Raw genomic sequence first — 72,089 nt, forward strand, 5'->3', positions numbered from 1 at the left:
GCAGACAAAACACATCTAGAAACCCTAATCACTCTCCCCTACATCAAAGATATCTGAAAAATGACTGCCAGACTACTTGGACCCCTTGGCATCATGGTAGCCCACATACCCACCAATGCACTAAAACAGCAGCAAATGAACTTGAAAGACCCTATACAGACAATGAGCAAAACTAACGTCATCTACAAAATACTGTGCAAGGACTGTAACAAACACTACATTGGACAAACAGGCAGAAAACTAGCCACCAGGATACATGAACACCAACTAGCCACAAAAAGACATGACCCTCTCTCACTAGTATCCTCACATATGGATGAGGAAGGACACCACTTCTACTGGGACAATACGAGGACAAGCCAAACAAAGACATACACGAGAATACCTAGAAGCATGGCATTCCAACCGGAACTCTATCAACAAACATATCGAGTTAGACCCCATCTACCACCCCCTGAGAAAAGGAACAGGAATTGACATCACCACAGGAAATGACATCACCAACCCAAAGAAACCCAAACATATGAATAGAAAGCAGGAATTTTCAGCATTGCTTCACTTGAGGTCCACTGAAGGTGTTACCTAGTAAGGTAACGAAACGTCTGGAAATGAACCTTTCAGCTCAGCGAGCAAACCTACATCCAAAACCTTCTTCTGAGCTACAAATCTTCTCAAAACTCACTATGACCTCCCAACTCCTGTACTCAATACTCTGACTAAAAAAGGAAGGCATACCAAACACTTTCTTCACTATCCTATCTATCTGTGGCTCCACTTTCAAGGAGCTATGAACCTGCACTCCAAGGTCTCTTTGCTCAGCAACACTCCCCAGGACCTTACCATTAAGTGTATAAGTCCTGCTAAGGCTTGCTTTCCCAACTCACATTTATCTAAATGAAATTCCATCTGCCACTTCTCAGCCCATTGGCCCATCTGATCAAGATCTCATTGTAATCTGAGGGCTTTGAAAATTTAATGACACTGAAATTTAAGACATATAGACATTGTTAATGGTGCACAGATTATCTGATCAGACAAAACAATTCAGTAATGCTGTAGAAATGTCTGTTTGATTCTCTAGTGCAGTTGGAGGCATTCTAAGAGTTAATGCATAACTGCCTGTAAAAGCTAAACACCAGGATGAAAGAAATTGCTTTGGACATTGCTTACTGATGAATGACCATTGTTGTTTTGGCAGTCACTTCATGAATGGAGAATAGGTGATTAAGCATGACAGTCACCTTGCATGGTTGAAATTGAGTGTCACAATTTAGACTTATGTAATTCTGCAGAATGTTGTTGCTGAGTCCATCAGGAAGGATGTGAGCCTGAAAGGGATGACTATTCCTGGCAGCGGGGGCCTATAAGTTAAGGCCTCCCTGTGCATGGATCATATCACCGTTTTCTGTTCGGATCCGCTGTCCGTGCACAGAATCATGTGCATATGTGACCAGTTCGAACCGGCCTCGGGGGCCAAGGTAAACCGAGGCAAGAGCGAGGCCATGCTCTTCAGGAACTGGGCCGACCAATCCTCGATCCCCTTCACTGTCAGGACTGACCACCTGAAGGTGCTGGGTATTTGGTACGGGGTGGGGGGTCTGGGGCATGCGCCAAGTCTTGGGAGGAGCGTATCAGCAAGGTGAGGCAGAAACTGGGCAAATGGTAGCTACGGTCACTCTCTATCGTGGGTAAAAACCTGGTCATCAGGTGTGAGGCACTGTCATTGCTGTTATACGTGGCACAGGTCTGGCCTATTCCCAGAACCTGTGCCGCTGCAGTCATCCGGGCCATCTTCCATTTTATATGGAGATCAAAGATGGACCGGGTCCGAAGGGACTCGATGTATAAAAATCTGGGCAATAGGGGACAAAACACACCCAATGCCACCCTCACCCTGATGGTCACCTTTGTGTGTTGCTGCATCAAGCTGTGCATGGATCCCCAATATGCAAACACCAAGTGTCACTACGTACTGAGGTTCTACCTGTCCCCGGTGTTGCGAAGGATGGGCCTGGCCTCGCTGCTGCAGGACGCTCTGAGTAGTTGGACCGTTCTGTATCACCTGTCCTTCGTGGAGAAGTTTATGAAGAAAAACACCTTTGACCACAAGTCCAACAGGAAGTGGTCAGCACATAGTGTCCTTGAGACTCTTCGGGAAAAGGAGAGGGCTGATCCTAATGAGCAATTCCCTGAGCAGACTGTCAAAGCCATTTGGCAGAATGCCTCATCACCAGAACTTTCCAACAAGTACCAAGACATGGCTTGGCTGGTGGTGAGAAGGGCTCTGCCTGTGAGATCCTTTATGCACGCCCGGACTCTCTGCCGCATCGCACGCTGCCCTTGAAATAGCTGCGGAGGGGACGAGACTGTCACACACCTCCTTCTGGAATGTGCAATGCAGAAGGAATGTAGTGGTGTTTGTCGAGGTTCATCCCGAGCAGCGCCGTGACGCAGGACTCCATGCTCTATGGTCTGTTTCCCGGGACGCACACCGAGATGAACATCAACTGTGCCTGGAGGATCATCAACTCGGTGCAAGACGCTCTTTGGTCTGTCCAAAACCTGTTGATCTTCTAGCTGAAGGAGTTGACCCCGACTGAATGTTGCAGACTGGCACATTCCAAGGTCCAGGACTACGTGTTGAGGGATACGCTGAAGCTTGGGGCAGCTGCCGCCAAGGCGCGGTGGGGAAAGACCACCGTGTAACATCTGTCTGCCAAAGAACAGGGGGCCCACCTAGCCATTTGGGCTCTGCTGACGCCTCAGCAGAAGATGTGGATAGTAAATGTACAGACTTGTATATATGAAAAATAAATTTTGATGTCTTTATGTAAAGCGATGTAATGTGTGCACAAGAATGGCATGACCAATTGTATAGAGATCCAAATAATTTTATGAATAAAGTATATTTTTGAAATAAACAAAATGTTGTTATTAGAACTAACAGAGGGCTGAAATTGATGTCCTTCACTCTCACTGTTACCATTGTCCCTGTTTACCATGAGTATCCACCTTCCCCTCTGATGACCATCACCCAATACCCCTTGACCACCCATTTATCAATCGCTGCCCCACCCCAACCCTGCACACGTTCCATTCACTTCCCTGATCCTACACATTCCTCTGGTTTCTACGTATTCTTCCATTGCCCCTGAGTACACTGTTCTCTGCCCAATCCAAAATCCCTATCCACTTCTCAATTGCCACCCATTTCTTCAATCCTCACCCACTCTCTTGATCACCAAGACTTCCCCCATCTCCATGCACTCCCTTGCTCCCTGGACAGTTCAACCTGCTACCCTATTCTTTCCCACACCCTGATCACCAGCCACTCTCACAATCTCCACCTACCCCCTCATTTGTCACCCTCTCCCCCATCCTACCCCAGCACACTCACAGTGTGCAACATATCATATGTTAATTGTACTCTTTGTACGGCAACATCGCTGTAACTTGTCTTCTTTGCAGGCTCCAATGAAGTGACTGGTGGTATCATTGAACCCTGCTATTAAACAGATGGTGTCTAAACCTCTATGGAAACACAAGTTGGAAGAAATAGGGTACAGGATGGAGTGCAGAATGAAATGTAGCTCCCAGACATTGTGACAAACATTTCTCAGGGCCTTACAATTCTGGCAGCTTCTGCTCATCTAAATATGCGTTGGTAAGTGGAGCCACAGATCCAGTGCCAAGTGGAATGGTGAAAGCTGCAATTCACTTGCACAATACTACCATTATTTGGGTATATCCCTTCCGGTCTGCAGAAGTGAATGCGTGTTCTGTAACTACCCTCAAAGAAATGCAACTATCATCTATTACACTGAGACTCTTGGGGAAATCAGCCACACAGAAAATGATATGGCTCTGCTTCTCTGCTGACTTGCTGGAGTTTTTACTGGGCTGCAACTCTCTACATTGGTGATTTGGAAAAATGTTCTTATTGCTCCCTGGCTGATGTTGCAAATTGTTAGTTGTAGCTGCCTTGAAATGACCCTGTGCAGTGTAGAAACTTGAGAAGTGTAGAAACTTTGTTCACTTCAATTTTACAAGCTCACTGTATCAATTCCACATGGTAATTCTATAAAATTAGTCAGAAATGTCACCCTATACTTATATATAAATGTTCAGATATTCTAAGAAAATTCCTGCTTGTGGGATAAGTTCCTGGTTTTTCAGATGTTGTGTAGCTGTTATTTTCAGTCAGTTGCTATGTGTATTATGCATCATATCGGCATGTGGGCCAGCTGCCTGGAATGTTAGTTTGCAAAGGCGAAAGTGAGGACTGCTAATGCTGGAGATTAGTCGAGAGTGTGGTGCTGGAGGAGCACAGCAGGCCAGGCAGCATCCAAGGAGCAGGAGAATAAACGTTTCAGGCAAAAGCCCTTCATCAGGAATGAAGGGCTCTTGCCCGAAACATTGATTCTCCAGCTCCTCAGATGTTGCCTGACCTGCTGTGCTTCTCCAGCACCACACTCTCAATTGGTAGTTTGCAAAGGAGAGTGATACCACAACATGGGTTTAATTCTTATACCAGCTATTACTGTGAAGGATTCACTAGAACCACCTTTCCCCTTGCCTGAGGTGTGGTGTCTTTTGGGTTACATCACCACTTCTGTCTAATGACAGAGTTAAGACAATGGCAACTTTATCATTATTATAATGGAATAACTGATTGCAGCTCATATGCTGCCACCTTCAGGATAATCTAATAGCTGCTGTTTATTTTTTAATCTTCGTATTCATTGCAATATTGGAGGGTAAAGTCACAAGACTGCCAGACCATAGGGCTGCTGTCTCAGAGGAAGATAACCAGCTTGGCTCTCAGCATTGCCAATAAATAAATCAACAGCAGATGTACATCTTACTGCAATATTAAGGGACTGCATATATGGAATCTGACAACTTTTGATCCATTTGATAAACTTCATCTGGAATAAAGACACACATATAACAGCTGTTGTGGGTAAGTTCACCGAGCTGGGAAGTTGGTTTACCTATGTTCCATCCCCTTTCTAGGTGACATCCTCAGTGGTGTGGAGCCTCCTGTGAAGTGCTGCTGTACTGTGAGGGTTGGAATTTGGTTTTGTTCATGTTGCTGTTCCGGTTCCAGTAGTTCATTGCAGTGATCGGTATATTGGGTCTTGGTCTACAACTGAACAAACCACATAAAATCTTAATAGTTACTATAAATATTTTACTAATCACACAAATCATAAATATTTTCTCAAACATATTAGCTTTAAATTTATGTTGAAAGATGATTGCAATTTTTCACATCCTCAAAGTATTAGACAATAAAGTTAGAGATGAAAATAATTTGTAAATTTAGTAATTGGAACTGATTCAAAAAGAAGTTCTTACATAAACAAAAATTTTTAATAAGTGACATTTTCACAATTTCAATATTCCATATAGTATAAAATATACATGATAAACTTACAGGTCTTCCAGAATTGAGCAGGCAAATGGGGCTGACTGCACAGGTAGCTGGATCAGACTTGATGGCCTGAATGGCCTTTTTTTGCATCATAAATGAATCTGTGAACAAGTGATCCTCTACTGAAAACTCAGTTCTTCACAGTTGATGCTAATGAATTCCAGGCATTAGTAAACAACAAAGGGGCACAATTCATTAAAACACATTACTCAGTCCACATACAATAGCTGTCAATATTTAAGTTAAAAGATGCTCAAATCTTTGAAGCTGACCTTTTGTATTATTGCCATGCTATTAACAGAATTGCAATGAGCTCACATTGTCCATTCATTATTGAACCTGGCAAACGTTTAAAATTTGACAACTGCCAAAAATAGATGTTTGGTTTCTTAGGTTCTGCATATATTTTCACTTAAACCAGCACGCTGAGATGTGTTTTGTTACAAATGGAATTGTCTTAGCTCATGTTGTCTCTCCTAATCTTAATTTAATTCTGTCAGGAAAGAGCAAGAGCAGTTCTATTCATAAGCAAAGAGTGGCATTCATCAACTCAATTGAAGTGTAACAATACCAACTCTGATATTTGAAACATCCTTTGACGTAAACTTGCACTTTCAGAAATAATTATTGAGACACAGTTTTAAGAACTTGATCCAAAAAATGTTGATTAAAACAAAATTTTCTTAGTATCTTAAATCAAACAGCTTGTGATAAAACAATATTCCAGTGAATGAGTGGGAATGTTTTGAACATATTGTTTGCAAGGCACTTGCTTTTATAGTTGCTTTGTTGTATATGAAAGTGAATACTTCTTTGCAGCTCATAGCTATTATCTTTTCCAGTTTTTAAAAAAAGGAACAGTTGTTCTATCAAGACTTAAACAAAGTTTTAGCTTCAACTCATCCCATCGTATAACATGTGGTAACATCAGACTTTCAAATCTTTTGCAATCAGAACTAATAAAAGTTCAGCAAAATTCAATAAATACTGGGAGCAAAACTACTTTTGTCCTGAACAATAGGCTCAAATTCCATGTTTCTTGCTGTCTTAATGATCTCAAAACCTCCCCATGATAGGCAGCATTCAGTATCCTAAGGAGAAAGTTAGGACTGCAGGTGCTGGAGCTCAGAGTCGAGTGTCGTGCTGGAAAAGCACAGGTCAGGCAGCATCTGAGGAGCAGGAGAATCAATGTTTTGGGCATAAGCTCTTCATCAGGAAGCCCTACACTCTCGATTTGGGCTCCTAGGCCTGGGCCTTGTCCACTCCTTTCTTCTCTCCACATTTTTCTCTTTTTACCATTTCTCAATCTTTTCTTTTACCTTTTTTCTTTCTTTTGATGGGCTTAGCTACAGCGACGGCGTTGACGAAGTGGGCACACCTTGGGACTCATGGCAAGTTGGGTAGCAGTTGCAATAGTGATGCATTGGTGGGCTTGGCACAGACACCCTTGCAGCGGCAGTGTTGCTGGGTCCACCGAGTGCCTAAAGGAGCAGTGGGGTCTCAGGCTGGCTGAGTGCTTTGCATTGCTGACCTCAGCGTGGGAGCAAAGGTTAGCCTCATGCCGGTTCTCGCTCGATGCAGAAGTCGCAGCATCAGGGGGGAGGAGCCCAGAGCTGGGCCCATGGCTCAGCCAGGACTCAGCAGCTGTAGGAGCACTGGCGGAGGCAATGACCACATTTGAGACCCAGAGCCTGTTTCAAAGATCCCAGAGCCCAAAACAAGAAGGAAATGTAAAGATCAACGCTATTGCCGTATTTTCTAACTTTATATTGTGTTTCAAGGTGGTGCTGAAGACTGATGACACTAAAAACCACATTTCATTGTATACGTAATAAATGTGACAATAAATAAATCTAATCTAATTGAAAAATATAAGGGTTAAGGTTTGCACTCTTGGTTGCTATTCAGTCTTGATGTAATGTCCACGTGTTCAGATGTCAAGATCAGGGTCCACTGTGAAAATCCGGTTGATTAATGAAACTTATGAGTATTACTACTATAAAGGACAGCCTGTATACCAGCAGCTGTAAATTCACCTGCATTCCAGTTTGGAACTCTAGTCTGATAAATTGGAGAACTTCTATCATAACAGAACTGTAGTTGTACCTGCATCACAAGGTTAGCAAAGGTTCCAGAAGGTGCCTCAGTATCAGATTGTCATAAACAATTAGCGATGGGTAACATTAATGTGATTAACCAATTTGAAGAAAATTGTTAGAAGTCTACATTTAACACAAGAAGAATGACCATTTGAGCAAAGGTGTCAGAAAGAAGAATCTAACATTTTCAGAAAAAAAGGAATAAAATTGGAACACATAAAAAGCAAAAGCTATTTCCAAAATTTTTTAATTTGATAAACAAATAGAATATCATGTGTTATCAACAGCATCCTTCTAATTTTTTTTTGTATTCCCAGCACCTCAGCTTTTGGACTTTTTAGGCCTTTCTCCTCTTCCAGATCCATGATGTTTACCCCCTTTCCCCAGCCCATCTCCCCCCTGTCTTTTTTTCCTTTGAGCCTGACCCTCCTCTTTTAAAGAATGTATCCACAAAGCATCAAAGGACCCAGGAGCTTGGTAGCCAGGCTCATTTTTATGCAGAATGTCTTTAGACAACAGAATGCAAATAGCAGGAAGGTTTCTTTTCACAGTTAAGCTATCTAACCCTGCCTCTGAAACAACAGGCTCCCAGAGTTCCTCAACCTGTTTATAAAACAATTTGGTAATTTGATGGAGGCTTTTTAATCTTCTCTTCATGATCTCCACACAGGTGATTGCTTTGCTGACAGCCTTCCCAGTGCCGGTGAAAAGGATCTCTCTGATATTGGCTGATTCCATCTTTCCAATAGCGTATCCCATGAGATTTCGGATTTTGCTACCTTCCTTCACCTTCATTTCAATAATATCTTTTCGAAGATTGGCAATTGGTAGTGGACAAGGGAGTTCTGTGATCTTCGTTTTTTGGTAGTTTTCCATTTCAAGAAATGCCTTACAATTCTATGGTGATAGAAATCAGAACCTGTAAACATAAATGTATAAATATTAAAACTAAGAATCTAGAGTGTCTACTTTGACTTTCATTCTAATTTATTACAAACTTTAAAATGCATTACACTTGTGTCTTACTGAAAGTGCTGACTCATTCTAATGGTAGAAACTAACAATCCGAGTAGTTCTTTTTGGTGACCATTAAACGTGACAATAACTCGACAATGGAGGTGACTGACTTTGTCTGACATTCAAATATGCATGAGTGCTGAATTTTGGAGAATACCACCGAGTGTGGCTTCTGCTATTTTGAAAATTGAAGACATGCTATTGCAGCAACTGAGGTAAACCAGCACAACATAGACAGCAGATTGAACTGATTCTTCACAAGCTATTGTTCAGTTACAATCGAGTGGTGCATATATTCTTGACGTTAGAAAACATTTCAGAGTAAAATTCCACTTAAGAGTCTAGAGATGCACAGCACAGACACAGACCCTTTGGTCCAACTCGTCCATGCTGACCAGATATCCTAAATTAATCTAGTCCCATTTGCCAGCATTTGGCCCATATCTCTCGAAACCCTTCCTATTCATATACCCATCCAGATGCTTTTTAAATGTTGGAATTGTACCAGCCTCCACCACTTCTTCTGGCAGCTTATTCCATACACACATCACCCTCTGTGTGAAAACATTACCCCTTAGGCCCCTTTGAAATTTTTCCCCTCTCATCCCAAACCAATGCCCTTTAGTTCTGGACTCCCCCACCCAGGGAAAAAACCATAGCTATTTACCCCATCCATGCCTCTCATGATTTTATAAACATCTATAAGGTCACCCCTCAGTCTCCAACACTCCTGGGAAAACAGCCCCAGCGTATTCAGCCTCTCCCTATAGCTCAAACCTCCAACCCTGGCAACATCCTTGTAATTTTCTTCTGAACCCTTTCAAGTTCCACAACATCCTTTCTATTGGAGGGAGGCCAGAATTGCACTCAATATTCCAAAGTGGCCTAACCAATGAACTGTAGAACTGCAACATGACCTCCCAACTCCTATACTCAATGCTCTGACCAATAAAGGAAAGTATATCAAATACATTCTTCACTAACCAATCTACCCGCGACAACACTTTCAAGGAACTATGAACCTGCACTCCAAGGTCTCTTTGTGTAGTAACACCTCCCCCCCCCCCCCCGACCTTACCATTAAGATGTTCAAGTCCTGCCTACACTTGTGGTGCTACTTTAGCAGCTAGTGCTTTGTGCATAATTTTAATTGTACACATCAATTCCTTCTTACCCAACCTTCATTTTAAGTATTTGAATTTCAATTGAAACATTTCTATTTTCTAACTTTTATTACAGCCAGTCCATTTTCTTATATCCTGAGAATCACTGAATTCTGGATTCTACTTTATACAAACTGAGCATGAATCTCCCTCATCTTAGCTTGTCAATCTACCGCTATAGAGGCAGGGTGTAAAATGGGTTGAATAACCTCCTTCTGCACCATTTCCAATCTCTGATGTCTGTAAACCCCAGAAACACACAGATTTTCTCAAAATGCATATGCAGATAAATAATTTCCAATACACTGTCAAGTGATGAGCTGGAAATGGAACTTGACAGTACACAATAATAAATAATGTACAGGAGTCTATTTGGAAAATTTTCTGTAAAACACAGAAAAGGGAAAGCATCACCAAAAAATATGAAAGCTAGGTGATTTCAGCAATAAACACTGAGTGGAGAATAATTATATCCAATTACATGAGTAAATTAATAAATCCCATGCACTTGTAACTTCATTCTCCAAGCAAGGTGAACAAGGAAATTATCCAATTATTTTCATTCTAGCTCGGAATAACTACTCTTCGCTGCCACAGTAGCATCTGGTCTTTTATTTCGATGAGAGCAGCCAGAGCCTTGATTTAACATCTTACGTGTAATACAATATCACTGACTCCTCAGTACTACACAAGAGTATCAGCCTTCACACTTTGTTGAATTCAGTCCAGTGGTGACTGCAACACACCATCATTCCAACTCTGAGGTTGAGTCATGGATAGCACTTAAATAAAGGAAGGTACATGGCTTACTGGAGATCTAAAATAAGAATTTAAAACATCAGCAGGCCAGGCAGTAACCCTGCTTCTCTCTCCAGAGAAAATGCTTTCAATTACCTTTCATCAAAACTATCCAAAATTGGAGATGTAAAATTTTTCAAGCAAGTTGAGAGACAAGCAAAGGTGGTGATGAGGAAAAATGTGCAGGTGTGATACTGTGGATGGAAGAGAGATTAGAGGATCAAGGATGGTGTAAGAAGAACAAAGTTGTACAGATCAAATACACATGTGTGTGCCAAAGTCATGATGTCTCACTTCAATTTATAAGGGCTTGGATCACACATGCAGTAGTGTGTGTAATTTTGGTCTCTTTGTGTTCAGCAAAAACATCTTTTCTGAGATACAGTGCAGTGAAAGTTCACCAGAATTTTTCCAGTATGGCAGACCTGTCCTGCAAAGAGAGACTGAGCAAAGTGGGCCTGCCTTTTCTATAGTATTGAAGGATGAATAGTGATCTCATTGAAAAAAAACTGTATTTTAAAGCAAGACAATACAGACGGAGGTGAGACATTTCCTCTGTCTATAGGGGCCAGATTTCAAATGAGGGGTTTGCCAAATGGGCCTGAGATGAAAAAAAATCTTTACCTTTGAAAATTGTGAACTTTCAGAATTCTCTATCATAGTGGATTGTGAAGGCTCAGCCTTTGAGTATGTTTAAGGTGGGGATGGATACGTTTCAAAAAACTGGTGCCATACTGGGTTATGGGCTTGGGGTGGGTAAAACACACAAGTGTTTAACAGTCATGTCTATACTAAATGGGAGGGCAGCGTCCAGCAATTGTTATGATCTGGAATTGATATAGCTGCTCCTCACCACCTTTCTCCCCTTTAATCATTTACACTTTGCAACTTTCCCGTCTGACATTATTTGTAGATTAGATTCCCTACAGTGTAGAAACAGGTCCACACCGACCCTCCGAAGAGTAACCCACCCAAACCCCTTTTCCCTCTAGGTAATGCACCTAACACTATGAGCAATTTAGCGTGGCCAATTCACCCGACCTGCACATCTTTGGACTGTGGGAGGAAACCCAGGCAGACACGAGGAGAATGTGCAAACTTCCACACAGACAGTCACCCGAGGCTGGGATCCTGGTGCTGTGAGGCTGCGGTACGAACCACTGAGTTCACTTTCTCAGCTCCAATGCTCTGATATTCTCACCCATCCCGCTTCTGGACAAACGTTCATTGCTCTTCTTTCCGAGAAGGCTGACCTGCCGAGCTTTTCCAGTTTCGTTGCCAACGCACCGAATGTTCAGCAGCTGCTCTTCCAGCTTCTGATAGTGCCCCACCCCGCAGCTCCCACAGGGCCCCGAGTCCTCACAAACCCCCCCCTCCCCAGGATCGCCGGGCCCCGAGTCCTCCCCGCTCCGGGAATCCCAGCCCCAGGCCCCCCACACCTTGTCCGCGGCCCTCTGACGTAATTTCCTGCCGGCGGGCGGAAGCGGCGCTGACAATGGCGGAGCTGAAGAGGCTGCAGAACCGTCTGGAAAAGCTCGAGACTCGGCTGTACGGAGAGAGAGGGAGACAGGCCGGACAGGTACCGGGGGAGGGGGAAAGAGAGAGTCAAGCCAGATAGTTGGGAGGTGGTGTGGTGTAGAGAAGGCTGTTGGTGAGAGCGAGGCGAGAAGTAGGAGGCTGGGGCTGGGGCTGGGGCTGGGGCTGGGGCTGGGGGGGGAGGGTGGGTGGGTTAGTGTGTGAGAGAATGAGGGGGTGAGAGAGTGGAATGAATTGGGACTGAGTTGAGAGAGAATAGAGTCAGAGATGTAAAGCACCGAAACAGATTGTCCGGTCTAACCAATGCCAGCACTTGGCCCATAACCCTCCCTGTTCATATACCCATCCAGATGCTTTTTAAATGTTGCAATTGTACCAGCCTCCCCCAATTCCTCTGGCAGCTCGTTCCATACACGTACCACCCTCTGTGTGAAAACGTTGCCCTTTAGTTCCCGTTTAAATCTTTTCCCTCTCACCCTAAACCTATGCCCTCTAGTTCTGGACTGCCCGACCGCAGGGAAAAGATAATGTTTATTTACTGTACCCACACCCCTTATGATCTTGTAAACCTCTATAAGGTTACCCATTAACCTCTGATGCTCCAGGGAGAACAGCCTCAGCCTACTCAGCCTCTCCCTATCGCTCAAATTCTCCAACCCTGGCAACATTCTTGTAAATCTTTTCTGAACTCTTTCAATTTTCACAACATCCTTCTGACAAGACCAGAATTGCACACACTATTCCAAATGTGGCTACCCAATGTCCTGTATAGCTATAGCTCTGAACAATAAAAGAAAGCATACCAAATGCTTCTTCACTATCCAAAGTACAACTCCGCTTTCAAGAAACTCTGAACCTGCACTTCAAGATCTCTTTGTTCAGCAACACTCCCTAGGACCTGACCATTAACTGTATCAGTCCTGTCCTGATTTGCCCTTCCAAAATCCAGTACCTCACATTTGTGCAGGGATAGCACAATGGAGAGATGGCAACATACTGGTAAACCTCTTCTGAACCCTCTCCAGCTTGATAATATCCTTGCTGTAACTAGGCGACCAGATCTAGACACAGCATTCCAGACAAGGCCTCACCAATGTCCTGTGCAACATCAACATGACTTTCTAACTCCTTTACTCAAAGGACTGAGCAGTGAAGGCAAGCGTTCCAAATGCCTTTTAAACCACCTGTTTATATGTGATGTAAACTTCAAAGAATTATGTACCCGCATCCCTAAGTCCCTCTGTCCTAACACTTCCCCAAGGCCCTACCATTAGTTGTGTAAGTCCTACCCTTGTTTGTTGTACCAAAATGCAATACCTCACATTTTTCCAGGTTGAACTCCATCTGCCATTTTTCAGCCCATCGACCCATTTGATCAAGATCTCTTTGTAATCGTCTACAATGCCAGCAGTGTTGGTGTCATCCGCAAACTTACTAACAATTCCTTCTATATTCTCATCCAAATCATCTATATAAATGACAAGCAAGAGAGGACCCAGAACAGATCCACATGGAACACTGCTGGTCATAGGCCTCCAGTCCGAAAAGCAACCCTCCACCTTTTGCTGCTCAGCTAATTATGTATCCAACTGGCTAGCTCATCCTGAATCCCATGTGTCCTAACTTTACTAATTAGTCTACCATGTGAAACCTTGTCAAAGGTTTTGCTAAAATCCAAATAAACAACGTCTGCTGCTCTGCCATCATCGGTCTTTTTGGTAACTTTCTCAAAAAAACTCAATCAAGTTTTGAGATGTGGTTTTCCTCACACAAAATCATGCTGATTATTCTTAATCAACTTTTGCCTCTCTAAATGTCCATAATCCTACCTTTTATAATCACTTCCAGCAATTTACCCACAACCGAAGTTGGACTCATAGGTCTGTAGTTCCCTAGTTTCTCTTTATAACCCAAGCCCCTTCAAAATCTTGTGTATTACATGGAAACATCCCTCATTTGTCTGTTTTCCTAATATAGATCCAGTGTACTTAGCCTTTTACCTTGAAACCACTGTACAGCCTCCAACTCAATTCTGTCCCTAAATGTAGAGATTGAAGCTACAGTCAGCATAACAGGTCTGGTCCCAGTGTTTAAGCAAGCCTTCCTTATTTCTGTGGCAATGTTTTCTGCCACCATGAGCAATGATATCTGTTATAAATATAAGAATAGTTAAAAATACCAATTAATGAGACAATTTTAATGAAATAATATAATGGGTTACAGACTACAAAGTAAAGTTTTCTTTGCAATCTGCAATAATCGCAGTGCCGCATGTGTAGTATGGAATCATTTGTGTACTGGTGTCAATGAACAGATCCTATTTCTGTATTCTGATCATATTGTAATACAAACATGCTATTTGCCTTAATTGCTTACTGTGCCTGAATATGTATGTATGCCAACTCTTTCTGAACATCAGCATTTATAAATATTTTAAATATTCTGCTTTTCTTGTTTTTAATGCCAAAATGAATACTCGCCTTGCACTACCCAGCATATCATTCCATTTGCCACATTGTTGCCCACTCGCTTAGTCTGTCCATATTTCCTTGGAGCCTCTTTATGTCTTCCTCACTTTACAGCTTACATTCCCAACCATCTTTATATCTTCTACAAGTATGGATTTGTTACTCTTAGTTTTTTTATCTACAAGTACATTATGAATATCTGTGCCCTAAATTGATCCTTGCAGTCTGATACCAGTTGTCGCCTACTGTGACATAGTATTGCTATTATTAGGATCCTATAAACTCTCCCACCAATGTTTGCTTTGTTATTCCTGATCTTAGCGCATACAGTTTTGGCTTTCTTATCTTCTGAGCCAAGATCCTTTCTCACTATTATCCTTCTATTGTTTTTTCAATATACTAAATGTCTTGGTTACCTTGTAGCTGTATCCCTGCAATTTCAGTTGTTATTTACCTCTATCTGAGTGAATGTCTGAATGCATGAAAGAAGGAAAATAAACCAATGAGCAGTCTAATTTCCCTTCCCCTGCCTCCCTTTGAGTTTAAATTTTCTCTATGTCCCTACTTATTTTGTCAGGACAGAGATCTCATCCTAATACACATGAAACCTATCTGAACAGCTCCCTCTGTATTTCTGTTAAGATTCTAAGGCCTTTTTTCTTACACCATTCTGAGTCACCACATTGATGTTTGAATTTGCTGAACATTATGCCAGTAGGTGTGTGGCTCAGTAAACTAATCAGATGTTGTGACATTTTTTTATTATACGTTGTTGGGATGTGGTCATTGCTTGCATTTATTGCCTTTTTCTAATTGCCTGGACAGCAGTTACAGGTCAAGTACATTGCTGTGAGTCTGGAATCATGAACGCCAGGCAAGGATGACATTTTCCGCCCCTAAAGGACAATGAGATGGGTTTTTATGACAAATAATTTTATGGACATCATTTGACTTTTAATTTCAGTTTTTAAAAATTATACTCAAAATCCATCTGCCACAGTGGAATTCATATTCATTACATTAGGCTGGGTTGTGAATTATTAGTCCAGTGACATTATTGCTATGCCACCATCATCTTACTTTTGACCATGGAATCAGCTGAGTTTGAAGAATTACATCATTGGTTCTTACACGAAGTATGCTTCCACAACTTGTGAAAAACACAACTTTCAGAACTCCCACTTGCAGTTAGAGAGGACAGAACTCTTGGTTCATTCACAATTTTCAATAAATTTAAATATTGCCTGTTTTAAAAATGAACATCAATGAATAGCTTATTTGTTTTAAAAAGTCAATCAATGCATAAAAAAATTGCTTGGGAATATTTATATGGACTGATTTTTGAAAGTCACTTTCCAGTTACCTGCTTGTTTACTGACTTGTCTTACATTTGATAATTCTGGAAAGACTTTGCTTCTTTTGTTTCGGATCACTTGCAGGCTCTAGTGGCCAACATTAAGTATTTCAGGTTTACAAGGTTAAAAATCACACAACACCAGGTTATAGTCCAACAGGTTTAATTCGAAGCACTAGCTTTCAGAACACCTCTACTTCATCAGGTGGATGAAGGAGCGGCGCTCCGAAACCACCTGATGAAGGAGCTGTGCTCCGAAAGCTAGTGCTTCCAGTTAAACCTGTTGGGCTATAACCTGGTGTTGTGTGATTTTTAATTTTGTACATCCCAGTCCCAACACCCGCATCTCCAAATCAGGTTTACAAGAGATTTTTATTTGGTATTTTCAGCTCTTGGGGATCATAGTTCACAATATTTCTTCTCAAATAATCCTTTCTAGATGATAAAAATAAATGCACTTAAGAAAAATAACCCATTTGTGGGTCACCTTTTCGTGGTTAATTGGTGGTCTTCAGTATGTGATAATTTGAATTTCACAATTGATGAACTGAAAACAAAGGAGATGAGATAAAATCTTGGTAATATTAAAACTATAATTACCATTAATCAGTTGTTCTGTTAAAAGATTGTCAGCTAAACTGGAATTTTTCGAGAAGGCCCACATTGTTGCATAGATCAAACCAAAAGCTTCAAAGGCAATGTGTGTTTTGAATTTCACTTATTTTCAACATCCTACTCATTGGACCTAAAGATGTATGAGCAGTAAGTAGGACATGTAGCCCAACAAGTCTGCTCCACCATTCAGTGGATCCGTGGCTGATCTGATAATTCTCAACTCCACTGTACAGCCTTTTTCCCATAACTCTTGATTTTCTTACTGATTAAAAATCTGTCTATCTCCGCCTTGAAAGTACTTAATGACCTAGCCTCGACAGCCTTCTTGTAAAGAATACCACTGACCATAGCTGGAACAGTGTGAACAGTTCTGAGGCCCTTATCGAAAGATAATACATGGCTTGGAAAGGGTGGATGCTAGGAAATTGTTTCCATTAGGTGAGGAGACTAGGACCCATGGACACAGCCTTAGAATTAGAGGGGGTAAATTCAGAACAGAAATGCGGAGACATTTCTTCAGCCAGAGAGTGGTGGGCCTGTGGAATTCATTGCCGCAGAGTGCAGTGGAGGCCGGGACGCTAAATGTCTTCAAGGCAGAGATTGATAGATTCTTGTTGTCTCGGGGAATTAAGGGCTACAGGGAGAATGCGCGTAAGTGGAGTTGAAGTGCCCAGCAGCCATGATTGAATGGCGGAGTGGACTCGATGGGCCGAATGGCCTTACTTCCACTCCTATGTCTTATTGTCTTATGGAAAGAAAGATATATGGACATTGGAGCTGGTCCACAGTCGGCTCATTAGGTTGATAGCAGGTATGGAGGGACTGTCTTATGAGCAGAGGTTGAGTAGGTAAGATTTGTACTCATGAAAGACAAAAGATTCTTAGAGGACTTGATAGGAGAGACGCATTCTTTTGAGGGAGTTCACTTGCACTTAGAGAGGACAGTCAATTACTAGGGGGCACAAGTTCAAGGCGTGGGGAGGTGAGGGGTGCGGTGTGTAAGAGAGATGTGTGAGGGAATTTTTCCACATAAAGGGTGGAGAGTGCCTGGAGTACATTGCCAGAGGCGGTGATGGAAGCCGACACAATAGTAGCATTCAAGAAGCACCTGGAAGAATATGTGAATAGGAAGGGAATAGGGGGATGCAGATATTGTGAGTGAGGACAGTTTTAGTATGGAAGGGCAAAATGTGTCGGCGCAGGCTTGGAGGGCCAAGGGTCCTGTTCCTATGCTTTCTGTTCTTTGTTCCACCTCGAAAAAAGTCTGGTAAATTTGTTGATATGATTTCCACTTCAAGAAACCATGCTAATTCTGCTCGATCATATTATGTATTCTGTTCGCCGAGCTGGGAATTTGTATTGCAGACGTTTCGTCCCCTGTCTAGATGACATCCTCAGTGCTTGGGAGCCTCCTGTGAAGTGCTTCTGTATTGTTTCCTCCGGCATTTATAGTGGCTTGTCTCTGCCGCTTCTGGTTGTCAGTTCCAGTTGTCCGCTGCAGTGGCTGGTATATTGGGTCCAGGTCGATGTATTTGTTAATAGAATCTGTGGATGAGTGCCATGCCTCTAGGAATTCCCTGGCTGTTCTCTGTTTGGCTTGTCCTATAATAGTAGTGTTGTCCCAGTCGAACTCATGTTGCTTGTCATCTGCGTGTGTGGCTGGTCGTGTTGTTTCGTGGCTAGTTGGTGTTCATGGATATGGATCGTTAGCTGTTTTCTTGTTTGTCCTATGTAGTGTTTGTGCAGTCCTTGCATGGGATTTTGTACACTACATTAGTTTTGCTCATGCTGGGTCCTTTGTCGTGGTGAGTTGTTGTCTGGGAGTGGCTGTTGGTTTGTGTGCTGTTATGAGTCCTAGTGGGCGTAGTAGTCTGGCTGTCAGTTCAAAAATGTTCTTGATGTATGGTAACGTGGCAAGTCCTTTGGGTTGTGGCTTGTCCTCATTTCATTGTCTTTCCATAAGGCATCTGTTGATGAAATTGCGGGGGTATCCGTTTTTGGCGAATACATTGTAGAGATGTTCTTCTTGCTCTTTTTGCAGTTCTGGTGTGCTGCAGTGTGTTGTGGCCCTTTTGAACAGTGTCTTGATGCAACTTCTTTTTTGTGTGTTGGGGTGGTTGCTTTCATAGTTCAGGACTTGGTCTGTGTGTGTGGTTTTCCTGTATACCTTTGTGCTGAATTCTCCGTTCGGTGTTCTCTGTACCGTCACGTCTAGGAATGGGAGTTGGTTGTCCTTTTCTTCCTCTCTACTGAATCGGATTCCTGTGAGTGTGGCGTTGTGTGGCGATGATCCGATGTGTGTTTTCTATTTCTGTGTTTTTAATGATTACAAAGGTGTCATCCACATATCTGACCCAGAGTTTGGGTTGAATTTGCGGTAAGACTGTTTGTTCTAATCTTTGCATTACAACTTCTGCTGTGAGTCCAGAGACGGGTGAGCCCATGGGTGTGCTGTTGGTTTGTTCATATATTTGGTTGTTGAATGTGAAGTGTGTTGTGAGGCACAGATCCAGTAGCTTGAGTATGCAGTCTTTGTTGATAGGTTCCCCGTGTTGGTGTCTGTTATGTCTGTCCAGCAGGTTGGCTATTGTTTCTCTGGCTAGGGTTTTGTCGATAGAAGTGAACAATGCCGTTACATTGAATGAGACCATAGTTTCTTCCTTGTCTATGTGTATATTTCTGATGAGGTCCAAGAATTCCTGTGTTGACTGTATAGAGTGTCTGGATCTACTGATCAGGTGTTTCAGTTTCTGTTGTAGTTCTTTAGCCAGTTTGTGTGATGGTGTCCCTGGTAGGGAATTCCTAGAGGCATGGCACTCATCCACAGATTCTATCAACAAACACATCGACCTGGACCCAATATACCGGCCATTGCAATGGGCAGCTGGAACTGACAACCAGAAGCGGCAGAGACAAACCACTATAAATGCCGGAGGAAACATCACAGAAGGCTCCCAAGCACTGAGGATGTCACCTAGACAGGGGACGAAATGTCTGCAACACAAATTCCCAGCTCAGCGAATGGAACCACAACAACGAGCACCCGAGCTACAAATCTTCTCACAAACATTGAACATATTATGTATTTTTAAATGCTTTGAAAATACATCTTTTAGAACACAGTCTAGCATTTTTCCAATAACACTTATTAAGCTAACTGGCCTTTTGTTTTTTTTTCGGCTCCTTCCCTTTTTAATAAACGTGTTACATTGACTGTTTCCCAATACTCTGGAGGACTTTTCTAATGATTCCTGGAAGATTGCTAGCAATATATCAACTTTCTCTGTAGCTGCTTCCTTTAATGTACTAGGATGCATCCTGTCAGGTCTAGGGGATTTTATCTTCTGTAGCTCCACTGATTTCCCTCGCACTTTTAAGTGACATTTCTTCTATTTATTTTCTCTCCTTTTGCCCCTTGATTATTTGATAATTTTGTAATGCTATTAATGTTTTCTCCTGTGAAGCCTGATGCATAGTATTTATTCAACTCCCTTGTCATTTCATAGTTCCCCTTAGCCCCTCAGCTTCTTTTTCCTTATAAGTATTTAAATAAGCTTGATATGACTTGCAAGTTTACTTTCACCCTTCTCGTTTTTTTAGTTTATCTTTTGTTGGTTTTTAAAACTTTCCCAATCCTTTGACTTACGACTAATCTTTGTCACGTTGTATGCTTTTTCATTCAATTTGATGCTATTTTTAACTTCCCCAGTTAACCATGGTTAGCTTATTCCCTTCTTTAAATCCTTCAACCTCACAAGAATGTGCCTTTGCTGTGAGCCATGAATTATTTTCTTAAATGTTTACTGTTGTTCCTTAACCACCTTTGCTGCTAAATGCCTTTTCCCCGTCCCCTCCCGCCATTTCTACCTTCATTACTTTGTAATTACCGTTAGTTAAGTTTAGAACAGTTGTTTCTGACTCAAGTTTCTCCCTCTCAAGCTGAATGTTAAACTCTGTAACAATATGGTCACGGTGTCCTAGGGAACCTTTTACTTTGGCATCATTTATTATACATCACTAGGTCTAAAATAGCCTGTTGGAATCACAGGATACTTTTCTAGAAAGCTATCCCAAATATACTCTGAATTCATTCTCATGGCTTCCTGTGCCAATTTGATTATCCCAAGCTACATAAAGATTAAAGTCGCCCATGATTAATATACTGCATTTGTTATATGCTGCCATAATCTCCTGATTTATTCTATATCCCACTATATAGCTACTGTTGGGGTCCTGTAGACTACTCCTACTCTTCTTTCCCTTTTTATGTTCTACCTCCATCCAAATAGATCTAAGATTATTTCTTGCAATTGTACTTATTCCATCCATACCAACAATCCTATTGTTTCTTTCCTGTCTGTCCTTTGAAAAATCACATACCGCTGATGTTGAGTTCCTAGCTTTAATCTCCTTAAAATCACATGGTCGTAAGATCAGACCCTTTAACATATATTTGTGCTGTTAATTCATTTATTTTGTTCTGAATACTATGTGCATTCAGTTAAAGAGCTACTAATTTTGTCTTTTCCCCCTTTGACACTATTTATTGTTGTTTAGTTATGTTTGTAGACTCTGTCCCTTTCTGACCCATGATGGATATTGTTATCTAAATAGCTGCAATGTCCTTTTGCCTTGTAAGCCTATGTTTTTCCGCTCATCAAATCCATTCCCCTTCTGATTAATTTCTGTCCTCTGTAGAGCACTAGTTATTTGATTTGCCAGAACATTGGTCCCTGCATGGTTCAAATGAGGCACAAATAACCAGGTCAGCTCCCTTCTATCCCAGGTCTGATCCTATATACCATAAACTGAAAACTATTCCACCCACAGCAATCTTTGAGCCACTCATTTATCTCTTTGACTTCCTTTACCCTGTGTCAGTTTGCCCATGACTGGTACTAATTCAGAGATTATCTGGAGCAAAATGTCCAGGTAACTTTCCCGTTTCCTGAGGTGGCACAATCTCTACAATTCAAACTACAGCTCCTCAACTTGGATCTGAACTTCCTTGAGTGGTAAAGACTGAGTACAGATGTTTGCTCTGAATCATATTGATGTCCAACAGTTTCCACATGTTTCAGCAAGAACACCTGTCATGCCATCACTGTTGTATTTGGTTTAACTCACGATTTATTAGTTGAGATTTCCTGCTTTTTATTCTTCACTCTAATGATATTTTGTTCTTTTATAAACTAAAGGGAAAAAAATCTCACCAATATTAATCTAATACTTGAGCAATTATTTTTAAGAAAATATTGAAGTAAAACACGAGAGACCTAAACAAACTAAAGACCTTACTTTTTCTTTAAAGAATAAAAATATTCAACAATCCTCACCAAGTAACTGGTTTCACTAGAGGTCAGTCTCTTGATCCATGTCTTTTATCCTCTTTATCTGCATGTCGCTCTGGACAATGTACTTCTTACAAAGACCCTAGTTAAAGCACTTCTGTCCTCCTTTTCCACTTTGAACCTAATTTCCAATAGAATAGTCAGTATCTTGCTCAGTCTTTGTTCTACTTAGCTGAGGTCTCGTGCACACTGACAGTGCTCCTTAGTAACTGCACAGAAAATGACTTTCCATTCTTGTAAATATCTTTTCAGAGAAACTGTTGAGCGACAGCTATCAACATCTCATTTAGAGAAAGGAATTCAAAAGGTGGAAACCTAACAGCCAACATCAGACAGCTACCTCCTCTAAGAATACATTAACAGAATATTGAGAAATACAAGTAGAAGTAACCTATTTTAATTCATGCACTTCTTTTCTCATCCTTTCATTTTTATGTTAAAGAGTATAGTGAAGATGTTCTTGAAAGCTTCATGTCGTTGGATGTGTCAGAAATGGCAGAAGCACATGATGATGGGATCATGGGGTACCCTATTCTAGTTCTAAGAAGGGGAGGTGAGAGAAGGATAGTTTGTGATAGGGTGGAGCTCCATCCTTTTGTCCTGTTTTTCCACCGTCCCAACCCCCAAACCATCCCAAAATAATGTGTTTAAAGTTATTGCTTTTCTAATTTTACCCCATGTAGATGGAAAATCACAAACCTGAGACGTTACCTGTACATTTCTTGCCAAATCTGCATATTTCCATCATTTTTGTTTTTATTTCAAGTTTCTAGTTTCTTTGGATGTAGGTTTGCTCACTGAGCTGGAAGGTTTGTTTTCAGACGTTTCATCACCATACTAGGTAACATCTTCGGTGAGCCTCCAGACGAAGCACTGCTGATGAGTCCTGCTTTCTATTTATATGTTCAGGTTTCTTTGGGTTGTGATGTCAGTTCTTGTTCTTTTTCTCAGGGGGTGGTAAATGGGGTCCAAGTCAATGTGTTTGTTGATAGAGTTCCAGTTGGAATGCCATGTTTCCAGGAATTCTCATGCGTATCTCTGTTTGGCTTGTCCTAGGATGTCCCAGTTAAAGTGGTGTCCTTCCTTATCGGTATGTAAGGATACTAGTGAGAGAGAGGATCATGTCATTTTGTGGCTAGTTGATGATGTTCAGGTATTCTGGTGGCTAGTTTCCTGCCTGTTTGTCCAATGTAGTGTGTGTTACAATTCTAGCACAGTATTTAGTAAATGACATTAATTTTGCTTGTTGTCTGTATAGGGTGCTCCAAGTTCATTAGCTCCACTTTTAGTGTGTTGGTGGGTTTGTGGGATACCATGATGCCAAGGGGTCTGAGTAATCTGGCAGTCATTTCCAAGATGTCATTGATGTAGGGGAGAGTGGCTTGGGCGTCTGGATGCGTTTTGTCTGCTTGTTTGGATTTGTTGCTATCAAATCAGCAGACTGTGTTCATTGGGTACCCACAAGTATCCAAACAGAGGCTTCACTTCATCCGGAGGCTCACTGAAGATGTTACCTAGTATGGTGATGAAACGTCTGAAAATGAACCTTCCAGCTCAGCGAGCAAACCTCCATCCAGAACCTCAACCTGAGATACAAATCTTCTCAAAAAATCATGAGTTTCTTTTGGAGATCAGTTACATCATTTGACTGAAAATACAAGGAAAGGTCAAATTTAAAATTAGTTTGTTTAAGCATTATTGACCCACAATTTACTCAGCTTTGTTGTTTCCAGTTTACAGATGGCATCGTAAAAGTTCAGGCTGCACTGGGGAATATTTCCAGCAAAAGAGAGAGGATAAAAACTTTGTATAAGAAGAGTAAGTATAGACTACTCTGTTTAAAGCAAGTTTGAGCTATGTAGATTGCACTTGTGCTAATTCTTCCTGTTTTTCTTGTCTGCAAAGAGATTTTGAACGTTTTCACCCTTCATTTCGCTATTGCTCATAAAAGTGTTTCTAGACCCATTTCCTTTTAAAAGTCATTTTCTTAAATTTAGGATCTAAGATGGAAAACAAATAGCACAGCTGTTTGAAACCCATAGATGAAAAAATTGGAGAAAGGATGAATCAAGAAGTGGTAATCAAGTAACTGCAAGTTTAGGCTTCAAAGCTTTGGTAGTAGTGTACGTTAAACAGAAAAGTGAGAACTTTCATCTTTTTAGGAAGAGAAATTGGAAATCCACACAGTAGAATACTGTTGGCCCTTTTAGATGCAAGACAATCTTGACCATTTTTAGAATATATAGGGAACAGAGTGTTGAGGGAAAAAATGAGACTTAAGTTGTTAGTGACAGTTTCAGCAGTGGAGGTGGTACTGATAATCTGTTTCTAGTCAGGTGATTATTACTCTTAGCTGTACTAGGAGGAAAGGGGGTTCGGTAGGCACTGTTACTGGATGGCTGTTTGCGATGCAGAGTGACTCCAACATTGTGAATTCAATTCCTGTACTGGCTGAAGTCATTATAAAGTTCCTTCCTTGTTTATCTCGCCTGAGGTGTGGTGATCCTTAAAATAAGCCATGACTAGATGTCGCTGTCTAATGAGAATATAGCCATCTGGTCATAGAGATGTACAGCACAGAAACAGACCCTTTGGTCCAACTTGTCTATGCAGACCAGATATCCCAACCCAATCTAGTCCCGCCTGCCAGCACTTGGACCATATCCCTCCAAACCCTCCCATATACCCATCCAGATGCCTTTTAAATGTTGCAATTGTACTAACCTCCATCACTTCCTCTGGCAGCTCATTCCATACACGTACCACCCTCTGTGTGAAAACGTTGCCCCTTAGGTCTCTTTTATATCTTTCCCCTCTCACCCTAAACCTATGCCCTCTAGTTCTGGACTCCCCCACCCCAGGGAAAAGACTTTGTTTATTTACTCTATCCATGCCCCTCATGATTTTATAAACTTCTATAAGGTCACCCCTCAGCCTCCGACGCTCCAGGGAAAACAGCCCCAGCCTATTCAACCTCTCCCTGTAGCTCAAATCCTCCAACACTGGCGACATCCTTGTAAAATTTTTTCTGAACCCTTTCAAGTTTCACAACATCCTTCCGATAGAAAGATAGGAACAAGAATTGAGCGCGCCCTGCTGTTTAATATGATAATCGTTGATCGAAAATGGCAGTGCCTTTTACTCAGCCTGTCCCAAAAACCCTGTACCCTCTTTGTATCATCCTCACCACTTGCTTCCCACCTATTTTTGTGTCATCTACAAATGCAATCGTACATTCGCTTGTATCATTCAAGTCATTAATATATGTTATGTGTAATAGTGCTTCAGCATCTCACTAGTTACCATATGCACCCCCTTCCTAACTCTTGCAGTTAGCCAATCCTGTATCCATGCTCATATACTATTCCCAACCTTGTGGGCTCTTCAGTAGCTTTATATGCAGTATCCTATTTTGGAAATCCAAATATATTGCACTCACTGGTTTCTATGTGATGTATCTTGCTTAATACATCCTCAAAGATTTCTGATACTTTTGTGAGGCATGATTTTCATTTCATGAAGCCATGCTGATTGTAATTATATTATACATTTCTAAGTGCTCTGCTATTATGTTCCTTATAATAGACTCTTAACAGTTTCACAATAGCACTTGTTAAGCTAACTTGCCCACAATTACCTTTTTTGTCTCCATCCCTTTTTGAATACGAAATATACTTGTGAATTGCAAAGGTGGCAAGGGACATAAGTCATTTATTTGGATAAGCCAAGGAAGAAGAAATATTACAAACATTGAGAAAAACAAAATGCGTTTTTCTTATTGCTGAAGAACTTACCTGATTCATTAAAGAACATTGAACATCTAGATGGATTCCTCATGGCAATTTCACACGGGAACTAAGAATTGAGGTTTGAAGTGCTCAGTTAATGCATTGTGCAATTGACTCTAACTTTATAAGTACATAAATGGATGGAGTAAAGCTGTTACGCATCACAAGGCATCTCAAAGAAATTGGGCTTTCCAGAATTCATTTGAAGTTGGTCAAAGAAGCAGATGCTAATAGCAGTAGCATTTCTTTGCCTGCCTTTATCCATATCATCATCATATGCATCTCTTCGATTTTTCCTTGTGATCTGATATCTCAAAAAAACTGCCCTCATTTCTCCAACTTGACCTTACAGAGAAAACATAAATTCTCTCTCCCTGAATTGGCAAGTCTTCTCTTAACCATGTCATGGTCCTTTGCATACCTCCTAAATTGTTGCACAAAACTGTGCAGATCTCTAACTGCAGCCTGGCCAAAACATTACAAAGCTTGAGCACAATTTCCTATGCGATTGTGCCATAACACCACCGCACCTCTATGTACTTCTCTGCTTTATGCTTCCTGCGTCACTCCTTTTCAGTAGGCATTGGTACATCTTCAAGTTTGGTATCATCGGCAAATTGGCCTACTTACTTTGCATTCCATATCCAATGTTTTTACATATATCAAAACAGCAGTGGTCCATGCACTGGTCCTTGAAGAACACCTCCTTCTATCATCCTCCAGTCTGAAAAACAACTTACCACCACTTGCTGTTTTATTTCCTTTTTATCAAAGTTGACAATGATTCCCCAATTCCTTGAGACTGAATTCTGATAAAAAGCCTGTTGTCTATACTTGATTAGTTGTTTTCTTGAAAATCCATATAGAAGCATTCATTGTATTATCTTCAATAGTCTTCTCCACTAATTTATTTACTCATGGGTTGCCTGGGCCAGCATTAATAGCCATTCCTTAGTTGCCTTTAAGAAGGTAGTGGTGAGCTCCTTCCTTGAACCACTGCAATGCACGTCCTGTGTGTAGACTTCAATGCTGTTAGGGAGAGAGTTCCAGGATTTTGCTCCAGCAATACTGAAGAAATAGAAATATATATTGTCTGGTGTTTGTGTGGCATGGATGTTACTTGCCACTTGTCAGCCCAAGTCTCTGGATATTATCCAGATCTTGCTGCATTTAGTCAGGGACTGCTTCAGTATCCGAGAAGTTGCAAATGGTGCTTAATGTTGGGCAGCCATCAGCAAACATCTCAAGTTTTGGCCTTATGAAGCAGCAAGATGCCTGTGCTTAAGACATTGTCATGTGGAACTCTTGCAGAGGTGTCCCAGAGCTGAGCTGAGCTGGCTGACCTCCAATAACCACATCCATGTTCCTTTGTGTCAGGTATGACTCCAACTTGAGGGATTTCCCTTGAATCCCATTTACTCTGGTTTTGATTCAAAAGTTCGAATAGATTAGTCAAGTGTGATTTTACAAATATTTACAAATATTTTACATAGATTTTACAAATCTATACTGACTTTCCATAATTAATTCAAATCTCTCCAAGCACCTGTTGAATTTTTGTTGTGGATTATTTCCATAGCCATATGCATAATTGGTCGTAAACCAACCAGCACGTAGTTACTCCAAATGCCCTTATGACCTTTCTTGAATAAAGGTGTTACATTTGCTATACTCCACTCTTCATAACCTTCCCCCATGTGCTGTGAAAACTGAAAGGTTATGAGGAATCCTTCTGTTATCTTCACCTCCACTTCCTTTGTATATCTGAAGTACACATCATCCAGACAGGTAATGTTTTCCACTGTAAACATAGCCAGCCTTTCCAGTATACCCCATCTGTCCATTTTCACGTGATGAATTACTTCTATTATCACTGCTTCTGCTGATATTTTGTTTGTATCCTGTTCCTTGGTAAACGTTATTTAAAAGTACTCAATAAGTATTCTTATTTTCCTCTGCACCTCGAAGCATATGTCATTTTCTTTGTCGTCACTAAGTCTCAGCCAGCCTCATAGGAAGTGGTCAAGCTAGGAAGCTGTGGTTTACTAAAGAAATCAAATTTCTTGTCAAGAGGAAGAAGGAGGCAGATGTTAGGATGAGACGTGAAGGCTCAATTAGGGCACATGAGAGTTACAAGTTAGCCAGGAAAGACCTAAAGAGAGAGTGAAGAGAAGCCAGGAGGGTACGTGAGAAGTCGTTGGCAGATGACATCAAGGAAAACCCCAAAACTTTCTATAGGTATATCAGGAATGAAAAAATGACTGGAGAAAGATTAGAGCCAATCAGAGATAATTGTAGTTGCGCATGGGGTTCAAGGAGCGAGAGGAAGCACTAAATGAATATTTTTCATCAGTATTCACAAATGGAAAAGACAGTGTTGTCGAGCAGAATACTGAGATGCAGGTTACTAGACTAAACAAGATTGAGGTTCACAAGGAGGAGGTGTTGGCAATTTTGGAATGTGTGAAAATAGTCAGGTCCCCAGGCTGAATGGGATTTATTCTAGGATTAGGTAAAAACAATGACTGCAGACGCTGGAAACCAGATTCTGGATTAGTATCCGAGGAGCAGTAAAATCGACCGTTTCGGGCAAAAGCCCTTCATCAGGAATACAGGGATTTATTCTAGTATTCTCTGGGAAGCCAGGAAGGAAATTGCCAAGCCTTTGGCTTTGATCTTTATGTCGTTATTATCTACAGGAATAGTGTCAGAAAACTGGAGGATAGAAAATGTTGTCTCCTTGTTCAAGAAGGGGAGTAGATACAATCCTGTTAATTATAGACCAGTGAGCCTTACTTCAGTTGTGGGTAAAGTGTTGGAAAAGGTTATGAGAGATATGATTTATGATCATCTAGAGAGGAATAAGTTGATTAGGGATAGTCAACATGGTTTTGTGAAGGGTAGGTCGTGCCTCACAAACCTTACTGAGTCCTTTGAGATGGTGACCAAACAGGTGGGTAAAGCGGTTGATGTGGTGTGTATGGATTTCAGTAAGGCATTTGATAAGATTCCCCACAGTAGGCTATTGCGCAAAATACAGAGGCATGGGATTGAGGGGGATTTAGTGGTTTGGATTTGAAATCTACTAGCTGAAAGAAGACAGAGGATGGTGGTTGATGGAAAAAGTTCATCCTGGAGTTCAGTCACTAGTAGTGTACTGCAAGGATCTGTTTTGGAGCTACTGCTGTTGGTAATTATTATAAATGACCTAGATGAGGGTGTAGAAGGATGGGTTAGTAAATTTGCAGATGACACGAAGATCTAGAGTTGTGGATATTGCTGAAGGATGCTATAGGTTACAGAGGGACATGGATAAGCTGCAGAGCTGGCCTAAGAGGTGGCAAATGGAGTTTAATGCAGAAAAGTGTGAGATGATTCACTTTGGAAGGAGTAACAGGAATACAGGGTACTGGGCTAATGGTGAGGTTCTTGGTAGTGTAGATGAGCAGAAAGATCTCTGTGTTCATCTGCATTGATCCCTGAAAGTTGCCACCCAGGTTGGTAGGATTGTTAAGAAGGCATACGGTGTGTTAGCTTTTATTAGTAGAGAGATTGAGTTTCAGCGTCACAAGGTCATACTGCAGCTGTATGAAACTCTGATGAGGCCTCACTTGAAGTATTGCGTACAGTTCTGGTCACCGCATTATAGAAAGGATATAGAACATTACAGCGCAGTACAGGCTGTTTGGCTCTCGATGTTACGCTTTGGAAAAAGTTCAGAGGAAATTTACTCTGATGTTGCCTGGTATGGAGGGAAGATCTTATGTGGAAGGGCTGAGGGACTTGAGCTGTTTTCATTAGAGAGTAGAAGGCTGACAGGTGACTTAATTGAAACATACAAGATAATCAGAGGGTTAGGTAGGGTGGACATTGAGATCCTTTTTCCACTGATGATAATGGCTTGCACGGGGGACATAGCTTTAAATTGAGGGATGATAGATATAGGACAGATGTCAGAGATGGTTGCTTTATTCAGAGAGTAGGATGGGTGTGGAACGCACTGCCTGCAACAGTATTCGACTCGCCAACTTTAAGGACAAGACAATCCATACAATCAACACAGGAATTCTTGGACATCATCAGAAATATACACACAGACAAGGAAGAAACCATGGTCTCATTCGATGTAACGGCACTGTTCACCTCTATCGACAAAGCCCTATCCAGAGAAACAATAGCCAAACTGCTGGACATACAGAACAGACAACAGGACATTGAACCCATCAACAAAGCCGGCATACTTAAACTACTGGACCTGTGCTTCACAACACACTTCACGTTCAACAACCAGATATACGAACAAATCAACGGTACGCCCATGGGCTCACTGACCTCTGGACTCATAGCAGAAGCAGTAATGCAAAGGTTAGAACAAACAGTCTTACCGCAAATTCAACCCAAACTCTGGGTCAGATATGTGGATGATCCCTTTGTAATCATTAAAAACACAGAAATAGAGAACACACACCGGATCATCAACGCCACACTCACAGGAATCCGATTCAGTAGAGAAGAAGAAAAGGACAACCAACTCCCATTCCTAGACGTGATGGTACAGAGAACACCGAACGGAGAATTCAGCACAAAGGTTTACAGGAAAGCCACACACACAGACCAAGTCCTGAACTATGAAAGCAACCACACCAACACACACAAACGAAGTTGCATCAAGACACTATTCAAAAGGGCCACAACACACTGCAGCACACCAGAACTGCAAAAAGAGGAAGAAGAACACCTATACAATGTATTCGCCAAAAACAGATACCCGCGCAATTTCATCAACAGATGCCTAAGGGAAAGACAACGGAACGAGGACATGCTGCAACCCAAAGGACTAGCCACACTACCATACATCAGGAGCATTTCCGAACTGACAGCCAGACTACCACGACCACTAGGACTCATAACAGCACACAAACCAACAGCCACTCTCAGACAACAACTCACCGGAACGAAGGACCCGATACCCAGCATGAGCAAAACTAATGTAATGTACAAAATCCCATGCAAGGACTGCACAAAACACTACAGGGGACAAACAGGAAGACAGCTAACAATCCGCATCCATGAACACCAACTAGCCACGAAACGACACGACCAGCTGTCCTTAGTACGCAGATGACAAGCAACATGAATTTGACTGGGACAACACTACTATTATAGGGCAAGCCAAACAGAGAACAGCCAGGGAATTCCTAGAGGCATGGCACTCATCCACAGACTCTATCAACAAACACATCGACCTGGACCCAATATACCGGCCACTGCAGCGGACAGCTGAAACTGACAACCGGAAGCGGCAGAGACAGACCACTATAAATGCCGGAGGAAATGCACAGAAGCGCTTCACAGGAGGCTCCCAAGCACTGAGGATGTCACCTAGACAGGCAACGAAACGTTTGCAAGACAAATTCCCAGCTCGGCGAACAGAACCACAACAACGAGCACCCGAGCTACAAATCTTCTCCCAAACTTTGAACTTTAAGGACATTTAAATGGTCATTGGATGAAAATGGAATAGTATAGGACAGATAGGCTTCAGATTGGTTCCACAGGTTGGCGCAACATCAAGGGCCGAAGGGCCTGTACTGTGCTGTAATGTTCTATGTTCGTGTTCTCTATTTAACCATAATAGCATACGGCGCTGGAACTAATCCAGAGATTAGTACCTTTATAATACTATTAAACTTCCTCCTTAACGCCTGAAAATTTGCCCCATGACCACAATATCTTGCTTTTCTATCATTAGTCCGGCTGTGGCTCAAAACCTCTGGCTCACTTACTTTTCTGGATAATATTACCCCCTTTGGTGATGCCTTCAGTTCTGGAACCAGAGAAACAACACAACATGTAGGACTCTAATGGTAGTTATAGAAGTGAGTTGCTATTCCCTAAACTGTGGAATCTCATGTAGTCACTTGCTCATTGCTGCCATGATCTGGACTGCCCTATTTTAATTGTATCATTTTTGGCTGATTCCAGTGCTGAGAACTGGTTGGGGAGTGGCATATCTCCAAAAACTCCTGCAGTTCCTCCACTTCCGGATGACTGTCCATCAACTGTCCTGAGCTCTCATTGTCTGGGTAGACGTCTCTTGGGACATAAAATCCAGGAAACATTTGGAAATTCTGCGCTTGGGCTTCAGCAGCTAGAGACTGCTCCTCCACACACCATTCCCCATTGCTCATGAAACAACTCTGAATATCACATGTCACTGAGAATGCAAACAGAAGGTCTCAGCTGTCCATCCTTGATCTAAAGAAGAAGATCTATATTTCCTCTGTGAGAATATAGTTAATATCTTGTCCAAGAAGCTTTTATCAAGGTGGTCCATAATTTCAGTAGGTGCTATTTTGTGTGGAGAATCCATACCCTTTTAAAAAAAATAACTTGTCCAGTTTCGGTATTGCAATATTTTATGGTCCAATGTAAAGCAATAATATGCCTTAATGATCTCTGATAAACTGTCTTTATTGTGCTATGTACATAATGGTAAAATATTTCAAATAATGGCATGAAAATTGGGCTGCTTTTCTAGTTCTGTTTGGATGTCTTCCCTTTATATTTAACATGCTTACTTTGGTGGCTTTTACTTTCAACAGTTTTGTGTTATAGGATTTTTGGAGAAGCTGCTGTAGCACAGTTTAGGTCAGCATACATTTCTGGAAATAAATTGAAGAGATTAAGGACATTCTTTTGTTCTTGTCATCACCTAGTAATCTTTGTACATCAAAGTCGAATAACGTTTTAGCTTTAGGTCATGGTATGTAATCAAACAACTAACTTTACAACATCACCTTGTTATCTCTTGTAGAAGAATATGCAGAACAAATTTTATTAAAACTCCTTAAGCATACTGTTGATATTCTGGAATTCATCCTTTTCAAAAAAATATTCAAAACTCTTTTGTTTCTGGATGCTAATATAATCCATTCATTACACCTTCATGTAGAATCCAAAAAAAACTGCTAATTTTCCCCTTTTAAATATAAGAATGTAACTAGTTATTGTATAATTTCTATACTTTCAGTTGATGATCTGATAAAGTACTTGGACCCTCAGTATATTGATAGAATTGCTATCCCAGATGCCATGAAACTAGAATTCATCCTAGCAGGTAACTGTCTGTTTATTGAGGTAAGGAGAACAATGATCTTTTAAATGTTTTGAAATTTAAGACAGGTTTTGAGGGGGAAAAAAGAAGTGCAGGATGAAAATTGAATGTTATCTTTTAAACTTTAATGTTCACAAGTTACCTGTGATTATTCATTCACACTTTACTTTCAAAGTGAAAGATGTGTGTACTTGAGTTTGTTTTAATTTCTAGAAAATTATTGTTTGATCCTTCAAGTTCACAAAAATTGAAGTAGTGAATAAAAGAGATTCTACAGAAATTATAATACACTGCTGACTCATTAACAAGCATGCCAGTGGACATCAGTGAGAAGATAAATAGGAGCAGGAGTGGCCCATACGACCCTTTAAGTCTGCTTCTTCATCCACTATAACTATGGCTGATCTTTGGCATCAACTCTATTTTCTCACAACATTGCTTATTCACCTATTACTCTGCCATGTCCAGTCCAAGTGCATTATGCAATGAACTTGCACAATGTTTTTAAAAGCTACAAGCTTGAGTCCTCTTAGGTCCTTCCAGCCTGGTCCTCCTTGATCTGAAACTATAACCAGTAGTTGTAAAGTCAACATCATGTATGCAACTGTCGAGCCCTCCAAAATTTTATAAGAATCAAATAATTGTTATGGGACATTCATATCTACAATGACTGTATTTGTAATTTTCTAATCAGCAAATATCGTAGTCCACTTGTACTAGATGTCCCCACTAACCAATAAAATAATTTCAGCAATCTACAGTCAACCATAATTTGACAGTGTACTTACTTAAGCGGTGGGTGCCATGGACATGTTATGGCTGGAACTGGCTGAGTTTCAGTGACATTCTTGCATCCTGTAGTTGATGTCTGCTGACATTTTAGTTGTGGTCAAAGTGCTAAATAATAATTTGAGTTCATTGGACTGCTATTAGAATCTGGAAAAGGATAATTGGTGAAATTGAAGGAGACAGTGAATTAATTGTGGCAGTAATGCTACAAATCCAACTCAGCTTTGAGGACTATACCATATGCTCCTTCACTACAGGAGTGCACTACAATAAAGGGTACAGATGTAGATATTTCTAATTAATCAGTTCAAACACGTTATGAGACATGTCTGGGGCAGATAGGGATTGAACACAAACCTTCTGGCCCAGAGGTGGGTCACTACCACTGTACCAGAAGAGCTCTCTTATCAAGGGCATAATATATTGCAGTTTCTCACCTGATCATTAAACAAAATTACCAATTTGACAATTGTTTTTGTCATTGCAGTTTCAGTGACCATTATGACTGATTTCCTGTCTTGATTAAGGAAATAGTTTTTAATGTGAAAATATTTATTTTGCATTTAATTCTGAGAACAGGATTATTATTTGAGAGATACTATTTTTGTTAACTCTGTTTTCTTTGCATTATAGAGGAACATTTTATCCATTCTCAAGTGCGCCTTTTAGAATCAGTGAAAAAGCATCAACCATACCTTGAGAGTGAACACATTAAAGGTAAGTGCAAGCAATTACCTGAGAAAGTGTATAACTTAACTCAATCCTGTCAGTTTTTTGAATCATAGCACTGCTTATTTATCTAGCCAATGGTTCTCATTTTCTTCAAATTTACTGTCTTCTGGGTACAAGTTTGCTCTTTAAAATTGGATTAAGGATGTGAAATGGTTGGTTACAACTAAAACTGCCCTTGTCTTTTCCCACTTCTATCCCTTAGCCCAGTTCTCCGCGCCCCCCCCAAATTGCTCTCATTTCCACCTTGTTGCTTTCAATGTGTGGGGGCAAATTCTCTATATTAAAGGATATAATGCAGAAATCCAATTTGTTGCTTATGTACTTGCAGCTGTTCCAAACTATTCATCAAAGGTGCAAGCATTGACCCAGGTTCAAATTCAGGAGCAGGTACTGTATTTACTGCAAATATTTATCATTTCTCTAATTGATTTTCTTATATGGAATGAACGTCAGTTCATGATCAATTCTGGTAAAACTTGTGATACCACAGGCTTTCTTTCTATATGTGTTGTTTTTTTTAATTCTTTCTATTTTTTGAAATAAATGCAACAAAATAAATAAAATCTGCCAGTCCTTTCATCATTTTTATTGATCATTTTGTTTTCATTGGTAATCCTCTTTCTGTCAATTTTTTCTCATGTTTTATTGCAGGATCAATGTAATGCGATTACAGAAGATGTAAGCAAGATGCTGGATGAGTATAACAAAATGGTATCCTTTGGTTTCTATAATCCAGGTTTTTGTAATGGTCTATCAGATTAACTTAATTATAGAATTCTCACTTACCACAGTAACATTACCTCCTCTTTATGTGGTTTGAAAGAGTCATAGCTGCCTCCTTTAGGGGCAACTCATCTGGATATAGGGGTGGGTGGGGGGTCTGTTTAGTCCCAGACCTGACTTGAGACTTTTAATCTTGTGATTGTTATGCAGTCAGAATCCACTTCCTTGTTTCACTATTTTGAATTACCTTTGGGTTCTAATGTGGATTGATCTTGTCATGTTTAATACTCAGGGAGGAGAAAGTGAGGACTGCAGATGCTGGAGATCAGGGTTGAGAGTGTGATGCTGGAAAAGCACAACAGGTCAAGCAGCATCTGAGGAGTAGGAAAATCGACTTTTCAGGCATAAACTCTTCATCAGGATTGAGGCTTGTGGTCCGGAGTGCTGAGAGATAAAATGGGAGGGTGGCAGCGGGGTTGGGGGGGGAGGGGGGGGAGCGGGGAGGGGGGGGGGGGGGGGGGGGGGGGGGGGCGGGGCGGGGCGGGGGGGGGGGAGAAGAGAATGGGAGCGAGGGTAGCTGAGAATGCAATAGGTAGATGAGGGTGGGGAGAAGGTGATAGGTCAGAGAGGAGGGTGGAGTGGATAGATGGGAAAGGTGATGGACAGGTCAAAGAGGACCGTGCCAAGTTGGAGGCTTGGGACTGGAATAATGTGGGCAGAGGGGAAATGAGGAAACTGGTGCAAACCACATTGACCCTGTGTGATTGCAGGATCCCAAGGCAGAATATGCGGCATTCTTCCTCCAGGAGTCAGGTGGTAAGGGTTGCGGATCGTTTCAGAGAGCATGTCTAGGGCACCCGCACCAACCAACCCCAACACCCCATGACTAAACACTTCAACTCCCTCTCCTACTCCAACGCATGCAGGTCCTGGGCCGCCTCCATCGCCAAACCCTTTTTTTTCGTTTAAATACCATTACTTGTAGCTAATCCAAATGACATCTAGATAATTTGAAATTTAAACCGTCTCATCAATTAAATATATTTTTAGATGGTTGTAAATATATATTTCATTGATTTTGTTAACAAGGTTTCTAGTGTTTACCATGGCCAAATTTGCAAGTGACACTCTAGAAATAAGTTGTAATAAAAAATTTACAAATAGATATGGATAGAATAGGTCATTGGCTAAAATTTGGGAGATGGAGTTTAATGTAGGTAAGTGTGAAGTTACCCATTTTGGTCAGAGAAATAGAAAAGCAACTTACCTAAATAGAAATTTCAGGGTGCTTTGGTGTAAAGGGATGTAGGTGTCTCATGTATGATTTGCAGAAAGCGGCTTTGCAGGTACAACAGGTATTTATGGCAAATTGGAATTTTGGCTTTTGTTGCTAAAGGGGAAGTGTGTAAAAGTAGGGAAGTATTACTGCAACTGGATAAGCATTAGTGAGACTGTATCTGGAATTTTGTACATAAATTTTGTCCCCTTATTTGAGGAAGAATGCATAAAACAACCTCGATTATCCAAACAAGATGGGTGGGGAGTATTTTGTTCAGATAACTGATCTGATCATAAACAAAGGGAGCATTTATGGGACCTTGAGATCTTGTTCAGATAATCCAGAATTCAGATAATTGATGTTCGGATAACCGAGATTGTTCTGTAGTTGCACTGGAGGCAGTTCAGAGGAGTTTCACTAGATTGATTCGCAAGATTGTCTTAATAAGAGAGATTGAGCAGTTTAGACCTATACATTTTGGAGTTTAGAAGAACGAGACGAGGTGTAATTGAGACACAATGGCAAAGGGTATTGGTAAAGTAGACATAGAAGGATGTTTCCTCCTGAGCCAATTTAAAACAAAAAATCATGGTTTTAGAGTAAGGGGTAGCAGATTTAAAACAGCTGAGGAAAAATTATTTCTCTCAAAGGGTTGTGAGACTGTGCAATTCACTACCCCAGAGTGCAGTGGATGCAGGGGCTTTTAAAGAGGTTACAGAGCGATTATTAATTAGTAACAGGTTAAAGGGTTATGTAAAGCAGGCAGAAAAGTGGATTTATGGCTGAGATGAGATCAGCTATAATGAAGTTAAATGGCAGAGCAGACTCAAGGGCTGAGTTACCTATTCCTGATCCTAGTTCTTATATTCTTGTTAGAATAGGGACTTCTGCAGGGAATTGAACTGCTGATATTTCAAGAATCTCATTGACAGGGGTCAACAGATATGAGACAAAATGTAAGATGCATTGAGCTTTAGTCCAAAAGTGGGCTATGACATTTTAAGTGTGTTATTGCAGTTGCTTTTAGTGAATCCATCCCTCAAGGTAACTTCAACATGAAATTGTTATTGACATATTTCACGATTTGACACTTTCTGCTTCCGAAGCACATGAATAAGTAACTTTTTAAAATCAACTTGATTTATTGAATGGAATTTAATTTACATTTGGAGTAAATATTTAAATTTTACAGTTTGAGACCTTTCAGGATTCTACAGATAGTTTGATCTTGACAATGACCTTCAGATTCTACTCCTCTCAAAGCAGTTTGTTCAGTGGGAAGAACTACTAACCAAGCTTGAAGCTGCAAAGCAAATGAAGCCAATCGCTGACTGATATCACATCACATACCCTGGGTGGATCAAAATATTATGTGGAAGTGGAACAAACCATTCTTTTTGCTATCTATATAGTATTGTATATGTAATTAGTAATACTGAAAATATTATTATTTGAAAATATTCTCTCGGATGTATCTCCTATTAAAATGTCTTGCAGTTGGAGAGCTAGCATTGTATTATAGTGTGGCAGGATGAATGTCCTATTAATTTGGAGTGTCACATTTCTAGGTTTACATTCTAATATTTAAAACTTGAGCTAACCATATAATGTAATTATTCATATTTTAAAAGCAATGGTTTATTCATATTTGCCAATGATTGCCTTCCTTTTACAGCATTTAAAGATTGGGTATTAGTATGATATGATGCAAAACTATTTTGTGCAACCTCTGTAATATAGAATATTTTGCAGTTTACTATCTCATTCGACAGTTTGTTAAGAGGATTGTATATAGTTATATTAAATCCTTTTCTGTTTTGCTGGCTACTATGATAATTAATCTGCAGTCTGAGAACTAAATACAATGTTATGGGGGGGGGGGGATTTTAATAAATTCCAGTGCAATCCCGGCTGATTATGGCTAGATATAAAAAGAGTTCACTGAGCACAATATGAAAGGGGGATGGTTTGGTTTGAGCAATATGCTTAAAGAATACATTATACACTTAAAGTTATTAGCGAAAATAGCTAATAAAGTCACCTGATTATGCCAAGCAAGGTTCTTCCTTTGTATTAGCCATTAGATTAATTAGCTATTGCCCACTCCCACCTCCCCCTGAAGAGAGAACTCTTGATTAAATTTAAGGAGGTTTGAAGGTCATCTGTGTCCGATATTCCCAGACAGTTTCCCATCTAAGTGTTAACAAGCTCCGACCTGGTTTAGGTTCTGTTTTAATTTGAGCTAATGGAATAGTGGAGCTAATCCAATTTTATGATGATGCAACAGGTATTTCCCATTAAGAGGACAAAGCTATGAAAAGCTCATGAGGGAGATATGACTCATATAATATTGTTAAAATAAACCAAATCTAAATAACTAAATCAAATGCATATATTAAAGTCTCAAAACTTAGTGGTCATGGAAGTATTCCATTCACTACATTAACTGGATTGCAGTGTGTCATTTCACAGGAATGTCATCACAAGAATTCTAGGCAGTAAGCCATGAGTTATCCGCTGAGCTGTGCACATGTACACCTGCAGAAAAGGGCAGGTGATGACTAACCAGTCAATTGAGCTATCGTGCATCTGGGCTAGGCATAAAGCTTTCCAAGCTTTCATCCCATTTCCCCCTCAGCCAAGAGAAGTAAAACAGTTTGGGATCAGAACTTATCTAGCAGCAGTTTTGTTTTCCCTGCTTAATTTTTTTTCTTTCCTCTGCCCTTATTCCATCCATTAAAATACAAAATATTATAAAATATTACTTGAATATCTTTTCCTTCCACATTGGGGTGTCAGTCACCTACCATCTGGTATCTTAAGTAATTCTATCTTTTTTAAAGTTGTGGAGTTTCTTTTCCATATCGAACATCTTTTTTTATTCGTTCAATGTTCTTAATGCCACTGCTTCTAAGTTTTCTCATATCTGAACAAATAAATCTTTGGTAATATGTGAACTGCAATGGCATGTGTCAATATTTATATTGTAACAAAACTGCCAACTTTGTCTTGCTTACTTGACAATATTTTTTATTAAAGTGCAATGGTAACTTTAGTGCAGTGACTGAAGTTTTCATAGTGGGTTTACCTAGGATATGAGCTCATTCATGTGTTAATCTGGCTCCGCTGTTTAGGGGCTAAGCTGGAACGTTCCTCCCTTAACGTTTTGAAGGGAAGTTGCAGGAGACTATAGTGAGAAACATCTGATTTTATATTGACCACTTTTGAACTCATTGAGGTCATTTCTGAACACTTGTGGCGCACCCACACGCTGCGTGCGCCAACAATTTCTTCCAACAGTCCCGAATCTTTCACTGTCTAAAATAGGACTGTGCTGTGTAGGTAATAATTGTATCTTCCAGCCTCATTCCCTGTGTGTCTCAACTAAGGTTAACTTTTATAATATCTGAAATTTCTGCTAGTCAACAGTTTAAGAATTTCCCATGTGCTATGTTATGGTAGTTTTTGGTTATTAAACAGTGTAACAGTTTATTAGCAGTCAACTGAACTTTTTGCAGGGTTTCGATTATGTCCAGTATTTAAGAGAACCGAGCATGGGGCTCAGGATGTATAGCGGTCATGTCCCTACCTCTGAATCAGTGGGGTTGGTTTCACGTCCCACTTGCTCCAGATATAAAGTTAAAAATCGCACAATACCTGGTTTATTTGGAATCACTAGCTTTCGGAGCGCTGCTCCTTCATCAAGTGGTTGTGGAGTATAAGATCGTAGGGCACAGAATCTACAGCAAAAGTTTACAATGTGATGTAACTGAAATTATATATTGAGAAAGACCTGGATTGTTTGTTAAGTCTCTCATCTTTTAGAAGGGGCATGTTGGTTTCAGTTCTTTCATACGTAAATCCCAGAACTTTCTTAAAGTTACATTTTCAAGTGAATTTTAACTAGGCCAACATGGCACCTATTGTTAATGCATTGAAAGTGTGAGGTGCCCTGTGTGATGCTGTCTACGCCCCAATGGTCAGACTGATTCTAATCTAAAGAAGGGGTTTACAGAACCTTGCATGGATTCATGCAGTTTTTGACCAAAATAAAATGTAATTCTATAAGTACAAATTCACCCCACAAACCTGTGTGTATGTGTGAGAGTGTTAAAGGGTATAAGCCTATAAGAGGATGCATAGGAGTGTGTGAGCATATGAGTGAGAGCTTGTGTATGAGAGAGGGTCTGCGTGAGTGTATGGGTCTGTAGGAGTGTCTGTGTGTGTGTGTGATGCTGTCGGGTCACCTGTAGTGTAACATGAACCCAAGGTCCCGGTTGAGGTCATCCCCATGGGTACTGAACTTGGCTATCGGCCTCTGTTCAGTCATTTTGCATTTTTGCCTGTCCTGAAGTCAGACTTGGAGGGTGGTCACCCAGAGGTCGGAGGTCAAACAACCTAGACTCTTGGTGCGACCTTCCCTAAGCCTCCACTTCTCGCCTTTTAAACAACCACTAAACTGCAAATAGATCATTATTGCAGCAAACTGCCTGGCTTTCAGGACAACACCATCCAACCTTGTCACGGCAGAGGCTGCAAGATATGTCAGAGTGTCAACAAGGATACCACCATTACACGTGGTGACACCACCCACTATGTACATGGCAGGTACTTATGTGACTCGACCAACATTGTCTATCTCATACACTGCAATCAAAGATGCCTTCAGGTATGGTACATTGGTGAGACTGAGCAGAAGCTACAGCAATGGATGAAAGGACACCACACAACAATCAACTGACAGGCGTGTTCTCTCCCAGCTGGAGAACACTTCAGCAGTCCGTGACATTCGAACTCTGATCTTTGGGTGACCATCCTCCAAAGCGGACTTCAGGACAGGCAACAACGCAAAGTGGCTGAGCAGAGGCTGATAGCCAAGTTCAGTACCCATGGGGATGGCCTTAACTAGGACCTTGAGTTTATGTCAGACTACAGGTGATCCCACACACACACACACACACGTGCAGACCCTCTCTCTCTCTCACATTCACCCTCAGACTTAAAACCCTTTACACTCACACACATACACTCTCTCACAGACACTCATAACTGCCCGCCTGCTGCACACCCACATGTGCGCACACACTTGCAAGCACATACATATATGTTTGTGGGGTAAATTTTGACATCTTATTTTGCTCAAAAACTGTATGAATCTATGTAAGATTCTGTAAATCCATTTTTTTGATTAGAATCAGTTTGAACATTGGGGCACAGATGGTGTCACACAAGGCATCTTATACCTTCAATGCATTATTTGGGCCAACATGACACCTATTGTTGAAGTTTACTTGTAAATGTAACTTTTAAGGAAGTTCTAAGATTTACATATGAAAGAACTGAAACCAACATGCCCATTCTAAAAGATGAGCGACTTAACAAACATTCCAAGTTTTTCTCAATATATAATTTCAGTTACATCACATTGTAATTTTTGGTATAAGTTCTGTGTCCTATGATCGTATACTCTGCAACCACCTGATGAAGGAGCAGCGTTCTGAAAGATGGTGCTTCCAAATAAATCTGTTGGACTATACCTGATGTTGTGTGATTTTTAACTTTATACACCCCAATCCAACACCAGCACCTCCAAATCATTGCTCCAGATATGTGTCATAACATATCTGAACAGGTTGATTAAAAATATCTACAAATGAACCAATGTATTTCAGCTGGCTGCCCTCATTTGAGGAGCAATTTTGTCTTGAATTGTTCTGCTAATATGTCCTAGCATGTTTTTACTTTTACAGCAGCCATCAGAGATTTAGGTGTCATCAATTCCCAAGTTATTTTTTTCTCTGCAGTTGTGAGAATTGATTTCCTTTTTAAATAAAATATGCCTAGAACTCCCAAATGTTATAAACCTAAAGTTCCATGATTATGTGGAAAAATCCTATTTCAATTTGAACAGTTTGACTGTCAGAAGAACAGCCTAGTTCCCTTCTGATTAACTGTCTGACTTTAAAGTGGCATTGACTAATAAAATTCTCATTCAAGATGGCTCACTAAATGAGTTTTGAAATTAGTTTTGAAATAACATTGCAAGATTAGGATTCAATTTTGGAGTGCACAGCATTTGGTTATCTGCCTCAAAGCACTCACTCAAATTGGCTTTAATTACAGTTACTTGGCCAAAATCATCAACCAAAGGTACTGCACAGTGTGACAAAAGACAAATGAGTGACTAGATTTTTTTTCATGGTTGAAAAATGTGTTGCTGGAAAAGCGCAGCAGGTCAGGCAGCATCCAAGGAGCAGGAGAATCAACGTTTCAGGCGTAAGCCCTTGTTCAGGAATCCTGCTCCTTGGATGCTGCCTGACCTGCTGCGCTTTTCCAGCAACACATTTTTCAGCTCTGATCTCCAGCATCTGCAGTCCTCACTTTCTCCTTTTTTTCATGGTGTTGATTTAAGTTAATATTTGCCAGGACATCAGAAGATTTCCCTGCACTTCTTCAGATAGGGCCATGGGCTCTGAGCATCTTGTCTGAGGAATCATAACTCTGAAAATACATTGCATACATACTGATGCACTGAAGTACCTGTCAAGATGTATTAACATCTGAAACAGGAGTCAAATCCTCAAAGTTTTAGTTTCAAATTATCTAACATGCTTTTAAATATCTTGACTGCACCTGCCTCCATCACACTTTCAGGCAATGCATGCCTGAACCTAACCACTAGCTGCACAATAATACTTGTTTTTATTGTTTTTGGTTTTTCAGCTAATTTTTGAAATCTATTCCTCTTTATCACTTCATAATAACAGCACATTCGATCCCTTTCACATTGTACAGATTACTCATAATTTTGAATACTGCTATCAAACTTTTTCTGAACCCTTTGAGGAAAATAATCTTAACTTCTAAATTAATACAAGACAGTCAATCTTGCTTTGACAAGTGCAGGTCATGTCTGATAAATTTAATTGAGTTCTTTGACGAAATGACAGAGGCAGTGGTTGAAGGTAGTGCTGTGGATGTTGTATATTAAAACTTTTAAAAAGCATTTGATATGGTGCCGCATGGAAATTAGCAAATTAGAAATGTTTGGGATTGATGGACCCTTGGCAGCATAGCTTCGAAGGTGGCTAAAGAATTGGAAAGAGATGCTAATTATAGATGGGCACTTCTCAGATTGGAGATGAGTTGACAGTAGTGTTCCCCAGAAATTGGTGTTGGAACCCTCGCCTTTTCTGATATATTTTAAACAACTTGGAGATGGTGTTGACAAAATTTCTACATTTGTAGATTTTATTCTCTAAGGAGAATAATTGTGAGGATAATACTGACTGACTTCGGAGGGAGGTTGGCAAGTTCGCAAAAACTCAATGCAAAAAAATGAGGCAATGCATTTTGCTCGACGAAACATGGAAAGGCAATACAGGCTTAATGGCACAAATTTGATGAGAGTACAAGAGCAGAGGGACCTCGGGGCTCAAGTACATGATTCTTTGAAGGTGGCCAGGCAAGTTGAAACACATGTTAGAAAGGCTTATAAATTCATTTGGTTTATAAATAGTGGCATAGAGCTTAAAAACAAGGAAATGATGCTACACCTCGACAAATCATTTTGAAGACTACATTTTGAATATTGTGTTCAGTTATTTAAAGAAAGATATTAAAGCTCTGGAGAAAGTTCAAAGATTTATTAGAATGATACCAAAAATTAGGTATTTTTGATACAAGGAAAGATTAGAGAGATTGGGCTTGATCTCCTTCGAGCAGAGAAGATTAAGAGGTGGCCTGATTGAGGTGATTACAAACAATTTTGACAGGATTACAAACAATTTTGACAGGATAAAGAAAGATATTCTATTTCCACTAGTTGGGATGTAAGTAACGAGGGATCACAGCTTCAAGGTTGTAAGCAAGAGAGCTCGGAGTGAGATTAAGAGAAATGTCTTTACTCAGTGAGTTGTAAGGACTTCAACTATGCTTCTTGGGAGAGTGATGGAGGAGGGTTCAAAGAAAAGCTGGATATATATTTGAGAGGAATGAAGTTAGAGGGCTGAATAGTAGGGTTGGGGGGGGGGAGCGGGATGACGGGTGGATATTGCACTAGCTGGGTAGCTCTTTTGAGATCAGGTACAGAGATGGTAGGTTGAATAGTCTGCATTTGTACTGTAAAATTCTATGATTATATTCTCAAGTCTATCTTCATCAGTAAAGTTCCTCCTCCTGGAAGCAGTTTGTAGAGACTTTACACACTAATCAGCAGTTTGTTGCATTGAAGAAGGTAAACAAAACTCTGTTTCTTACTGCAGTTCTATTGTAATGGAATCTCCAGCAGCTGATGATGATGCTGACGTCATCTTCCAAGATAGTTTAGACTCTGTAACAATTCCTACAGGTTAAAGATTAGCTAATATAACCCCATGATTTAAAAAAGGACGTAGGAGGAATCAGAATTATAGACCAATAAGTCTGAAGTCAGTAGTACTGAAGTTGCTAGAGCCTATTATCAAGAGTTTTATAACAGAGCACTTGAAAATCAATGGCAGAATCAGACACAGTATGGATTTACAAAATGCGAAGTTATGTCTAAAAAATCTGTGGATGTGGTTCATTTGTACTATCAGGAAGCTTCTGACAAATTCCCATTTGAACTTAATGTATAAAATTAAAGTGCATAGAATTGGGGCAGTGTATAGAAATGGTTTGAACATTGTCAGACAAGAAACAAAGAGAAAAAGTAAATGGGTCTTTTTTCTGAAAGGTACTGGGATCTCAGCTGTTCACAATGTATATTAAAGGATATAAATGTGCGAACTGAATGTAATATCTCAAAATTTGCGGATGAGACAAAGCTGGGTGGGATTGTAAATTATGAGGAGGATGCAGAAATGTTGCAGTGTGATTCAGATAGGCTGAGTCGGGCAAATGCAGTATAATTTGAATGAATGTTTTAGTACGAAAATAAGAAGGCAGATCATTACTTGAATGGCTGTAAATTGAGAGAGGGGAATTGTCAGAGAGACCTGGTGTCCACATGCACCAGTTGGTGAAAGTAAGCATGCAGGTACAGTAGGCAGTAAAGGTTCCAAACTATTTGTTGGGCTTTATGGTAAGAGGATTCAATCACAGGAACAAAGACATCTTGCTGCAATTGTACAAAGCATTAGTGAGGCCACACCTGGAATACTGTATGTAGTCTGGTCTTATAGAGGGAGTGCGGAAAAGGATTACCAAATCAATACTTGAGATAGCAAGATTGATGTATGAGAAAAGATTGAATTAGGGTTTCATTTACAGACGTTTAGAAGAATGCGGGTGGATCTCATAGAAGCCTAAACAATTCTTACAGGATTAGACAGTGTAGACTGTTCTTGATGGAGGGGGAGTTCAGAACCAGGTGTCATGATTTAAGAATAAGTGGCAAACATTTTAGGACTGTGATGAGGAGACACGTTTTTCACCCAGAGAATTTCTGTGAAATTCACTATCACAGAAAGTGGTTGAGGCCATTGTGATTTTCAAGAAGGAAGTAGCTCTTGTGGCTAATGGGATAAGACCATGAGATATAGGAGCAGAATTCGGCATTCACCCCATCGTGTCTCCACCATTTGGTCATGGCTGATATGTTTCTCAACCCCATTCTCCTGCCTTCTCCCTGTAACCCTTGATCCCCATACCAATCAAGTATCTATCTCTGTCTTAAATACTTTCAATGATGTGGCCTAGATAGTTCTCTGTGGCAATCCGTTCCAAAGATTAACCACCCTCTGGCTGAAGAAATCCCTCCTCAATTGAGTTCTAAAGGTTTATCACTTCACTCTGAGGCTGTGCCCTTGGGTCCTAGTCTCTCATACTCATGGAAGCACTTTCTCCCTGTCCACTCTATCAAGGCTGCTCAGTATTCTCTAAGTCTCAATCAGATCCTCCCTCATCCTTCTAACCTCTACTGAGTTCAAACCTACAGTCCTCAGCAATTCCTCAGAATAAGCTCTTCACTCCTGAGATCATTCTTGTAAACCTCTGCCTATCTTTGTGTCATCTATAAATTTAGCAACAATGCTCTTAGTTCCTTCATCCAGATTGTTAATGTATAATGCAAATAGTTGTGGTCCCAACACGAACCCGTGTGGAACTCCACTAGTCACTGGTTGCCATTATGAAAAAGACCCCATTAATCCTACACTCTGCCTCCAACGTCAAGGGATATGGGGAGGGCAGGAGGGGAGGGATTTGGGTATTGAGCTTAGTGATAGGCAGGATCATATTGAATGGTGGAGCAGGCTGGAGGGATCCAATGTCCTACTCCTGTCCCCATCTTCTGCATTTCCAGATTTCTATGTTTCCCATCACATATCTCATTATACATTGATCGGGGTAATTTTTTTGGCTGAATTACTGAGCGTGTGTTATTATAAATAATGACAACCTGCATTTATATGGCACTTAAAAGAATAAAATTTCCTAGAGCACTTTACAGAAGTATAAGCAAATGATCAGTACCTTCAGAACAAGAAAGAATATTTGAGTAGGAGTTGCAAACTGGAACACACAAATATAGACCTACAATTTATATATTACAAATTTCTAATGTATGGTTCTTTGCTCACTCCTGGAGCATCTAATTATCTCCCTTGGGATTTCTATTTTCTAAATTGTTCATTTTGAATCCTTAAGGGTAGCAGTCTCATTGTACCTAATTCTAAACAAGAAATTGCTTTGTTTACAATGGAACCAAATCTGTAATGAACATTCCTTGGCATTTTTGTTTTGGAGGGAGGTGAGGAAGCAGAGATATTTTAAACTAGGATCAAAAGTAACTCAGTGAAAGTAAAAGTGTTTTTTGGATGTTCAGGTGTTTTTTTTTTAGAACAGAATTTATTTAACCAGGATTAGTTGATACATAAGAATGTTAAAAATATAGGAGCAAGCGTAGGGCTCCTGTTTTGCCATTCTTGGTAAGACTACACCTTTGGTAAGACATATCCCAAAATTAAATGTAATGGATCAATTTTAAATTGCTTACAAAGCCAGTATATCCTTTCTCAAATGCAATAACTCAAGGTGTGGCCTCACCAACACTCTGCACAGTTGTAATAAGACTTCCATATTTTTAAACTCCAAATCCTAACAATTAGGGCAAAAAATCCACTTGCTTTCCTAATTATTTTCTGCATCTGCATGCTATCTTTTGTGTTTCGTGCAGAAAAGCACTCAGATCTTTCTGTGCTGCAGTTTTTTAGATTCCATTTAAGTAATCTTTTGATTCTTCTGAGCAAAGTGCATGACCTCACACTTTCCAACATTAAACTCCATTTGCTAAGTTTATGTACTCATGACAAGTTACCTTCCCACCTATTTCTGTGCTGTCAGCAAATTTGGATACATTACACTGACCTCTCCTCCAAGCCAGTTAAATAGGTAGTAAATAAGTGAGACTCTAGGATTCATCCTTGTGGCAACGTGTCTAAGAACTTGTGATTCTGAATCCAAAAGGACATCTCTTTAATAAGTCTCATGCAAAGGTTGAAAACAAGACAGAGGAGGAAACATAATGAAATGGTCAAATCAGGTGCAGAAAAGGAGGTGATTGAAAGAAACAAAAATCCAAGAAATGAAAAGTTAACAAAATCATTGTGAAAATGCTTTGAGGATCTGCAGGTATGACACTCCATTGTTTTCTTTTGGTTTTTTTTCGGCCTGAAAGGTTGACTTTCACTAGTAACTATGTCTTTCTAAGGTGAAAATCCAACCCTAAGTGCCTGCAGTGCATTTTGTTAATGTTTATGGTGCAAATCCAGCAATTTCTTACCATTGGTCAGGGACACTGGTAGTGATTTCCTGCTTTCGCAAGGTTAATGAAGCAATGCAAATCATCTAGCAACTTGTAGCAATTCACAACTTATGGGCCGTTTATTATACATCAATTTCTGTTTCTCTATGTGTTACATAAACCTACTATTAATGTCCCAGCAATTTCTGGGGCTGGTATTTCTTCAAGAGTTTTCATCAAATCGACCGCAGGGAGTGGATAAACCCCAGAGCTCACAAACTAACATATATAGCAGTATAAGAATTGCGCTATTCATGTTTTTTTTAAATTCAATTACAGAGCAAGAGCTGAATGTTTATGGAAAACTGCACAAAGTCCAGCCAACTGCTTAATGTTTTCCCCTTGTTTATTGTGCTTGTCCTTCTTCATAAAAACATTCCAGCAAGAAATTTACCAATTTACTTAATTACAAAATGCCTTTCCTTTAATGGATGCAGGAATTTTACAACAAACTATGTAATTTGACTCCCGTGTGAAACTTAAGTTATGAAAAAACCGCAATCAAGTAGAATTGCTTCATCTGCGCCATTAAACAGTTAGAGCAAAGGTGAGCAATTGAGGAAAGGTGCTGCACAGTATAATGTGTAGATGGAGACCTGAGAGACAGAAAGACAAATGACCTAGAATTTGTCAGAATGCAGCTAGAGAATGCCTAAAAAGATGACATTAGAGTTAAAAAAAAGCATTTGACCTGTCAGAATAATCAGCATGTTTCGATATTGAGTATATTCTGATGTATTGCTTCCCCACTCATTATGTATTTAACAATAAATGATATAGACACCAGTGAGAAAGGAGTTGAATATTATGTCAATTGGGTTTGGAGAGGATTGGAAGCTGTTGTGGAGAATTAGTGCTATGCTGGATATGATTGGCCAAACAGTCTGTTTCTGTGTTGCATGTTCTGTGTAATTCTCTGTAGTTAGTGGTGACTTTGATTTTATGTTCCAGCGAAAGCCTCAGCTGCCGGTGTATTGTTTCGAATTCCTCCACAGAATGCTGTTCATTTTCAACATGCACTGCAAGTGAGTCAGGCTCCCTGCTGGTGTCCTGACAGAAATTATTGTGATGTGAGGAATATATATTAATGCCTTTGTTTTTGTTTGAATTTTTGAGTTTGAACTCGTGACAGATGTGTCTGTGTGTCTGAAAGAGTTTAATTAACTTGAAAGTATATCTATAGCCATGGAGATTGCTTTTAAAATATGTTTATGTTGGGAGAATTTACAAGCAAACAAAGTAAACAGTGTCATGCATAAACTTTTCAAGTTGAAGATTCAGAGTCTTTTGTAGGCGGAACACATATAAGTTGGAAATCAGTTTCTTAGTTTCCATTTAGAAAGGTATGCAAGGTTCTTAGCTGAAGCTGGCTATGTCAAGCTGTCACTCCTGTGGAAAAGAGAAGACTAGGAGCCACGGGCACAGCCTTAGAGTAAAGGGAAGACCTCTTGGAATGAAGAGAGAGTGGTGAATCTATGGAATTCACTACCAAAGAAGGCTGTGGAGGCCAGGTCATTGAATATATTTAAGACGGAGATAGATAGGTTCTTGATTGCCAAGGGGATCAAGGATTATGGGAAGAAAGTAGGAGAATGGAGTTGAGAAACTTATCAGCTATGACTAAATGGCAGAATGGACTCAATGGGCTGAGCGGCCTAATTTCTGCTCCTGAGGTCTGCTGGTCTAAGATAGCTTTGAATGATTAAACTTTGGTTACTTTAGTGTAAGGAGTTAAGTAGGCATTCCAGACTACTTTGGTTAAAACCCTGAAGGGGTTGAAGCAGAGGAAGTCTGAGCACAGTTGTATGATGGATCAGGAAGAGACTATCAGATTTTCATGAATGGGAATTAAATTCACAGCTAAGTCAAACCCTATGTGGGATAGAGAAGAGCATTGTCTCTGGTGTTTCAGTACTGTATTTGGATGCTTAGGATTAATGGGGTTGTATTTTTAACTTGTATTTTAAATTTTAAGTATGTGTTATGACAAGGGGTAAACCCCACCCTGTTAACTTAAACCAGCAACACAGAAAAGATTTACCCCGTGCTGTAATCTGTGAAAATTTGAGATGCAAAGAGCTATCCCAAAAGTTACTATTTAAAGTAAAAATTAACAATTTTATTTTTTTCAAGTCTAACAGAGAGTAATTGACTGACAACTATTTACAACTCATTTATGTAAACCTATCTTTTACCTTCCCCTGTGTAATACTGGTCCGATAAAAAATCCTGATTACGATTTGCCTAAAAAAAGGTCACGTTTCAAAACCAGTCAGCTTGCTGAGTATCCACTGTAGATTTTTCTCTGTTTTATTTTCTTCTTCTTAGGGGGATTCTGTTTCACAGGTTGTTGATAGATAAAGCTATCTTTAAGAGAGCAGATGTTTCTGCAAGCAGTCTCTCTATGTTGGTGCTTGGCAGTTCTCTTTGCCACTCTGGCTAACTGTTCAAAATGTCTGATATTTATATCCCAAAGCATCAGATAATTTCATTGGTTTTAATCTTGTCAAGTTAATAAATTCAAACTTGATTGGAGTTTATTATCTTGGGCATAATTTAAACTGATTGACTTTATTTGAATTTGTTTTTGTATCCAGGCAACCCAACTAATCTAGCTGTTTAACCAAATGTTATGTTTTAAATTTTCCAGTACTCTGTGTGCTTCTCTAAGTCCTTTCTAGCTTTTTTACTCTCTTAAAGGTACAGTACTCCTAAAACTTCATAACACCTCCATCCTTAAGAAAAAAATGAATCCTCATAATGAAAAGGTTGCTTCATTTATTTTTCTATTCTTTAAACACATTACCATAACATACAGGTAACTTTCATCTAAATTCACCTTAACTTCTTCCCTATATATTATGTAACTTTGGATAAATACAAATCTCATCTAAACTTTGTCAGTTAAATTCATGATAACGTATCTGTGATGACATTCTTACTATCCGCAATGTGTATGAGTTTTAAATTAGAAGTCTGTAACATAAAAGTCCAACAAAATAGTCTAATATTCTTGTCTTTAAAGTGATCTAAGAATATAAGAGGATTGTGATCCGTGCACACAACTGTCTCCAACACATTGTTCGTGGTATACAGAATAAAATGTTGTAAGGCCAATACAAACTCAATAGTTCTTTTTCGATCATGAAGTATTTCCTCTGGTAGATGTTGAGCTTCTTCGAAAAATAACCAACTAGCAGTTCAATCCTATCCCCATCTTCCTGTGGCAGTACAGCTCCAACTCCTATGTCTCTAGCATTGATAGTGACTTTAAAACGTTTTGAAAAGTTTGCTGCAGCTAAAACTGGTTTGGTGGTTAATATTGCTTTCAAATGGTCAAATGTCTCCTGGCATTGTTCTGTCCACAGAAACTTTGTCTTCTTCTTCAGCAAATCACTTAATGGTGCCGCAACACCACTGAAGTTTAGAACAAACCTCCAATAGAATCCACTGAGTCCTAAGAATCGAAGCACCTCTTTCTTCGAGGTTGGTCATGGAAATTCCTCAATGGCCTTTGTTGTTTGCATTCCGTGAGGCCAATCTTCCATGACCAATGTTATGTCCCAAGAACGTCACCTCTGGATTCGCAAATTCAGTTTTATGTAAGTTTACTATCAGTTTTGCTTCTCGTAGTCATTCAAAGAGCTCTGCCATGTGATCTTTCCAGGGCTTACTAAAGTTCACTGTATTACCCAAATAGACTGCACAGATTGTTACTGGATTAGTGGTGCTGGAAGAGCACAGCAGTTCAGGCAGCATCCAACGATGCTGCCTGAACTGCTGTGCTCTTCCAGCACCACTAATCCAGTATTTGGTTTTCAGCATCTGCAGTCATTATTTTTACCTCTGCACAGATTGTTATCCCAGCCATAACTCTGTTCATGAGTCTTTGGAATGTGGCAGGTGCATTCTTCATTCCAAAGACTCATGAACAGAGTTGTGGCTGGGATAACTTTAAACTGATATTGCCCATTAGGGGTTACAAATGCAGAAATTTCTTTTGCTGTCTCTGATAAAGGTTCCTACCAGTAACCACACAGTAAGTCCAACTTGGTGATGTAACTGACATGTTCAACTGTCTTGATTCAGTCTTCCAAACTTGAAATTGGATATGAGTCCGATTTTGTAACGGCGTTGACCTTCCAATAATCGTTGAGTCCCATCCGGTGTGGGAACTAAGACGATTGATGAACTCCCTCACTCTGGCTTGGTTCGATGATATCCTCATTGAGCATGGCCTCCATCTCCTTCTGGACCTGTCAGACTTTGAAAGGATTAAGCTGACAGGGGTGTTGTTTTATCAGAGCAGTATTTCCTACGTCTACTTCATATCTAATAGCAATAGTCCTTACATATGTCCTTGTACTGCAGTAACAAATCTTTCAACAGCTTTCTATGCTGCTGAGAGAGATAGCTTACTAAACTATCCCACTCCTCGAAGATCTCTTCATTTTTTAAATTCTATTTTGAGGCACATCAAAAGTCACATCATTTGGATTTGATCCCTCACTTTGCATGGCAGTATCTAACACCTATTTCTCTCTAGTATGTGAGGTTTCAACATGTTCACATGACATATCCAATGCCTTTTTTTCTATCTGGCATCTTTACGAGATAGTTCACCTGAATCAACTTTTTCTCAATTTGATAGGGACCACTAAACCTGGCTTTGAAGAGCTCTCCTATCCTCATTCACAACAAGCTTTCTTGGACTCTTCATGTGGACACACTTGTTACAAAGGCCCAATTCTCTTCTTCCTCAGGCAGCTGAGAAAATTTGGGATGTCGATGAATACCTTTGCCAACTTTTATAGGTGCGCCATCGAGAGAACTTTGTCTGGATGTATAACTACCTGGTATGCCAACTGTACCATTCAAGATCAGAGATGGTTACAAGAATGGTGAACTCAGCCCGGACAATCACAAAGGCCAATTTCCCATCTATAGAATTCATCTACCATGCCCGCTGTCAATGAATAGCTGCATTCTCAAAGATCCATCCCACACTAGCAATGTTTTTATACAATCTCTACCATCGGGGAGAAGCTACAGAAGCCTGAACACACGTACCAGCGGTTTTGCAACAGTTTCTACCCTACTGTTGTTAGAATACTGAATGGACTCACAAACTCTTAACACTTGCCTGTACCTGTGTTTTTGCTTTTGCTGCTGTTTCCGATTATTTACTTATCTGTGCTACTTAACTATATAATCTGCCTGTATTGCTCACAAGACAAAGCTTTTCACTGTCGCTTGGTAAACGTGACAATAAATTCAATTCAATTCAATACAATTCAAAAGACGTCTCACATCATGCCCAAATATTAACTTGAAGGGATTGAACTGAGTAGGTTCATTTGGGGCATCTCTAATGGCAAACAATATAAATGGGATACTTTTATCCCAATTATTTGGGCAATCCTGACAATATGTTCTCAACATGATCTTCAAGGCTTGATGAATCAATTTGATTTGATTTCTCAAGCTCTCTGGGATTCAGGATGATACGCATTGGATTTAAAGTGTTGTATACCTAAGCTATCCATGATTTGGTGATCCCGGTGTTGGACTGGGGTGTACAAAGTTAAAAATCACACACACATGCACTCCTATACACACATACATACGGACACACATATACACAGACACCCACACACACCCTGACAGACACACACACTCCCACACTCACACATGCACCCCCTCACAGACTTAAGACACTCTACACTCACTACACACACACATACACTTTCTCACACTCACAACCCCCAACCCAGACAGACACACACACACACACACAGACAAAGACCCACATGCACACATATATTTTGTGGGGTGAATTTGTACTTTCAGGGTTACATTGTACTTTGCTCAAAAACTGCATGCATTCATGTAGAACTCTGCGCTCAAAAACTGCATGAATTTATGTAAAACTCCATTATCTCACTTTTTAGATTAAAATCAATCTAAACATCATGGCATAGACAGAGAACACAGGGGGCCAACACCTTCAACATATTGTCTACCTATTGTCTACCATTGTTAACAGCTAACCTGAGAATGCAACTTTTAAAAACAGGTTTTGTGATTTACACATGAAAGAAATGAAACTATCATGGTATTCAAACAGATGTTTAACAGACAATCAATTTTTCAATGTATAATTTCAGTTACATCACACTGTAAATTTTTGTGATAAATTCTGTGTTAGGCTTGAGCCCTCCACTATCACCTGATGAAGGAGCGATGCTCCGAAAGATAGTATGCTTCCAATTAAACCTATTGGACTATAACCTGGTGTTGTGTGATTTTTAACTAAGCTATCCATAACCTCCTTAAACAGTCTAGCAGTAAAATTTGACCTTTGGTTTGACTAAATCTCTCTGGGTAGCCCATACCATGTACAGAAAGCTACTAACATCTCTACTACCCTTTTGCCTTGATAGTCCGTAATAGAATTGCCTCCAGAAATCTGGTAGACTCATGCAGTATTGTTAACAAGTACTGGTTCCCATTTTTAGTTCTCAGGAGGGGACCTACACAATCAATTATAACCAGCGTGAAAGATTCTTCAATTGTGGGAATTGGCAACAAAGGTACTGGTTTTATTGCCGCCTGTGGTTTATCGACCATTTGGCATATATGAGACATATGGCAAAATTAACCACATTCTTTGCATTCCAGGCCAATAAAGATATTTTTGAACCTTAGCCTGAGTGTTTTGTACCCCTAGATGACCTCCAACAGGTCATTCATGTGCTTCCCGTAACACCTCTTGTCTGTATGCTGTCACTTCGGACCATTTCTCCTCTACAATAAAGTGCCGTGGTCTCCATTTCCGTCTTAGGATTTTATCTTTCAGATAATAACCCTCCACGGAATATTCTCTCCTTTTCAGAGTATACATCCACGTATATATCTTTAACCATCTTGTCTTGCTGTTGCACGTCCCTTTGCCTTTCAAGACTGAACACTTCTGTCTGACCCTCTGCCTGTTCAGGTTTTTCCTGCACCATTACATCAGACAGGGTGTTCCCTAACTGAACCTCAATTCCTTCATCTCTATCTTTACTTTTCACTTCATGCTGTGACTTATGATAATGGGATCTGGTTACTACACAGTCTGGGAAAATACCAGGGTATTTCTGTTTTACCTCCTCAGTTTCTTGGTCTTCCTTGGGTTTCTCCACAACAAGGGATGTCACTCCTATCCTTGGATCCTATCAAATCATTCCCAAGAAAAAACTGAATCCCTGGAACTGACACTCTGTCAATCACTCCCACTGTTACTTCCCCATTCTTGAGTTGGTACTCCAACCTGATCCTACATAGGGAAAATGCTAAATTTCTGTCCAATATCCTATACTCTCGGGTAACAGATCAGAAAGAGTGCATATTCGCTCAGCTCTTACTATCAGCAACTGGTTAGATCCTGTATCTCTCAAGATTATAACTTCTTTACCTTGTCCCCATTCTCTCTGAGTAAACTTTACCCATAGAGGCAAATTCTTTGGAGAGATCAGGTATTAACTTCATAGCCAGCCGCTGCCGAGGCTGTCCACTCTTCTGCAGCCCTTCAGGACCATTTGGGGCCTCCTTTACTACCTTCACTAATGCCACTGGCTGAGCTTCTTTTACCACATCTTTTCCCACAGTGCCATTCTTTAACGACCAGCACTGTTACTTGACATGTCCCACTTTACCACAGTGGAAACACCTGAGGCCTTTCACCTCCTTTCCACCCTCTTGGGCTTCATTTTTAACCTGTGGTAAAATCTTATTAGTGTTCTTTACTCTTTCTTTCATAGTGTAAGATTTCCCATTCTTCCAACTTCTATCCCCCATAGGGCAAAATTCTGGCCAGAAACTTATCTTATGCACCAACGTGTACTCATCTGCTAATTCTGCTGCCCTTCTCACTTCCTGAACCTTCTGTTCCTCCACATGAATTCTTACCAACTCTTGACATGCATTTTTAAACTCCAGCAGAAAAATCTATCGTAGAGTCGCAAAGGCCCTATCTATTTTTAAAGCTCGCATCCATCTATCAAAATGACTATGTTTTATTCTTTCAAACTCAACATAAGTCTGACCTGGTTCCTTCTTTATGTTTCTGAACTGTTGTCTATATGCTTCTGGTACCAATTCATAAGCACATAAACTTGTTTTACCTCTTCATAATCTCTAATCCAGAATCGGGTTTCCAGCATCTGCAGTCATTGTTTTTACCTAGTTGATTTTAACCCTACTGCGAATCCTCTTGCAAAGATGCCTGCCTTGAAAAAGTTTTCCTCCTCTCTCTACAAGAATCTCAGGGAGTCCCTCTCCCACTGCAACTCCCAGGTCATTTCCTCTTCCCTGAAGCTCTTCAACCATGTCCTGAAACAAACTCGCTACTTCAACAATTTCCTCATTTCCCCTTCCCCCACCTCACCCTAGTTCCAAACTTGCAGCTCAGCATTGTCCCCTTGACCAGTCCTACCTGCCTATCTTCTTTTCCACCTATCCACTCCACCCTCTTCCCCACCCCCGACCTATCACCTTCATTCCCTCCCCCACTCACCAGTTACATCCATGTTCTTGGTGTAATTCTCTGCCAAAGGAAACTGTTGGGGCTGAAACATTGAACACTTTCAAGAAAGATGGAAATATTGTTCTGCATCTAAAGGGGAGAGGTGGGAGCAAGTATGGTTTAGATCATCAGTCATGATCATACTGAGTGATGGAGCACGCTCAAATGGCTGAATGACTTACGCCTGCTCCTATATTCTATGATTCTATGATTCTATTTGCAAGGTACAAGTCAGAATTGTGATGTCTAAGCAGCTAGAAGGAAGAAGATGAGGGGAGCATAATAGTTTTTGACGTGTGTGTGCGCTCGCACGTGTTTCTGGGGGGCCGGGGCGAGGTGGTGGGCTGCTCGGTACTAGCTGAATGGACAGAAAGACAAATGAGTTGATCAGGAATAGAAGGTCAGGAATCAAAAGATTGCTAAGTACAGTTGTATGAAGAAAGATAGCCAAGAAGAGACATTGAAAAGATGTCTGATAGTCTTGTCCTGACAACAATTCAAGTGGGAGATGAGGAAAAACGAAAGAGGAAGAAGAAAAATTGGATGGTGGGCAACACTGAAAAGTAAATTATGGGAAGCTTGAAGAAAGCTTGAAAAGAAGCAAGATGATGTCAACTGTTAAAAGTAACTGTTAATTAAAACTTTAGTGACAGTGAATGACTGATCCCATATAAAAATAAAACTCAGCATCATGGAAGAATTTCTAATTATGAAATGATGGGATAGGGTAGACAGAATCAGACTGTTTCCAGTAGTTTAGGGGTTGTGGATAAGGGTCATAGATAGAAGATTAAATTTAAGACATTTGGAAAAGAGGCAGAAGAAATTAAAAAAGACCAGTGTGGAATTGTGAAATTCAGTTCCAGGGTTTGGTGGTTAAGATATAAACCGAATGCAGTGAAGATTTGTTTGAATAGATGAATGAAGGAAAAAGGATGAAGGAATATGGTCACATGGTGGCTAAAGAGAGCTTGAATAACAGGTGGGTAGAGGCAACAGAAGAGATGGGGCAGACATTGGTGGTATTTCAAAGGTTGAACTAATTAGTTTTAATAATGGAGACAATATTAAGTTGGAAACTGAACTGGGACCAAGTAAGTTGTTGAGACTGCAGTCTGATTCAAACTAATTAATAATCAGGAAGAGACTGAATTAGTGGCACATGTCAGGAACCTGTGGAGACCTGATGTGCAGATCTATACAGGAATTACTTGAGAAGATTTAACATCTGATGAGCAATTCCCTTGCTGCCCAGGACCATCTGAGAATTACTCCAGCTGTACTGGTGTTGTAGATTTTGAGTAGTTCTGTGGTATTAATCTCATTAGTTATTAGGAAATGCGAGGCAGATTTAAACCTAGTCTAATACTTGTGTATATATACAACCAGTGGAGACAATCAGTAGCCTGTGGCTCAGGAAGACCTTGAAGTTCATGCAGTGAAGTGTACCATGTCTTGGACAATCTGTAAACAAGGGTGATTCTCCTGAATTATTAGTGACTCTTATGTACTTATGATCCATGGTTTTAGCTGTGCAGCTAAAGGTTCGATTAAACCAACACTGACAACAATTTGAATTTATACAACAACCTTAATGAAGTAAATTTGTCCAAGGTACTTCACAAGAAGATCATTGAATACAATTTGACACAAAATCACAAGATAAATTACGAGGGCATATGAGCCAAAAGCTTAATCAATGAAGTAGGTTTGAAGGAATGTCACCGAGAAGGAAAGAGAGGTGTAGACAGAGAGATTTTTAGGCTGAACATTTCAGATCATGGTTGTCAATGATGGAACAATGGAAATTAGGAATTCTCATGAGGTCAGAATTGGAGGAGTACACATACCTTGGAGGATTGTATAGCTGGAGGAGTTTACAGGAATAGGGAGAGGTGAGGGTTTTGACAATAGAATGAGAATTTTAAAATCAAGTCGATGCTCAATTAGAAGCTGGTGTGGGGTCAACAAGCAGATGAGCAATGGGGGAACCAGACTTGGTAGAAATTAGAATGTGGCTGCAGAATTATGGATGAGGGAGGGTGGAAGCTGGAAGTCCGTGCAGAAGTATCAGAATAACAAAGCGTAGAGATAACAAAGGGATTAATGAGGGTGTTAGCACCAGATGAACTAATGCTAAAATAAAATCAGACGATGCTACAGAGATGAATATAGTTGAAGGTGACTTCGAATGAAATAACATGGTTATGAACTGTCCAATTTAATCAAATATAGTTGCTAGGGAGAAGGAAGTGGCATCCAGGGAGCAACATTTGGTGATTGAAGGCAATAGCTTTGGTCCACTCAATCCATTGCAGGCTTAATTGCAAGAAATTTCTGCTCACCCATTACTGGATGAATAATTTATCTCAAATTAAAGACAATAAAACCAGTTCAAAAACTGGTCCTTTTTCAGATGATGTTGCCAAGGATAAGAAAAAAGAAGAAGCCAAGGCCTTAAGGGGATTCCAGAGGTAAACAGAGCAAGAATAGAAAAATAAGCCATTGCAAGTCATTCTCCATCTTTGACTGGACAGGTAAGAGTGGAGCCAGATGTGTCCTATCCAGCGAGACATCAGAGGAGACATGCTAGAGGAAGGTGGTGTAGATAATTGTGTCAAAGATTGTAAGTAAGTCAAGAAGAATGAAGAGGAAACATTTAGCTTTATTGCAGTCTCATGTGAAAGCATTTGTGGCTTTGAAAAGAACTATTTCAGCAGTGTGGTGAGAATAACAATAGGAGGGAATCGAACATGCAGCTGCATGCCCATTTACATTACATAGGTCAGGTCAGAACAGGATCGCCTTTGAATGTGAAGCCTTCCATGATCAGGTGACCCTTATGTTCAAGTATGAAGAACAAGTGTCTTGGAATCATACAACACAGAAATAGATCCTTCGGTCCAACTTGTCCATACTGACCAGATATCCACTACTTTGGTGATCTATTCAATAACTGTAACTCTTGTGAAACTGAAACTCAGCAAGAGTCAGTGTTTACACAAGCTGAAAATGGATTTAAGAAAATAACTGCAGCACATTTTGGAAACTGGCACCTAATCATGTAAAACTGAAATCATATGACCGCTGTTTCGTTATTCAGGAGAAAAAAGTGCACATTAAAGTCAAAAATAACTTTTGAAGTGTCATTATATTGTACTTAGATAAAAATGTTTAATTTGATCAATAACATTTGAAGAAATTTCCTGCTGACATTATTGTGGTTGGATGGAAATTTGGGGAATGTATGTTTGTAGAAGATGAATACAATTCTGTATTGGCTGCCCCTTTCTATTAAAAGGTCAAAATGTGAAAGCTGAACAAGTAACCTCTTACACCATTTTTCAAAGAACATCAAGCACTTTAGAAGGAAATACTTGGAGAAGCATTGTTCTTTCTGTTTCTTTCATGTAATCTTTGAATCTGCTCCATCTGGAAACCACTGCTTCTTGACCTCATCCAGGATGGAGTCACACTTCCTAGCAGCCTCAGATGGAGAGATCAAACACACAAACATTTTGCCTTGGAGTGAAACTATTTCTTGGAAGATTATTCCAGATAAAATACAGAGACTTAACACTGCATGGCAGTCATTGAATGTTAAAAGACTTTCTGTTGAAGGGATGAAAATCTGATTGAAATGAAAAATCAGGTTGCATTAAAATCCTCAGTGACTTTAAAGTACTAACATACTTTACAGTGAGATTATTGGTTTTAAGATCAATGCAGCTGTAATTCGTCACATTATAGTTTGCTAACTTCAAAAATCTCATTAAGTTTTACTCCACTTCAATTATTAAATATGGTATCTGTTTCGATCAGAGGTAGATTCCAGGTTAAATCCCTGAACTCAGACAGTGTTATAACAGGAATGCACAATTAGCCAGGTTCACAGTAGATCACAGGCAGATGGAAGATGATCAAACTTCTCTCTGCTGATATTTATTGAATCGTCTGTATGGAAGCAAACTAAGTCTAAGCAATGCAAGCTGCTCACAGATGAGCTCCTCAAATCCAACTGTTCTCCTCAACTTCCTATATTCGTTTACTAATTCTGAAGCTCGGCATTGAATACCCCATTCCACCACCTTTCTGACCATCATCCACTAGTGCACCACTCCCTGATCCCTGTTGTTAAAGTAGTGTTTCTCAAAGATGGCATTAAACTGCAATGATCTGTTAATATCATAAGGACTTGGGTGGGGAAAGGTGAATCCTGTCACCCTGGGTCTCCCAGTAACTATAGGCAGATCTTTCCCTATCTGAGCAAGCATGCTGATGAGCGAAATTCATTTTTAAAATTTCTTTGTTGGCATCATTGGCTAGGCCAGCATTTATTGCCCATTCCGAACACCCAGAGGGCAGTTAAGAGTCAACCTCAATACTGTGGATCTGGAGTCACATGTGTCCTTCAATAATATCCTTTCCTAATGGACATTAATGGACAAGATCGGCTTTTCTTACAACTGACGAGATTCATGGTCACTATTAGATGCTTAACTCCAGATTTTTATTAAGTTTAAATTCCGCCAAGGTGCCAATGTGGGAACCTGGGTCCCCAGAATATTGCCTGAGTGTTTGGTCATCACCTCCCAGGTTAGAGTTAAAGTTAATTGGGTGAAAGTCAAAAATCAGGCTGTTGCCACACTCACCCCACTCAATGGTGACAGAGCACTGTGCCATGCAGTTACATGTACACACCTTTCAATAAATAAAATATTCATTCTTTCCTGCTGCCCCCTATCACAAGGCTCTTGCTTTTTCTTGAATACATTAAGAAAACTCTCCTGAATAAGTACTTACACGTTAGATGGCAAGTTCACAATCTAGCCATGTGGTGGTGAGAAACCTATTTCCTAGTTTTTGCATCTCATTATTAGCTCCACTTAACATTTTGACATCGCATTTCCAACTTTCCTGTCTGCAATTGAGAAACTCAGTGACAGACTGAGTGTCATTGAATAGGACTTTGTGAACAAGTGCAACTTGATAGCACTGTCAATGATTTCTTCCATCACTTTGATGACGACTGAGAATAAATGGAAGTGCTGGAATCCTCCACCATTGAGGATGGGGATATTTGGGGATCCTCCTCCTCCAGTGTGTTGGTTAATTGTCTTCCACCATTCATGACTGGAAGTGGCAGGACTGCAGAGCTTTGATCTGATCGATTGGTATTGGATCACTAAGCCCTCTCTACTGCATATGCTTCAGGTGTTTAGCATGCACGTATAATCCTGTATATTGTAGCTTCACCAGCTTGATACCTCAAGTTTAGGTATGCCTAGCACTGCTCTTTGCATGCCCTACTACACTCATCTTTGAACATCCAGATTTCCACTGCTGGCATCTTGTGGTATTTACCACTTTTATCAGTCTGTGATGCTGGGTAAAGGTTGTTTAAGGTTTACTGCTACCAATCTCCTTTGTTTTTCATTTCTCTTGTACCTATCTACTGATTAGAGTTCGGACATTTTGCTATAAACTCTGTGTCTTATGATCTTATATTCCACAACTCCCTAATGAAGGAGCAGTGCTTCCAAACAAACCTGTTGGACTGTAACCTGGTGTTATGTGATTTTTAACCTAGATTAGTGTTAGAGTATACACCACCAGAGAAATGGTACAAATACATTTCCCCCCAATTAAAGTTACAGTAATGTTCCTTCTCTGCACTCATAGATTGCATACAACACCAGTAGAATGATACAGCATCTGCATTGAAGGTTTGTTCACCACTATTAATTCATTATACAATCATGAAAATAAATATATTGCATTTACCACTATTCAAACTCCCCTTATGCCTCACTTCACATGAAGGTTGTCTGGTTTTACACTTTTCTGAGAACACTTCAGACTTGGAAGAATATTAAGTTTCTTGTTTGAGAAAGCTGGACGCTGTTGCTAATCTATGGATAATTTATCTGCTGCTGCTACCTTTTCTTCTGTCAATAATTACCTTTCAGTAATATTGCTCTTGAAGGGATGAAATCAGTTGTTTCAGCTTTTTCTTTTCATCTGGATTTTCTTTCTCCTTGTTGCACTATTAGATTTTCAATGTTGCAAGCACAATGTATTTTCCTCAATGAGCACTTTTGGCATTTTGTGCAATCTGTGATCTTTACCAGTGACTGGTATTGGTAAGAGTTGTTTGAGATAGTTTGTTGCCACCAATGTTCCTTTTTCTTGGTTGTGTTCAGTGATTAATTGGAGAAAATACTCTTCCATACAGCACCTAGAGGAGAAGGAGTATTCTTAGAAAACAAGGATTATTACATTGTAACAAAAAAAAACACAAACTACATTTGGTCAGGCATAATTACCAGGACCTAGGTGAGCTGGTGCAGATCCATCTGTTCCCTCTAAAAGCTACAGTAGCACACCTTATCTCCACTCATGAGCCGTGTGTGATATCGACTGAATGGTGAAGCCACTGTACATGAACATTAACTCCCTCAGAAACATTACCTTCTTAGTTGGTTTCCTGGCTTGATGGTAATCGTTGAGTGGAGGATAAACCAGGCCATGAGGTTGCAGATTATGAATGAAGACAATTCTGTTGCTGTTAACGGCCCACAGCATCTTCTAAATTCCCAGTCTAGAATTTCTAGACTTATTCAAAATCTATTCCATTTACCGCACAACAGGATAGAAGATATCTTCAATATGAAGATGAATTTCTTCTCCACAAGGACTATGTGGTGGTCATTCATACCGATACTGTCATGGACAGATGCATCTATGACAGTTATATTGATGAGGATGTCACATTATTTATGGAGGTATGCTGGTCGAAGAGCCATGGTCATAGAGTCACAGAGTCATAAAGCACAGAAACAGACTCTTTGGTCCAACCTGTCCTTGCTGACCAAGTTTCCCAAACGAAACTAAGTCCCATTTGTTTGCATTTCTCCCATATTCTTCTAAACCTTTCCTATTCATGTACCTATCCAAGTGTTGCAAATGTTGTAACTGTACCTATATCTACCATGTCCTCAGGTTGTTCATTCCATGCATGAACTACACTCTGTGTGAAAAGGTTGCCCTTCAGGTCCCTTTTAAATCTTTCCACTCTCACCTTAAAAATATGCCCCTAGGTTTTGAACTCCCCCACCATAGGGAAAAGACCTTTGCTATCCAGTGTATCTATGCCCGTCATGTTTCAGTAAACCTCTATAAGGTCACTCCTCATTCCAGTGAAAAAAGTTCCAGCCTATTCAGCTTCTCTTTGTAACTAAAGCAGTAAGTTGCAATCAGCAGATTCTCATGTTTGCTCTGAGTCTTTGTGGGGTCCAGAGTCAACATTGTGCAATCCGAAGCTAACCCTTCCAATATCACTGTGGCATGGTATCTAGTGGGTGTTTTTCCTTCTGGTGCGACATACCTAAGGAAGTGATGATGGTCTTTGGGACTTTGTCTGAAAGGTATGATTCTGTGAGCATGATTATGTCAAGCTCATATGGTAGCTCTCATAATCTAAAATTATACAAGCCCATAGTGTTATTCAGAAGGATTTTGTATGATCGACAGGGTTAGGTACATCTTTGTTGTTTCCCATGCCTAGGTCTGTTAGCATAATGATCTGTTGGGTTTCATGCTTTCTTTTAGACTTTGGACATCCTGTGTAAAAATTGTGTACAGCTTTTGACAATACTAAGTGGCTTGCTAAGTCATTTGAAAGGACATCTAAGAGACATTGCTGAGGATTTAGAGTCGCATAAAGTCAAGACCAAATAATGATAGATTCTTTTCTTCCTTAAAGTATTCAATCGGATTTTCTTTTATGATAATCAAAAATAATTTCAAGATCACCGTTAGTTTAGATTTTAATTCCACATTTAATAATTGGAAGGGTTCAGAATACATTTACAAGGGTGTTGCCAGGGTCAAAGGATTTGAGTTATAGGGAGAGGCTGAATAGGCTGGGCTGTTTTTCCTGGAGCGTCGGAGGCTGAGGGGTGACCTTATAGAGGTTTATGAAATCATGAGGGGTATGGATAGGATAAATAGACAAAGTCTTTTCCCTAGGGTGGGGAATCCAGAACTGGAGGGCATAGGTTTATGGTGAGAAGGGAAAGATATAAAAGGGACCTATGGGGCAACATTTTCACACAGAGGGTGGTGCGTGTATGGAATGAGCTGCCAGAGGAAGTGGTGGAGGCTAGTCCAATTACATCATTTAAAAGACATCTGATTGGCTATGTGAATAGGAAGGGTTCAGATGGATATGGGCCAAGTGCTGGCAAATGGGACGAGATTAGTTTAGGACATCTAGTCGGCATAGATGCGTTAGATGAAAGGGTCTGTTTCTGTGCTGTACATTTCTATGACTCTGACTCTAATTCACTTCAACTTTCACCATCTAGCATGGTAGGATTTGTACCCAAGTTTGCAAAGCATTAGCCTGGGTCTCTGGGTTATTAGTCCAGTGATGCTACCTCTACACCACTGCTCGATCCTCTGAACTACCTCCCTGACCACCACATTACACCCTCAATCTCACAACTGGTGCATCCTCTGCCCAACCAAACCTGGCTACTCTTCTGACCACCCAACTACCTCCTGACTATCTTCCTCACTTAACCGCCCCATTCTTTGCCCACCAACAACCCTCTTGTTCTGACTTACTGATTTACTAACTAACCCTAGCAACCTTACTCATCTCTGTGAAAGCTGGGCTCAGAACGTCTCAATAGAAATATACAGTAACATTGAGTCGTGAATCTGACAATAACTGCTGCTGCTCAGAAAATCTAGTTAAAACTCGCACAACACCAGGTTTATTTGGAAGTGCTAACTTGCAGAAAGTTGCTACTTCATCAGGTAGCTGTGGATCAGGATCATAAGACGCAAAATTTATAGCAAAAGCTCACAGTGCCATGAAGCTAAAACGATATAGAGTCATGGAGTCATAGAGATGTACAGCATGAAAACACACCCTTCGGTCCAACCCATCCATGCCGACCAGATATCCCAACTCAATCTAGTCCCACCTGCCAGCACGCTGCCCATATCCCTCCAAACACTTCCTAGTCATATATCCCTCCAAATGCCTTTAAATGTTGCAGTTTTACCAGCCTCCACCACTTCCTCCGGCAGCTCATTCCACACATGTACCACCCACTGCGTGAAAAAGTTGCCCCTGAGGTCTCTTTTATATCTTTCCCCACTTACCCTAAACCTATGCCCTCAAGTTCTGGACTCCCCACCTCAGGAGAGACTTTGTCTATTTATCCTATCCATGCCCCTCATGATTTTATAAAGCTCTGTAAGGTCACCCTTAAGCCTCTGATGCTCCAGGAAAAACAACCCCAGCCTATTCAACCTCTGTCTCTATAGCTCAAATCCTCCAACCCTGACAACATCCTTATAAATCTTTTCTGAACCCTTTGAAGTTTCACAACATCCTTCCAATAGGAAGGAGACAAGAATTACGTGCAATATTTCAACAGTGGCCAAACCAAAGTCGTGCACAGCTGCAACATGACCTCCCAGCTCTGTCCAATAAAGGAAAGCATACCAAATGCCTTCTTCACTATACTATCTAAGTGTGACTCCACTTTCAAGGAGCTATGAACCTGCACTCCAAGGTCTCTTTGTTCAGCAACACTCCCTAGGACCTTATCATTAAGTGTATAAGTCCTGCATCTAGATTGCTGTTAAGTCTTTCATCTTTTAGAATGGTTTGCAGATTTCGGTTCATTAATATGTAAACCCCAGAACTTCTTTCAAGTCACATTCTTGAGATAACTTAAGATTTTATTTAAAAAATTAAAACTCTTGCACCTCCACATTATGGCTCAGAAGATGTAGGCCAATAGCTTTAAACGTCATTATCCAGATGTACTGGATGGTGTCCAAGAAGATATTTTACTTTTTGTGAAGTAACAACTGTTCCTCTCTCCTACCCTACCATTGCTGCTAATTTTCAATTGCATTAACTGAGCATCAAACAAGTTACCAATAATTAACAGCACTTTAGATTTAATCTCCAAAGTTAGCCGAAGTTGCATCATTATAACTGATATACAGAACAACCTCGATTATCTGAATGAGACGGGCGGGAAGTAATTTTTTTCAGATAACTGATTGTTTGGATAACGAATAACGCTGGTACGGGACCTTGAGATCTTGCTCGGATAATCCAAATTTTGGATAATTGACATTCGGATAACCAAGGTTGTTTTGTAGCTGCTGTGTTTGATGTGACTGTGTTGGTCAGCAGGGGTCCCTCTTGGTGTTCTTATAGGAATCACTGTGCCATAGAAAGTTACTAAACAGAAAAAGTACAACTGAAATGTTGATTTGGAATGTAACAAAAATCCTTCACAAAGGATGTCAATAAAAAATATGCATCATCTTGTTGTTTACACAGTAACAAAAACCAGATTAGACCATCAGCTCAGTCCTCATTTCATATATTTTTGAAGTTGTCATACTAATAAGTTGTTAGATATTTCCTTTATTTTCTTTGAGTTCCGGAGCTACCACTGCTGTTTGTAACTAGTCAGTTGAAAAATAAATTGCCTGCATTTCTATTCAAATCCAGCTAGGACATCTGGAGTTGGATTAGGCCTTCCCCCTGAAGCAGACATTTCTATTCCCACCCTGTCTGAACGCTGTCAAAAGTCACACGACACCAGCTTATAGTCCAACAGATTTATTTAAAATCACAAACTTTTGGAGGGCTGCTCCTTTGTCAGGTAAAAACAATGACTGCAGATGCTGGAAACCAGATTCTGGATCAGTGGTGCTGGAAGAGCACAGCAGTTCAGGCAGCATCCGAGGAGCAGTAAAATCGACATTTCGGGCAAAAGCCCTTCATCAGGAATAAAGCCTTTGTCAGATCAACTGGTAAAGGAGCAGAGCTCCAAAAGCTTGTGATTTTCAATAAATCAGTTGGATATAACCTGGTGTTGTGTGACTTTTGACTTTGTCCATCTCAGTCCCACACTGACATCACATCTGAACACTGCCAAAGAGACAGGGAGCCAATGTAGACAAAAAGGGACCTGAAACCATTTTCTGACAGCAATCACTCCATTTACAGAAGGCAACATCAGCCAAAATTGCCTTCATTGCTTATTACATTAACATTTCTTCTTGGTTCAAAGGTTATACATCATTAACCATGTGATAGAAACTTTGTGTGAGAAATTCATAATGTCAACACTGTGCTAACCTTTGGTCATAATGTCAGTAGCTTAAACAAATTACTTTTGTGAATGGGCTTAAACTACATCCATTAGATATCCTCTTTTAGTTTGATGGCTCCTTTATATTGACTGAACACAAACTGCCCTATTTATTGATTGAAAGTAGCAAGCTACTTAAAGTCAGTGGATTAGCCAAGCTCTCAAGGCCATGTGCCCTGAAGTCCTGAGGTACCACATTTAATGCGGAGTTGAATCAATGCCATTTAATCTGTTTCTAATAAATACCTGGGTATGCAGCATAGCTAGTTAGAAGAGTGTGGACTCAATGAAGAAAAGGTTTGTTATAGGCAAAGGCTAATAAATACGAGGCAAATCAAACTTTATTTTGTCATCCACAATACTCTTTCCTTTCGTGTGCAATCAATAGTTTTCAGTGATTATAGACCTTGTGATCCAGTGTATTTTTTTTTCATGACAGGCTATCCACAAGCTTTCTGGAATCTGCCTGCTTTGATCTCACCTTAAATCAATCAATCATGCTGACAGCTTGTATGAAATCGTTCCCTGCCAGGTCAAGGGTGAGCCACTTTTTGTCTCCCAACGCTCAGTGCTGTGGCTGCAGTTCTAGCTCTGAGGAATGAAGCTAAGCCAGTCTTTAAGAGGTGAGGGCAGGGGGTGGGGAAGTTGTAACAGTGGAATATTACTGCTACTGAAACCCAGGATGTTTCACCACACAAGGCAGGCTGTTCATGTTATTTCTGTCTGTATGGAATGCAAGAGTCAAAGTTAAGATTGCAATCTTACAATGATGTAGCTTCGTCAATCATCTAACGTATTAAAGTATAGAAACTAAAGAACTTTCATTACTGGTCGCAATTTTGCACTGATGTATTTTAGTCTAGAAATAAATAAGATAAATTAAAATCTAAATTAAATCAGAAAAAGTTGAACATATGCAAGTTTGCCACCTTTTTGTTATTATTAGGTAATGTCCCACTCCCTTTAAATCTGATGTCTCACATCTCTCAACCTCAACCCCCTTGCAATCCATTACCCCATTCTAGACTCTCTTTCCTTCACTTAAAAGCATTGCCAACCTTCCAAATTTTCTACAAATCTTTCCTGCACCCCATAGTTGAACCTTCGGATCAGACTGAATCTCTGTCCCTAATGAACAAATCGTCTTCAGTGTTGTAGGTGACATTACACTAATGCAAGATGTGGTAAATTTGAAAGATAAAGAAATAATGTTGGAAATGCTCGACAGGTCTGTCCATTAACAATGGAAAAATTAACATAGTTACAGATTTGGCAGGCTAGATTTTCATTCCGGTAGTGGTAGTCAGCAATGGTCCTGGCTCTGCCTACCTATATCAGGAACAAGAGGGTTTAGAGGCATGATCTTCATTGCTGGGTTGTGTAAGAGGAAGGGTGGATGTTAGAGGCATGCTGGGAGGTGAGGACAGTGGAATGGGAGGTGGGCTCAGACTGAAATAAAGCCACCTACTGCCAAGGCAGCCATGCTGAGTTGCTAAGTACTGAGACAGTCTATTTAAAGGAACAGCCTCAGTGTTGTGGGACTTTGACACAAATATAATGTAAGGCCCTTTAATCCTAATCCCTCACACCACCTCAACCTTCATATATTCTCAATGCCCCATCCATGCCATCTCATTCCCTTCCACCCAGCTCCCCATGGTCCTTCATGGCATGCATACCCACCCATCCCCTATGACCCCTCTTGTGTAACATACCCGGCAAGGCCCCAACCTATATCCATTGCCCTTCATTACCCCATGTCAATCTATGGAACATAGAGTAAAGAAAAAATTAATCCTATCGTGATAACAGGAAGTGTAAAAAAATTGCAAAAGATTACTTTCCACTTTCTTATAAAAACACAGGCTAATAGAAGTGTCATTTATCTAGACTTTAAAATATAAATAGCAGAATCTGCAAGCACTTGAAATCTCTATCTTGTGTCAACAGATATTGTGGAATTAGCAAAGTTTAGAGAGCCAAAGCTCTCATTCAAGCAATGCTTTTTCCAGAGGCTTAGGTATTTCAAGAGAGTAATAGATTTCTGGGCTCGCAGTCAAGATTGCATAATGAGAAGGAGTGAGGAACATGCCCTCATGTGAAGGTGAAGGAGGAGTCATGGCAGCTGGGTGAAGGAAGAGCCTAGCATTAAGGAAGGTCTGAGGAGAGACTTTTGAACTTATCTTGCAAAAGATTCCCTAATGAAGACACTACAAAGAGACTATGAAACACATATCCTTTAAATTCTGGCCCAAACCCATGAAAATTATGGAACATATTGATCTCCATTACACAGCTGACTAGATAAAGAGTGTAGGGTGAAATTTTGCAATCAGCCCATGTCTGTAAAGGACCATGGTGAAAATCAGGAACCTGGGAGTAGGATCAGGAATGGGACCTGCTCAGCTTTTTAACTGTGTTTGTAAATCAGCCCAACTCAGGAAAATTACCCAGGCCAACGTTGAAGACCTGGGAAGATCCCAGACCTCTCATGGTTAATCCTTTTTCACTCTTCACAGATGATGCCGGACCTGCTGATAATTTTCAGAACTTTCTGTTTTTTATCATCGGTGACAATTGCCATGACTGTGTCGTAGTGCACAATTTCTCTGTGTCCAGGTTTGATCATAACATCCCCTGTGGGGGTTATAATGAAACATAGAAATATAAACATTAGGACCAGGAATAGGTCATTCAGCCCTTTGAGCAGTTCTACCATTCAATATGATCATGGCTGATCCGATGTCTCAATGCCATGTTCCCACATTCTCATCATACTGATATATTTAAAATCTAAAAAGTCTTTTTTGAATGTATTCAGTCACTTAACCTCCAAGACATTCTGTGGTAGAGAATTCCACAGGTTAACTATCATTTTAATGAAGAACATTTTCCTCAACTCATTCCTAAACAGTCTCCCCTATGTCCTGCAGTATGTCCTGTGGTTCTAGATGCCCAACCAGGGAAAATACCCTCTTTGCATCTTGTGTGTCCAGCCCTACATTTTAATCAGATCCCCTGTCATTCCTCCAAACGCTAATGAATATTAGCAAAATCAATCATTCCTCACAGCATGGTCCTGCCATCCCTGGTATTGGTCTGGTGACCTTTGTTGCACTTCCTCTATGGCAAGAGCTTCCTCTCATAGGTAGAAAACTACATGCATTACTCTAGGCATGGACTAACCAAGGCCCTGTATAACTATAGTAAGGCATCTCTACTTCTGAACTAGCATCTGAAGACGGACGACGGTCTGAAAGCTTGCTTTTTTCAAATAAACCTGTTGGACTATAATGCAGTATCATGTGATTTTAGACTTTAAAAATAAAGGCCAATGTACCATTTGCCTTCCTGAATAGCTTTCGTTCCTGCATGTCTACTTTCATTGACTGGTGTACAAGATCACCAGATTTCCCTTTTTATATCCACAATTCCCAATATATAACCCTTTAAATAATACTCTTCTTTCCTGTCTTTCCTACCAAAGTAGACAACTTGTTAGGAGAATTAAGTCTTGCAATTCTTTTGCTAATCATTTCTATGTGTTCAAACAAACATTCAGCCATATTTCAATGTATAATAAATAGCACCAGTACAGCACAAAAAAAGATTGGTTGTCACTTTAACATGGATGAGCACATGGTATTGTGTGCAGGTGAATTTCATGATTTAGGGAAGCTGGCTCCAATCCACTGACTTCCAAGATTTATCAAGAAACAAGAATGGTTGATAGACAATCTGATCCTGACAGATGGATTGCTATTTTATCATGGAGAGCACCATTGCTGGAGTCATCATAGCCTCAGTGGTACTCCAAAGACAATATAGAAGGAGATAGCAATTTTGACTCTGTCACCAAACCCAGGAAGAATACAAACCCCCAGAAGCTCCAAAGAAGCAGCAAGCAAAGATCCACCCAGGGGAACTCAGGATAGTGATAAGACACCAGATCTACAGGTCTTGTTTACATTTTCTTCAAATGTCTGAAAGACAGTGAAGGGATCTATTAAGGATGTCCCAGGCCATTACCCCTGAACCATAATATCTGCCAGATGAAGATTTGCACTCAGAATGGCAATTCCACCCCCCCCTTCCCCACCCCCCCCCCACTCCCCCCTACCCCCCCACCCCCCCACCCTGCCATTTCAGAGGCGATCAAGGTCATAGTTCCCTGAATGTTTATACCAACAGCCAGATTCAAAGTGTAACAGGAGATCAATACATCATCCCACAGACCCTGACCCTAAAGAGCATCCTGCATTTTACTATTT

The 72,089-nt window shown here is 40.3% G+C and overlaps 2 protein-coding genes across 10 annotated transcripts; one reads left to right on the forward strand and one right to left on the reverse strand.

Annotated features, from left to right (window-relative positions):
• Positions 1–7,766: 7,766 nt before the first annotated feature.
• On the reverse strand, positions 7,767–12,081 carry rpp25l (ribonuclease P/MRP 25 subunit-like). 9 transcript variants are annotated; one of them, XM_072573240.1, is made up of 3 exons: positions 11,954–12,056; positions 10,611–10,708; positions 7,767–8,455 (listed from the first exon to the last, which is right to left on the reverse strand). In XM_072573240.1, the coding sequence occupies exon 3, from the start codon at positions 8,410–8,412 to the stop codon at positions 7,858–7,860; it is 555 nt and encodes a 184-aa protein (XP_072429341.1). In that variant the 5' UTR covers positions 8,413–8,455; positions 10,611–10,708; positions 11,954–12,056; the 3' UTR covers positions 7,767–7,857. The 9 variants fall into 9 exon arrangements, with proteins under 9 accessions (XP_072429341.1, XP_072429340.1, XP_072429343.1 ...); XM_072573239.1 differs by lacking the exon at positions 11,954–12,056 and adding an exon at positions 11,716–11,867; XM_072573242.1 differs by lacking the exon at positions 10,611–10,708 and having other exon boundaries at positions 11,954–12,081.
• Positions 11,985–39,326, forward strand: dctn3 (dynactin 3 (p22)). The gene is made up of 7 exons (XM_072573244.1): positions 11,985–12,093; positions 23,572–23,656; positions 32,660–32,746; positions 34,166–34,249; positions 34,593–34,651; positions 34,916–34,975; positions 37,512–39,326. The coding sequence occupies exons 1-7, from the start codon at positions 12,010–12,012 to the stop codon at positions 37,599–37,601; spliced, it is 549 nt and encodes a 182-aa protein (XP_072429345.1). The 5' UTR covers positions 11,985–12,009; the 3' UTR covers positions 37,602–39,326.
• Positions 39,327–72,089: the final 32,763 nt, after the last annotated feature.

The sequence above is a fragment of the Chiloscyllium punctatum genome, chromosome 1 (assembly GCF_047496795.1).
Source record: "Chiloscyllium punctatum isolate Juve2018m chromosome 1, sChiPun1.3, whole genome shotgun sequence".
Classification (NCBI taxonomy): Eukaryota; Metazoa; Chordata; class Chondrichthyes; order Orectolobiformes; family Hemiscylliidae; genus Chiloscyllium; species Chiloscyllium punctatum.

Bases quoted from the DNA above. Each gene is read 5' to 3' on its own strand.
- rpp25l (XM_072573242.1), bottom strand. From the start codon at position 8,412: ATGGAAAACTACCAAAAAACGAAGATCACAGAACTCCCTTGTCCACTA.
- dctn3 (XM_072573244.1), top strand. From the start codon at position 12,010: ATGGCGGAGCTGAAGAGGCTGCAGAACCGTCTGGAAAAGCTCGAGACT. The intron at 23,657-32,659 runs GTAAGTATAGAC...CTATACTTTCAG, and splicing joins AAAAACTTTGTATAAGAAGA to TTGATGATCTGATAAAGTAC. The intron at 34,976-37,511 runs GTATCCTTTGGT...AATGACCTTCAG, and splicing joins TGGATGAGTATAACAAAATG to ATTCTACTCCTCTCAAAGCA.